The 66,189-nt window shown below is 42.3% G+C and overlaps 1 protein-coding gene and 1 non-coding gene across 2 annotated transcripts; one reads left to right on the top strand and one right to left on the bottom strand.

The window, feature by feature from the left end:
* The first annotated feature begins 28,459 nt into the window (after window positions 1-28,459).
* On the top strand, window positions 28,460-28,541 carry trnas-cga (transfer RNA serine (anticodon CGA)). Its single transcript has one exon. It is a non-coding gene; the product is annotated as a tRNA-Ser (tRNA).
* A 15,579-nt stretch (window positions 28,542-44,120) lies between these two features.
* Window positions 44,121-56,260, bottom strand: arxb (aristaless related homeobox b). Its single transcript, XM_060934928.1, has 5 exons — window positions 56,101-56,260; window positions 52,299-52,713; window positions 51,275-51,320; window positions 48,014-48,309; window positions 44,121-44,361 (listed from the first exon to the last, which is right to left on the bottom strand). The coding sequence occupies exons 1-5, from the start codon at window positions 56,258-56,260 to the stop codon at window positions 44,121-44,123; spliced, it is 1,158 nt and encodes a 385-aa protein (XP_060790911.1).
* Window positions 56,261-66,189: the final 9,929 nt, after the last annotated feature.

Raw genomic sequence — 66,189 nt, 5'->3', positions numbered from 1 at the left:
GGAAGTGGGTCAAATAAGCTGCCATCTAAATTAATAGAATGAATTTATTTATTGTTTTGGCATGGAGTCGGCACAATGACATGCAGAGAGCACGCAGTCTCTGTTTGGACAAACCCCAAGGGAGGGATGGAATTCCTTCTCAGAAAGACCAGCTCTCCTTCAGAACAGTGAAGAACATATTCAAGTGGAGATAAAAAAAAAAACAACAACCAAAAAACCCAATACTACAGTACTTTGCATTAGTTTTCACCCCCTTTGTGGCTTTTTCCACATTTTGTAGCCTTGTACTCCCACAATTTTGAAGTGGGAGTCAAAATCTACAAAGTTCTCTGAAGACCAGCTCTCCTTCAGAACTGTGGAGAACATATTCAAGTGGAGACTGTGCCATTGTTCCAATAAACCAATACTACAGTACCTTGCATTAGTTTTCACCCCCACTTGTGGCTTTTTCCATATTTTGTAGCCTTGTACTCCCACAATATTGAAGTGGGAGTCAAAATCTACAAAGTTCTCTGAAGACCAGCTCTCCTTCAGAACTGTGAAGAATATATCCAAGTAAGGACTGTACCATTGTTCCAGTAGTTTTCACCCCCACTTGTGGCCTTTTTCACATGTTGTAGCCTTGTACTCCCACAATATTGAAGTGGGAGTCAAAATCTACAAAGTTCTCTGAAGACCAGCTCTCCTTCAGAACTGTGAAGAACATATCCAAGTAAGGACTGTACCATTGTTCCAGTAGTTTTCACCCCCACTTGTGGCCTTTTTCACATGTTGTAGCCTTGTACTCCCACAATATTGAAGTGGGAGTCAAAATCTACAAAGTTAACACATTTATCATTTTTTTAAAGTAAAAGTTGTGACTGTATAATTATACAACACCCTATTGCTCCAAAACCGCTAAACCCTTTAGTTTTGGTGTGACCAGCTGCCATCAGAAATCAGTTAATTACTTAAATGGAGTCAACCCGGTGGGCGGCATGGTGGTATAGTGGTTAGTGCTGTCGCCTCACAGCAAGAAGGTCCGGGTTCGAGCCCTGTGGCCGCCGAGGGCCTTTCTGTGCGGAGTTTGCATGTTCTCCCCGTGTCTGAGTGGGTTTCCTCCGGGTGCTCCGGTTTCCCCCACAGTCCAAAGACATGCAGGTTAGGTTAACTGGTGACTCTAAATTGACCGTAGGTGTGAATGTGAATGGTTGTCTGTGTCTATGTGTCAGCCCTGTGATGACCTGGCGACTTGTCCAGGGTATACCCCGCCTTTCGCCCATAGTCAGCTGGGATAGGCTCCAGCTTGCCTGCGACCCTGTAGAACAGGATAAAGCGGGTAGAGATAATGAGATGAGATGAGATGAGATGAGATGAGATGAGATGAGATGAGATAACCCGTGTGCAGTTAAAGGGACTTGTTCCTGCAAACACCGAGTTTGTTAGTGAATATACCAGGTCAGAGTTCTCTCACTGGAAAAAAATCTCATCTCTTCTCATGCAGCATCATTTAATCTGTTATTAAAAATGAAAAGTACAAAATTCATGGCGTGACAAAATTCTTTCACCAGGTAAAAAGAACATGAGTCAGAGAAGTACTCAAGAGGCCAAGGGTAACTCTGGAGGAGCAGAGAATCTTTGGAAAGACTTGAAAAGTGCTCTTCAACAGCCATATCCATCCAATCTGATATGGCTTGAGCAATTATTCCATGAAGAATGGGCAAAAATATCAGGATCCAGATGTGCAAAAAGAGACATATCTGAGAGGAATTTGCAAACAAGGGTAATTCTACCACCCTGTTGGTCAATACTTGGTATTTATCCAACCAGCCAATGTCTTATTTTTTGTTTAAACCTTGTTACATTAATGGCATTTAACAGATGCTCTTATCCAAAGTGATGTACAACACATCTAGAGCAGCCCAGGGAGCAATTAGGTGCCTTGCTCAAGGGCACTTCAGCCATCCCTGCTGGTCCAGGGAAATGAACCAGTGACCTTTGGGTCCCAAAGCTGCTTCTCTAACCATTAGGCCATGGCTCCCCCCTTGTATCTTCAAACGCTCAACATATATTGTGCAAATCAAATGGTCAAATCTAGTTAGTTCATTTTACTTCCAGGTTGTAAGACTACAACATGTGGAAAAGTTCAAAGGGGTTGAACACTTATACAAGACACTGTATTTGTCCTCCTGCCACTGTCAATCTGCTCTCCATGATCTGAAACAATGGCAATTGATTTATTATTGCTGACACCCAAACGGTGACAGAACAGTTATGTAATGGAGGAATGACAATAACCTTGAATAATCGTTTTCTTGAAAGGCTGGACCAGTAGTGATATCCCAGAAAGTAATGACAGAAGAGTAGCCATAAATGTCATCTGATCGACTTGCACCTGCCAGGAACCCAGAAAAACCACCAATCAACATGTCAGCTTTCTAGGAACTGTGTAAAGGTTTGCAATTTTGAGGAAAAGCAAACTGAAGAATGTCTGATGCCTAAGATTTTAATGCTGATCTATGAAAACTCAATTTAGCCACTGGAAATCAAATAGAGTACATGACACATGGCTTCATAACTATGACTTTGTTGGCGAGCCACTGCTAAGTTAAATTAGCCAGTTATGTGTGCAGTAGTAGAGACTGGTGTGAAAATGTGGTCCATGTCTGAGCTCATAATTCAGCTGCCGTGGCTCGTAAAGAGCCACAAATGACGACCATAAGCATTCCTTAACACCTTGCATTCAAAGGTTACATGCCCTTTGTTTTCAGAACCACAAATCATGACATTTGTGTTTCCAGGAAGCAAACGACACATGGGATGAGGGAATGAAGCAGGCGGGTGATTTACACTATTAACAACTCGATAGCATCTCATTCATCATGAGGATTCTGGAATATGTTGGACATGCTCTTAGAAGTTATTCTGGCGAGTCAGAGACAGGCTGCCATTCATATTCTGATCAATAGCCTCCTCTTAGATGGCAGGTCAGAAGGTCAGTCATTTTGACAAATTTATTCTTTGAGGAATGTTGAGCTGATATGTAATCCGTGTGTTCATTCTGTCCCGGGCATTGTGCTATCCTGTTCAAGTTTGCTCTACAGTGTTCATTGTGTGTATTTGTGGGACCTGTCGCATCTTGATCTATGAGGTGGCAGTACTAGAATGCCTCTCTTGTCCCTGGCCTGGGCAGCTGTACTGAATAAGCGGTGGATTTCTGGGGATTTGCAGGCACATAGCAAGTTTGGGTTCCATGAGCACATTGCCTGAGCATGCACACTCCACCCTTTAACTCCTTCCTGTGGGTCATGGCCTTTCAGTAGCCATGGGCTTCTATTGACCAGGTGGTTACACAGCAGAGATGGATGCATTAGGATGAAAAAGAATGAGAGAGAAGACGATGCTGCAGGATAGATTTATGATCTACATTTCCTGATTTTTTTTTTCATTACAAATCTAACCAGTTATGTAATTACTGGGTGGCAATGGTGTGGTGGTGCAATGGGTAGCACTGCCACCTCACAACTCCAGAATTCCCAGTTCCATCCTGAGCTTGGGTTACTGTCTGTGTAGGGTTTCTGTGCATATTCTTCCGATATCATCATGGATTTATCCCAAAAACATGCCAGTAGGTGGGTTGCTTATGCTCAAATTGCCCCTAGGTCTATCCCTGCACAGCATTCCTGAGATAGGCTCCAGTTTTTCTTTAGTCTTGGCCGGGTACTGCCCAAACTGATAATCGCATCATCAGTTTTTCTTTGGGTAATCAGACGCAAGGTACAAAAGGTCGCTGGTTTGAATCCCTGGGCCAGCAGGACTGGCTGAAGTGCCCTTGAGCAAGGCACCTAACTCCCAACTGTTCTGGCAAGAGTGGTGGTGTGATGATGATAGCCATGGTCATCTTTGACCCTGAAGGACAAACATCATCATCACACCACTCTTGCCAGAGCAGTTCTGGGTTAGGTGCCTTGCTCAAGGGTACTTCAGCCAGTCCTGCTGATCTAGGGAATCAAACCAGTGACCTTTTGGTCCCAAAGCTGCTTCTCTAACCATTAGGTATGGCTTCCCTTATAGGCTCCAGATCCACCAAGATCCTGAACCAGGATAAAGTGCTTACTGCAACTGAATGAATAACAATATAAAGCTATATCTGACAGGTTTACAACCAGATTCTGATTTCATGTAAGATTTTTAAGTATCAATATCCATGCCGATTCTTTTTCTCCAGCGGGAATGGGCATGTGGCATGGAGCATTCTCTGGCCATGGTCAAACCGATTGTCTTTCACCTCCCCCTCCTTGTTCTCTCCCCCTCTCAGAGTTTCAGCTGCTGGAGCTGATGAAACATCCTCTCAGTTGCTGGATGACCAAGGGCGAGAGGTTTATAAGTGGTGGGGTCGCTCAACATGGCCTACAGAATGGAAGAATCTAATTAGGACTGCGAGGAGAGCAATGTTGTCAGTCAGCACCAACATAGCACTCATTCATTAAAGAACAGAACGCATGGTATCACTCATAATAACTTACTTCTATACTAGAAGTTGACACTCTTGGTGTTACTTTCTCTGCCCCAAATTGTTCTTTCACCACCTTTGACGTCTGCCTCTCACCATAATCATCACACCATGCATCCCTCTCTCCTCACCAATCCTTCCTTCCAGGGATGTTGTGCACTAGTTTGAAGATACACGCAAAGTTTCAGTTTCACATCTTGGCATAGTAGAATACCCTCCAGCATTAATTTTTAGCATAAGTTATAACCCATAGCCACCATGGTCAAACCGATTGTCTTTCACCTCCCCCTCCTTGTTCTCTCCCCCTCTCAGAGTTTCAGCTGCTGGAGCTGATGAAACATCCTCTCAGTTGCTGGATGACCAAGGGCGAGAGGTTAATGAGTGATGGGGTCGCTCAACATGGCCTACAGAATGGAAGAATCTAATTAGGACTGCGAGGAGAGCAATGTTGTCAGTCAGCACCAACGTAGCACTCATTCATTAAAGAACAGAACGCATGGTATCACTCATAATAACTTACTTCTATACTAGAAGTTGACACTCTTGGTGTTTCTTTCTCTGCCCCAAATTGTTCTTTCACCACCTTTGACGTCTGCCTCTCACCATAATCATCACACCATGCATCCCTCTCTCCTCACCAATCCTTCCTTCCAGGGACGTTATGTACTAGTTTGAAGATACACACAAAGTTTCAGTTTCACATCTTGGCATAGTAGAATACCCTCCAGCATTAATTTTTGGCATAAGTTATAACCCATAGCCACCAAGCAGTAATGCTGGTTATTTAGCTTCTTAGTTAACAGGCTAATTGTCATTTAACAATTCTAATGCAGGATCCCACAAACAAACTTTTCATTTTAACATGGCACCAACCCTAACAGATAAATTAACATATCTACTGAATTGCAGGCTAACTAACTAACTAGCATGCCTACTAGGAAATACTGCATTCATTTTTAGCACCAGGCTAGACTATAGCCATTAGCTATTATTTTAGCTTGCTAAATAAGTCAACAATGTTTGTTTGGTTTTATTTATTTGTTTGTTTGTTTGTTTGTTTGTTTGTTTAAGGCATAAATAAATAATTGTGGCAACAAACCAATTCACTGTGGTTATTTTACTGTTGTACCAACAGTGATTGGTAAGTTAACTGATATCACATTGTGTTCAATCACAGGTCATTTCATTATAAACAAAATTGATTTAAGCTAGGAGAGAGTTTATTAGGTTACTCGATAAGGAGTTGTGTACAGGGCCATAAAGCCGAGCTAGCAAACTTTCATCCATCCATTATCTGTAGACACTTATCCTGTTCTACAGGGTCACAGGCAAGCTGGAGCCTATCCCAGCTGACTATGGGCAAGAGGCAGGGTACACCCTGGACAAGTCACCAGGTCATCACAGGGCTGACACATAGACACAGACAACCATTCACACTCACGGTCAATTTAGAGCCACCAATTAGCCTAACCTGCATGTCTTTGGACTGTGGGGGAAACTGGAACACCCAGAGGAAACCCATGCAGACATGGGGAGAACATGCAAACTCCACACAGACAGGCCCTCACCGGCCACTGGGATCGAACCCAGGACCTTCTTGCTGTGAGGCGACAGTGCTAACCACTACACCACCGTGCCACCCGCTAACAAACTTAAATACAATCAATTGTATGGTGGCAACTGAATTGCTAAATATAGAATGAATTGAGGCGGCATGGTGGTGTAGTGGTTAGCGCTGTCGCCTCACAGCAAGAAGGTCTGGGTTCGAGCCCCGTGGCCGGCAAGGGCCTCTCCGTGTGGAGTTTGCATGTTCTCCCCGTGTCCGCGTGGGTTTCCTCCGGGTGCTCCGGTTTCCCCCACAGTCCAAAGACATGCAGGTTAGGTTAACTGGTGACTCTAAATTGACTGTAGGTGTGAATGTGAGTGTGAATGGTTGTCTGTGTCTATGTGTCAGCCCTGTGATGACCTGGCGACTTATCCAGGGTGTACCCCGCCTCTCGCCCGTAGTCAGCTGGGATAGGCTCCAGCTTGCCTGCGACCCTGTAGAACAGGATAAAGCGGCTAGAGATAATGAGATGAGATGAGAATGAATTGAACTAAAAATAAATTGATATCATGCCTTGACAGGATGTGTCTGCTTCCCTCTTCATTCATTATGCCTTGTTCGGGCCTGTTGGCAGATGATATACCCTGCCTGTAAACGCCTCTACTGGACAAGGATGTCTATCAAACCAAAACAAATTAGAGATATGAAAGATGTCCAGTCAAGTTTATTTGTATAACGCTTTTAACAACAGACACTGTCACAAAGCAGCTTTACAGAAAATTAAAGACTTTAAACCTGAGCTAATTTTATCCCTAATTTATCCCCAATGAGCAAGCCTGTGGCGATGGTGGCAAGGAAAAACTCCCTCAGATGATATGAAGAAGAAACCTTGCGAGGAACCAGACTCAAAAGGAACCCGTCCTCATTTTGGCGATAACAGATAGCATGATTATAAATAATTCGCTCCTATAACAGTGTCCTCTATAGTCACAAAGTATAACTGTGAAACCAGGAAAATCATTATCGTTTTAACATGAAGTCTGTTTTGGTGAAGTTATCAACTCTTCATTGATGGAAGCTTGAGTGTAAAACTGTTCATGACAACTGCAGTCCTAAAGTTAGCAAGTCAACTGTAGTCCTCAGCCATAGATGCGTTACTGTAAGTGTCCAGAGCATCTTCCAAGTGCATCCATATGGGGCCGAACTCCACAGGAGCAAAGTGATGAGACTCCAGCCAGATGTAGGGCATCAGGATGGATCAGGCAAGTCCAAGGAGCAGGAGAGATCAGCATCACTGGTGTCTCAGGCTTGACTTGTAACTCAGAGGGGGACAGACAGAGGGAAGAGACGGGAGGGGGAACAAGTTGTTAGGTATGCCCAATGTCACCTAAAGAGTAACAACAGGATACATTTAGCACTGAGTGCAAGCAGGGACTCCGGCAAGACTAACTGTGACAGCATAACTAAAAGGAAGAGGCAGAAGGTACGGTAACAGACATGAGGGAGCCCTGGGACATAAAGCAGCAGCCACTACACTATCAACAAACTCAAGTGAGTGAGCGAGTGGGGGACTGACAGCATCCATACATCCCAGTTTACCAAAACACTCTATGCCTGACGACCCTCCAGATCTACTCCTTTACCTAATAAAACTATTAACAAAAGGCTTGACTAAACAGTTATGTTTTCAGCGTCGACTTAAATACTGAGACTGTGTCTGATTCCCGAACACTACTTGGAAGGCTGTTCCATAACTGTGGGGCTTTGTAAGAAAAGGCTCTGCCCCCTGATGTAGCCTTCACTATACGAGATACCAGTAAATAGCCTGCACCTTTTGATCTAAGTAGACATGGTGATCGCTGTGATTGGCAGGGGAAACAGAGTATGCCCCTCCCATCTGGTGAGGCCCAAGCTTTTCTAGAGCTTGAAAGTGATTTTGAAGCCTACTAAGGCTTTGTAAGATCTATCTTCAATAGTGCACATTCTATATTAGGCATGTAATTTGATAACTCCACTATCGGGAAAAAGAGAAGCAGCATTGGGACCAAAAGGTTGTTGGTTCAATTCCCTGGACCAATAGGAATGGCTGACATGCCCTTAAGCAAGGCACCTAACCCCAGGCTGCTCTGGGTATGTTGTACATCGCTCTGGATAAGAGCGTCTGCTCAGTGCCTGTAATGTTATCTGCCTGGTGTCCCAAAAACTCATAGTTATATCCAGATTTAAACCATTTTTTTTTATTAAATATGAACTTTATGACTATGAAACAATCAAAAACACAAGAAAAAAGCCCAGAGGTGGAAATGCCAGCACTGTTTGCATAATCTGTAAATTCTAGCTCTGACAGTTCCTCAACCTCAGCTACATCACTCAAGATGTGCATGCGTTTGGGTTTATATATATTACTTTTTTCCTAACAAATTTAGTTTGTTCTATTTCCCAAAATATAAACAGACATCTCGTCTAATTGAAACCAATGTATCCCTGACCAGGCAGTTAACAAGGATGAATGAATGTATTGTATTTTCTTGTTCTTGTTAATGAACATGGTGTTTCTTCATCGCAAAAGCTTCGTATCTGACCGCTCGCTCATGCCGGCATGAAAGTAAATACCTCCACACTACTTTTTTTTGGTGCCTTCTGTTTATATCTGTATATTTATCTGTTTATTTGTTCATTCCAAATAATGTATTTGAATTTGGGGACATATTAATTCTACTTGTGATTGTTTTTAAAATGAAGATTTTTTTTTTTTTACAGCGATCCTACACGTGTTTAATTTCATATTCAAGTGAGCATGCATGGCAGACAAAATTTATACTCACAGTCCAACATTGTTTCAACACAGCATTGACTTCTATCATGTCCAAAATGTTTTTTAAAAAAAAGTCCTATGACAAAGCACAGCCTTCCTATATCTTTGCACCATTTAAGTTGCTTATTTCAAACCTCAAGGGAGGGCATGCTGGATGCAAGTGTGTCTTTGTGTGGATATTTGGGCGTGTGTGTGTGTGGCTTGGATTGGCGGCTGGAAGTGATTTGTTTGTGTATGGTCTGTGTATTACTGGTGACCTCCAGAGCAGAGGGATTTCGACAGGTGGGTTATGTTGGTCAGAAATAATGGTGCTAATCTAATGCCTGCAAATGGAGATCTAAGCATCTGTAGCATCCTATCAACAGCAATTGTATGAGGCACACAACAACCACATACACACACATAGCGATGAATAAACACACACACATCTTTAACGGTCAGAGTTCAGGACTCTTGTTGCTAAAATAAAATACATAGCATTTAAAATTTTTGCAATTAAGATAGCCTTCTAAACCAAATGTGACAAGTCAGAGGGAGATTTAACTCAATTCCAGACTAATTATCACTCATATATTGCAATGTTATACCAGAGAATTTCTCCATTTCATTCTTACATGAAACTACTACTGAACATCATGGACAATGCTAGTCACCCTCTGCACACCGTCATCAGCAACCAGAGGAGCCTGTTCAGTGACAGAATGCTCCTTCCCAAGTGCAGGACTAACAGACTTAAAAACTCCTTTGTCCCTCACGCCATCAGACTGTACAACTCCTCTCTGGGGGGGTAACAGGAGGACAGAGGACAGGAAGGAGCAGTAGCCTAGCCTGACAAAAAGCAATACTGGACAATGTGCAACATAAATATGCAATATAATGCGCAATACCTCTCCTGCTAGATTTTTTTTTCATTTTTTAAATATTTGTATATGCTAATACTTAATTTATCTAGAAGTTTTCTCTATTTTCTATTCTCTGTTTATCCTGTAATGATGCTGCTGGAATTTTAATTTCCCTGAGGGAACCCTCCCAAAGGGATCAATAAAGTTTTATCTAATCTAATCTACACACTTTCTTTCACTCAGTAAGCTTATGAGCTTAGTAGAGTCTAGTTAGGTATGGTTTAGACAAATGAGATACAACTGAACAGGGTGAATGTTGGGTTACATGTACATTATCTCATCTCATTATCTCTAGCCGCTTTATCCTGTTCTACAGGGTCGCAGGCGAGCTGGAGCCTATCCCAGCTGACTACGGGCGAAAGGCGGGGTACACCCTGGACAAGTCGCCAGGTCATCACAGGGCTGACACATAGACACATACAACCATTCACACCTACGGTCAATTTAGAGTCACCAGTTAACCTAACCTGCATGTCTTTGGACTGTAGGGTAAACCGGAGCACCCGGGGGAAACCCATGCGGACACAGGGAGAACATGCAAACTCCGCACAGAAAGGCCCTCGCCGGCCACGGGGCTCGAACCCGGACCTTCTTGCTGTGAGGCGACAGCGCTAACCAATACACCACCGTGCCGCCCATGTATATTATAAATGTATTAATTCTACATTGTTAAAATCTTCAGTATTAACTGAGAAGAGTACTGGATTAATAATTGATTGTGGTTTGCATGCATGAAAGAGGGAAATGTAAATATCCACAAGGAGTATTTTCCTGATGACAATCAACAAATTAATGTCACAGAGTCAAAACTTCGTTCTGTTAAGCAGATGAAGTTGTAAACGTCTGAGTTAGATAAAGAACACAGATCCAGCTGTTATAGGGTTGTCAGGGTGATCTGCTCTGCTCCAGTTGGGAATACATCTCATTGGCATTGTTTGACTTGGTTGCTGAGACTTCATCAGAAAAACGAATATTCTTCAAATAATGTCTTGACGAAGCTGAATAACTTTGAGCACCTTGGTTATCTAAAATCTAAATATGCACAAAATTGGATCATCGTAAACCTTAAATCAGACCTAGTTTGCTGGATAAATTACATCACCAATATAAAATTAATGAATAGCCCATTACTGTTTAGATGATTGGGTATAAAAATAAATAAATAACGTCTTCCTAAGCCAGAGGTGTCCAAAGTCCAGCCCCAGGGCCAAATGCATTGGAATCCATACCACAAAGATTTTATTTTCTTCTAAATGCAAAAGGGGTATAACCCAAGTATTAGTATGGTATCCTTAATAAAGTCAGCCAGCAATCGTACCTCTCGTCAAGCCATCAAAAAATAATATGGGTGCTCTGAGAACTGTAGGTCTATATTAACTCAGAATTTAGCAGCAGTTGCCATGGCATTTAACACATTACTGCAATTATGGCTGTGCTACAGCTGGGGCAGATGAGTGGTGGGGAAATGGGACATGGGAAGAAAGTGACGATCTCAGCTGAATGGAAGAGCAGATGGATGAATAGATAGAGGTTCATGAAGATGACAGGAGGAGGCTTCTTTAAATAGGAAATTGGGACTTTTTTCTACAATTGAACTTTTTTCTACATTCTTAGAATAAAGGAAAAAAGGTTCAATCTTAAGGGTTCTTTGGTTGTCCCTTGATTCCAGAACAAAAATGGGTTCCACGTACAACGTAGAACACTTTTAACAATTTAAAGTCTATCCAGTAACTCAGTAACTATTACTAATATAGAAAGATTAAAAAAAGAAAAAAAAAGGTCTGCGTACTCTCCTGAATACTACAATCTCTGTTTTTTTCATTACCAAGCAAAAAAGAAAAATTTGGATAAGCATAGTGGAGATTCTGATTAATAGACTAGCTCGTGATTGTGTTCTAACTAACATGGACCATGCACAATTCTTTTCCAAAATGGTTAACAGCAACAACAAACTCCAAAGCTTTAGTATCAAAAGTGATATGAACTGTAGCCAATCAGGTCAGGTTAGCAGTGGTGAACCGTTATTGTTAGAGCTGGGACTTGAGCTCAGCCAAAACTTAGCCAGACACCAAAAAAGCAACAGGGCAAAGGATTTTGCAAGGGATTAGTAGCAGGCTGCCAGGTTGCTCAGTTGTGTGTAGTTGTCGATGTTGGTTTAAAAAGTAACGAAGTAAATTACACAGAGAAATGAATACTTAAGGCTGAGTGAAAAATACTGTAGCGAGCGTGCATGGAAGAAGAGTCTGGAGACAGAAATCTTAGTTTCTCGATCGTTAGCCTGTGCTACTTGCTCTCGATAGATAGGCACTGGCTTAACCACTTTATTAGCATTCACTAACACTACTAATGAGCGCTACACCGACTGGAAGGTGACTCCACTGCTGTGCTGATGGCACTGGCTCGCGGTTAAGTTCGCATTGGCCTTTGAGAAGGCCTAGGACGATTTTAATTTTTGGTCCCTCCCACTATAAATCAAAATCTGATTGGTTAATCAGTCATCTGTCACTTCCGACATAAACATACCATACACTGCTATAGCCTTCTGTCCCGGCAATGAAGTCCTAACCAATGAGTGAGCAGCTCGAAACTCTTCTCAGCATAGAGACAAAAAAAAAAATATATATATATATATATATATATATCATTGCATAACTCTATATTAATGTTTTCAGGACAGTAACCCTTTCACTTCTGAAGCACATTTGATAGAAAATGAGGCCAAATTAGAAGAGAATAATTATAATGAAATGAAAGAATGAAAAATTAAATGTAATATTTGAAATACTGATATGTTTGGGCGTTCTCTGAACGCCTAAAAGGCCCTGATGGTTCCTCTCTGCAGGTTAGAGATTTAAAAGTGTGAAAATCTCAGAAAATACACACAGCAAAGAAAAAAATATGTTTCTGCTTGTTTGCCCTGAATAAGCTTTGGTGTGAAGCATGGCTTGCTTGTTAGGTTAAATGGGCTGGAATGCATTGCAGGCCTGTCTCTGTTCACTGCATTAGACACTGACTGGTGCAATTATGCAATTCTGGAGCTATTTTCTCCCAATGAGCTGACAGGTGCTAGAATTGTTTCTTTTTTTTCTCCATCTTCACGTTTCAGTATCCATCTGTACACAGAAAGAAGCTGAACACAATTTGTCACTGGATGTGTGTATATATACACATGAGACAGAGTTTAGTGTCAATTTTTTTTTAAATGTATTTTTGGGAAGCTTGAAAGGCACAAAGCTGTTCAGAGACCAATTTTGACGCTTGAATCAGGAAAGACATTTGCGATTCATAGCTTTAATTTATTTTTTGAACTAGGTTTATTTACAAATACAAAAGGGACTCCAAGATTCAGGGATTCAGGCAGGTTATATCCTTTGTATGTTCCCGGTTTGTATCTAATGAAGTCCGTTTGGACATAAGTACTCGTGGTTTCTGGCAAAGGAGGCAACATGCATTTTTTCGATGTAAGGATTTTCAATCCTTTCGCAGAGAGACACCTAAAACAGAAACTACAATCTGCCTTTACTTCCAACGAAAATGAGAAGAAACACCATTATAACCAACACATCATTGAAATTGAACATGGCTCATTCAGCCCTTTGGTTTTTACACTGTATGGAGGAAGAGAGAAAGAAACATAGCATTTACTAACAGATTTGTAGTACTCGAGTCCGACTCGTGCCCTAATTTTAAGGACTTGTGACTTGACTTGGACTTGAGCACTGATGACTCGGACTTGGACTCAGACTCATGCATTAACTGCATTCGGACTCGTAAATTGGAGACGAGGACTCTGATTTTTTCCTTTATTTTTGTAACATGCCATAATAATTTGGCATAAGATATTTATATTTACATTCATTTTTATACTAATTTCATGCAAGGGAATGCACATTCACCTGTTCATATGTACATCATGTTCAGGAACAAATGAACGTTAACGGCGCTAAAATGCCTGGAGAGAACACCCCAGGATTGTCCGCTTTGCTTATACAGACTTCTTGTGCAGTGAGAAAAAAAATGCACTGCTACAGTATGTGTTCCATATGTAGAAGAACTATTGAGGAGACGACGGGGACAACTTCGAACTTCAATTGTCATTTGGCAAGACTCCATCCAGAGAAGGAAGTGACATGCTATGTTCATTGGTCTGTTGATAGCGGGGTTTGCTTGCTGAGCGATGAACTAGCTAGTGTTAACCCTCTCTCATGTTATTTGCCCTGTTGATAGTGGGCGGGGCTTGTGTTGGACTCGACTCGGATCAATAGTGGACTCAACTCGGATCAATAGTGGACTCGACTCGAAATTTTCTTTAATGACTTGGACTTGACTCGGACCTGAACACTGGGGACTCGAGACTGGACTCGAACTCAAGGATTAGTGACTTGACTACAACACTGTTTTCTAACAGAGCTTTCTTCAAAACTAAGTGAGAAGAAAGACCTCAAAATGAATGTTTTAGTACATTGGTTGAAAACCAAGGTGTTGTTCTACCTCACTCGATCAGCAGTTCTCTGTATCCGACGCTCAAGAGCTATTAAACCTGGAATCAGTGTGGATTTGGCAAAGGCAAATGTGGAGATTTGCAATGCAGTTGGCCAAATAGGATGGCATGAACTGGTTATGAAGGATGTTTTTTTTTATATTAGACAGCTTTTCAACAAATTCATGATGTGTATTGAGAATATATTGTAAATTGATCATCCTTATGTGCTCGTTGCCTCAGACACTGGGATGTGTTCATCTACAAAATCATTCTGGGCAAAATTCCCTCTTACTTATCTTCTCTTTTAAAATGGAAACAAGGAGGTCACAATCTTTGCTCTATGGAAATTTTGCAAGTTGTTGTTCCCAAAGTAAGAACTGAATTGGGAAGGAAAGCTTTTAGGTTTTTGGCACCTGATGCTTGGAACAATTTACAATTTGAACTTGAACTTCAAAACCTCGTACCTGTGACCGAATTTAAAGCACTGGTGAAAACTTTGGAGTCCAGGATGTCTGTGTGCAAGTGCTTTATATGAGTAAGTTTTAATGCAGCTAATTTATGTGTTGTCTGATTATTTTATTGTAATTGTGTTGCTGCTGTCTTGGCCAGTTCTCCCTTGTAAAAGAGCTCTTTGATCTCAACAGGACTAACCTGGTTAAATAAAGGCTAAATAAAAAATTTTAAAAAATATATTTATATTTACTGTTTTGGTATTTTTTTGTAAGACTCACTTGAGCATATAATAAAGTTTGATTTTGTCCTTGGTGATATCCAACTCGCCTCAATTTATTATTAGTGATTTGCATTTCCAAAAGGCAAGCTGCTTTCTGGAGTTGCATCTGAACTTTTCTTTTACATCGAATCCACTCACATTTATCTATTTTAAATGTCATCATAAAAGCAAACTCCAAAAAAAAGAAAAGAAAATCCACCACTGACGCGACACTGTCCCCTGTACTGTCTAAATTCTGAGCTAAAGCAGAACAGAGTAGCGTGTTAAGTAACCTCGCCCGAGCAGGGACCCCTAACCCTGCAAATTCCCCATTCACGGGGTAATCACTCTAGAGTGTGTTTGAGTGCTCCAGCTGATTGACTTGCTGCTGCTGATTCTGAAAGACTGGCAATCGCTTTCAAAATGATTCCATCTCGGTGAAATGGTGTCATTTGTTACAATGGAGACTGATTCAAAAAAAAAAAAAAACGATTGGGATTGAGAGGAAAAAGTAAGAGAGTGTGAGTTGAGGGCTCACTTGCTCTTGGTCTCTGCAGGTACTGGTTTCACAAAGGTGATAAGGCACTGACATTTAACCTGTAGAACGGCCAATAAAAAAAATCATTAGTTAGGTGATGGCGGGAACCAGACACTTGGACGTGGAGAATCTTTATAATGCTTATAAATAGCAGAAAATAATTGCAAACAACTGAGTAAAATCATGTTCAAGCACAATGTGATCTCACTTGTATCATATACTATCCACTCATCCTAATCATTCTGAGATGATTTTTTGAAAGATATAACTGATCTCTTACACAAAATTGGAGGAGAGATGATGGTGAATGATTGTGAGCGTTGGACGCTATTATCTTCTGGAACGCTTGAAACACAGCATGGAACATATCAGAAATCAGATGAGTTTCAAAAATGACTGAGTGAGGGAAAAACAACAAAGCAAAGAGATTGTGAGAAAAAGAATTAATTGCTGTCGTAAATAATAGAGCAATTTAGATTTGACTGAAGCCCACATATGGTGTAAATTGGCATTATAGAAAATCCGAGAAAGTGAGAAAGTGTGTTAGATCAAGCATTTAGTAGTTCCATTTGGTATGAATAAAATAACAAACCTTTGATTAAGTGAGCCTAGTGCAATTAATTCTAACAATATGATTTGACTGATAATTAATTATAATATAAGGCTAGAATTACTTTTAGCTATCACTGGGCAAGTGTAATTACTCAGATCAAATGAGGAAATGGACCAGAAAATTGTCACGACTAGCTTGTATCATAACTACAGATTTGCTGGCTTTTGGAAAAATCAGACACATAGAAACTAAAACGTCAGTGCAAGTAATTCCAAAGCCCTGAACTTAGAAATGGGGTCCCAAAAGCAGCTCATTTATATATAATTTATAATTAGCTCATCCGGCCGACAACTGATGAGTTTATGCCCTCGTGCTGTCCAGCGTCCGTCCAGTGTCGTCCACATTTCAGGAAAATTGCTTCTTCTCTCTCAATTCTTCACTGATTTTTATTCTTTTTGGCTGGAAGGTAGGTCTGCCTGGGGTGCATATAGCTTCCCAAATTTGCATAATTGCAATTAATAATGAAGATCTGAAGTAATTAATCAGTTCTTAATGAGCAGTTTCCACACAAATCGCTTCTTCTCCCTCAATTCTTCACTGATTTTGATTCTTTCTGGCATGAAGGTAGGGGTACCTAGGGTCTATATAACTTCTGCCCAGATATGCTTCATTACAATTACTAATGAAGTTATGGACTAATTAAGCCTTAATTCAACAGTAGTTCAACAAAAATTGCTTCTTCTCAGTCAATTCCTCGTTGTTTTAGATTCTTTCTGGCAAATAGGTCGGTATTCCTAGGGTGGATATAGCTTCTATATATAGCTTGTACTGTATATAGTGTATATAGCTTGCAGCATTTATTGCGCCCATAAGGTGGCCCACTTTAGATTGTTCCTTCTGGACTAGATGGGGCCGGAGTGAGCTACGCTGTCATTGACGGTCTCATTATACTGTACATACAGGATACTTTTTCAGTGGAATAAAAACATGTATTCTATTCCCTTCTAGCAGGTTTCATTCATTTGCTTTGATAGCATGCAATATTGTTGACATATCGCTTATCCTACTGTAAGGTTTCAGAGACAGAGACCCAAATGCAGATCAGTTTGGCAGGTTTATTCTTTTACACAGTCACAAAGGTCAGGGCAGGTGAAAAGATTATTTTGCACTGCAGTCCTCAACACGTCCAAAAACAAAAAGGCACCGAAGATCACAGTGGGCTTCGTGTTCAAAGTTACTCAGTCAGTTCACAAAAATCCAACAAAAAAATCCAGCAAAGCACAGAGGTTAGTAGTAGTACTTTCATATTCAAAAGGTCATTGAGGCAGTCCACAAAAATCCATAATAACAAAAACTCAAAGGTCTCAAGCAGAAATCCAGATTCCACTGGTTACTCACGGACAAACAGGATAATCTTCACAGGGAAAAAACAGGTTCACAAACATCAGAGACATGGTCAGGTAGCCTGCGCCCTCCCATCCTAAGTGTGACGCAACACGAGGGCCTGTTGCGAGCTTAGTCTGGCCAGGCAAGCTATCTACAGCTCTTCCAAGCTCCCGAAAAATCGGGAACCAATCAACTTTGAGCATCTCCAACGGCCCTGGGTAGAGGCGTGTTCAAGGCACTGACGTAGTAGAACTGCGACCAGAAGCCATAGATTGTTTACAGAATCTATGCTGGAAGAGCTTCATTCACGCTTCCGCATCTATTACGCATAGATGCTGTATTGAAAGCATTCAACGGGAAGTTCTCATTGAAAACGGAGCAAAGAGCAGCCCTGGAGGTATTTATTGAAAGGAAGGACGTTTTCGCCTTGCTCCCGACCGGCTTCGGTAAGAGTTTAATCTACCAGTTAGCCCCGTCGCGTCGCATACGTCAGAGGAAAGAGTGATGTGATTGGTTTAAGCTTTGTCACAGCCTTTTCTAGCTTCAACCAGTAGCAAACTGAGGCATTTCAGGGAGACGGGTCAACCACGGGCTCTGGGAAACGGTTGGGCTTAATATCTTGGCCAGACCAATAGCTCGTAGAGCTTTGTCGCGTTAGCCAGACTAACGGTCAGGTGATCAGAGACAGAGCAGAGAAATGACAGAGCTTAAGTAGCAGTCCAGCACACAGAATTAAACAGGGAACAGCTGACACTGATTACAATGGTGATTGAGTCAGGTGACAAAGGTGAGGCATGGGGGGGGGGCGTAGCAGGAGACCAAAACAAAGGGCACATGGGACATCAAAACAAACACACTGTCAACACACCCACAGTACTACAACTGTCCAGTGGGTGGCCAGAGTTCAAGACATTCAGACTCTAACAGTACCCCCCCAACGGACGCCTCCCAGCGTCCCCCGGGCAGACACGGGATGCTGACGGTGAAAGTCCCTGACAAGTGTGGGGTCCAATATGTGCCGGGCCGGGACCCAGCACCTCTCCTCAGGGCCATAGCCCTCCCAATCGACGAGATACTGGAGCCCACGGCCCCGGCGCCGAACATCCACCAGCCGTCGGACAGTGTATGCCTCAGAGCCATCAATGAGGCGAGGGGGCAGGGGGGGCTTGGGGGCAGGATGCATGGGACCGCACAGAAAGGGCTTGACCCTAGAGACGTGGAATGTGGGGTGGATACGGCGCAGGGGGAAGGGGAGCTTGAGTCAGACAGCTGTGGGGCTGATGACTTTGGCAATGGGGAAGGGGCCGATAAAACGTGTGGTGAGCTTGCAAGACTCCGTCTTCAGGGGCAGGTCTTGTGTGGAAAGCCATATGCGTTATCCCTGGCAATATCAAGGGGCCCGGGACCGACGCTTGTCAGCCTGGACCTTCATCCTGGCAGCAGAGCGAAGCAGGGTGGAGCGGGTGCGCCTCCACATACGGTGGCACTGGTGGATGAAGGCTTCCACTGATGGAACCCCGACCTCCTTCTCCTGTTCCGGGAACAGTGGCGGCTGGTACCTCAAGGAGCACTCGAAGGGAGATCGACCCGTGGCATAGGAGATGTGTGAATTGATTGCATACTCTGCCCATGGAAGCTGCTGGCTCCAGGAGGATGGGTTCTGGGATGCCATACAGCGTAGCACAGTCTCCAGCAACTGGTTCGCCCTCTCGGTCTGGCCATTGCTCTGTGGGTGAAAACCAGAAGATAAACACACAGAGGCACCAAGCAATTTACAGAAGGCCTTCCAGAATGCAGAAGTGAATTGGGGACCCCTGTCTGATACCACTTCTACAGTCAACCCATGTATGCGGAATACGTGTTGGATCATCAGGTTAGCAGTGTCTTTGGCAGATGGAAGACCAGGCAAGGGAATGAAATGAACAGACTTTGAGAAATGATCCACAACAGTAAGAATGGTAGTGTTACCATCTGATGGGGGCAGACCAGTCACGAAATCTAAGGAGATGTGGGACCATGGTCTTTGGAGCATGGACAGGGGTTGCAGCAGGCCAGCAGGGGGTTGAGTGGAGGTCTTGTTTTGGGCACAGACCTGGCAGGTCCGGACAAAGTTGGTAATGTCCTACTTCATGGACGGCCACCAAAATCTCCTCCCGATGAATGCTTGGGTTCGTCGGGGTCCAGGATGGCAGGGCAACTTGGTGGAGTGACCCCACTGCAGCACCTGTGAGCAGACAGAGTTAGGAACATACAGACGGTTAGTAGGACATTGACTGGGGCCTGCTTCATCCACTTGAGCAGCCTTCACAGCGGATTCCACATCAAACAGAGCTGCCCCCAAAATGCAGTGGGAAGGGAGGATGGTGTTAGAGTCCAGATTCGTCTTGGACATGGGAAACTGTCGAGACAGAGCATCAGGCTTAACATTTTTATGACCAGGGCGGTAGGACAGGGTGAAGTTAAACCTGGAGAAGAATAGGGACCAGCGTGCTTGTTGGGGGTTGAGTCTCTTGGCTGAACTGATGTATTGCAGGTTCTTATGGTCAGTCCAGGCCAAAAATGGCAGCGAGGCGCCCTCCAACCAGTGACACCACTCCTCCAGGGCTAACTTCACTGCAAGCAGCTCCCTGTTCCCCACGTCATAGTTCTGTTCTGCTGGTGACAGATGGTGAGAGAAGAAGGCACATGGGTGTATGCGATTATCCTTAGCAGAGCGTTGGGAGAGCACAGTGCTAACACCCACCTCAGAAGCGTCTACCTCCACAATGAACTGCCGGTTGGGATCGGGTTGGATCAGGATCGGAGCAGAGGTGAATTGCCGCTTCAGGTCTTGAAAGGCCTCCTCTGCAGCTGTGGTCCAAATGAACTTGACCGCTGAAGAGGTCAGGGCGGTGAGGGGGGCGGCTACAGTGCTGAAATTTTGGATAAAGCACCGGTAAAAGTTGGCAAAGCCAAGGAAGCTCTGCAGGTCCCATTGACTAGCAGGTGTGGGCCATTCCAACACTGCCTTGACCTTACGTTGGTCCATTTGGATGCCCCCCAGGGTGATTACATACCCGAGGAAAGCGACCATTTCCTGGTGGAACTCGCATTTCTCTGCGTTCACAAACAGCTGGTTCTCCAGAAGATGCTTTAGAACCTTACGTACATGGACAACATGCTTAGTGGGTGACTTGGAAAAAATCAAGATGTCATTTAAAAACACAAAGACAAATTGATTGAGCATGTCCCTCAGGACATCATTGACTAAGGCCTGAAGCAGGGGCATTGGTAAGGCCAAATGGCATGACCAAGTACTCATAATGACCTGAGGTGGTGTTAAAGGCCGTCTTCCATTCATCCCCCTCGCGGATACGGACCAGGTGGTAGGCATTCCTTAAGTCCAGCTTGGTGAATACCTTGGCTTCTTGGAGGAGTTCAAACGCTGAGGACATGAGAGGGAGAGGGTAACGGTTTTTAATAGTGATATCATTTAAACCATGGTAATCAATGCAGGGGCGTAACAAACCATCCTTTTTTCCAACAAAGAAAAAACCGGCTCCTGCAGGAGATGAGGAAGGGCGGATGATGCCTGCAGCGAGGGACTCTTGAATGTACTTGTTCATAGCTTCCATCTCAGGCTGTGACAGGGAGTACAAACGACCTCTAGGGGGAGTTGTGCCGGGAAGGAGGTTAATAGCACAATCATAGGGGTGGTGAGGGGGTAAGGAAGAGGCTTTGGACTTACTGAATACAGGCTTGAGGTCCATATAGTCCGGAGGAACACCTGACAGATCTGGAAACTCCTCGTTGACATCAGAGACAGGTTTCGACAGAGTCTGGGCCTGAAGGAGACAGTTTGAGTGGCAAAATGGGCTCCAACCCATAATACACCTCCCTACCCAGTCAATATGTGGGTTGTGCTTAATAAGCCAAGGGTAGCCAAGAACTACTGGAGCATGAGGGGCATTCATGACAAGAAAGCGTAACTGTTCATGATGGTTGCCAGAAAGGGTGAGACTCACCGGAGGAGTGGTGTGAGTGACATTGGCCAATTTCGCTCCAGTCAACGCGTTAGCCACCAAGGGTCTCTCCAGACTCTTGGTAGGTAGACTCCACTGACTCACCAGGCTGGCGTCGATGAAGTTCTCCTCGGCACCAGAGTCGACAAGAACTCCCACCTCCCAGGGGCGCAGATAGGATTTTTGAACTGGGGGGGACTGAGCTGTCAGCAAATGATTCCATTTTGTGTATATATATATATATATATATATATATATATATATATATATATATATATATATAGTGTGTATATATATATATATATATATATATATATATATATATATATATATATAGTGTGTGTGTATATATATATATATATATATATATGTGTATATATATATATATATATATATTACATACACACTACCATTCAAAAGTTTGGGGTCACTTTGAAATGTCCTTATTTTTGAAAGAAAAGCACTGTTCTTTTCAATAAAGATCACTTTAAACTAATCAGAAATACACTCTATACATTGCTAATGTGGTAAATGACTATTCTAGCTGCAAATGTCTGGTTTTTGGTGCAATATCTCCATAGGTGTATAGAGGCCCATTTCCAGCAAGTATCACTCCAGTGTTCTAATGGTACAATGTGTTTGCTCATTGCCTCAGAAGGCTAATGGATGATTAGAAAACCCTTGTACAATCATGTTAGCACAGCTGAAAACAGTTTAGCTCTTTAGAGAAGCTATAAAACTGACCTTCCTTTGAGCAGATTGAGTTTCTGGAGCATCACATTTGTGGGGTCGATAAAATGCTCAAAATGGCCAGAAAAATGTCTTGACTATATTTTCTATTCATTTTACATCTTATGGTGGGAAATAAAAGTGTGACTTTTCATGGAAAACACAAAATTGTCTGGGTGACCCCAAACTTTTGAACGGTAGTGTGTATACATGTTATTTCACCTCCCTCACTGCCATCACCAGGAACTACCTGCAGGCCAGGACAATGATAACATTTTAACATAGCCTATGGAAATCCAAAGTTTACACATTATCATCAAGCACAGAAATTGCAAAACTGCAAAACTAGTTTTAAAACCGCTAACTTCCAACTGTTAACCATAGCGAGAGGCTGGGCTACGTGTGTGTGTGTAAAGTGTAAACCAGTGCATCCTGACTTTCTAACTATGCCTGTGTGTTGCGTGAGCGGCAGTCAGTCAACAACTCTTCGCAAAGTTTCCTTATGAAACACTATGCTTGCTGAAATTATGGCAGGGAACGCCAGATTAAACATTAAAACTGCCTTCTGAGCACTGTATCTACAGGCTACCACCGAAAGAAGGAGGCTACCAGAAAGGCTTCTCTACTCCGTACGATTTTACTTTCACTACGACGTTACTTTGAACAGACTATCAAAAAATTGCAAGGTGATATGATAAAGTAAGGCACAGTTTACTTACAGTCTTTTTTTTTAAAACGATGCAATCGTTTTCTGCCTTCTGGCACCCTTCATCATGCCGTGTTGGGGTCCTGAACTAGCAGGAGCTGTCCCCGATATGCCTGTCAAACTTGTGGGTAACCATAGCAACCAAGCTCGAGCTCGCAACCTGTGCAGTCTGCGCAGTTGCAACTGTATATACTGCTGTGCACCTCAATAAACCGAATGGTAATTAGTCTTTTGATTTTTCCGTGAGGTTTGCCTTATGCAAAGAAAGACAGCATAGACGTTTTTTCCTCCCTATAAGTGGGGGGGACCGAACGAGGTGAATTTAAATCTGGGTGGGACGAATCCCCCCCCGTCCCCCCCTCTATCTGCGCCCGTGCCACCTCCAGTTGTTGATCTCCCCACCAGAGGACAGCTGAGAGAAGAGTGCGCTGAGCAGAGGAGGGGTGTATGGGGGTCACGCTCACCAGTACCCCCCCTCACAGGTGAGTGTTGGCTTTTGCTGGACAGGAGGTGACGAAGTGACCTGGTTGGCCACAGTACAGGCAGGGGCGTGTGTTGATTCTTCTTTGCCTTTCCTCTTGGGTCAGGCAGGTGTGGTCCACTTGCAACAGGCTCTGGTACCGATGTGGTGGTGGGAGGAGAAGGAGGGGGCATGACTGGACTGACAAGAGGCCTTCCTGCTGTGGACCCAAAGGTCCTGGCCCGGCGGTGTTGCTGTAGCCTGGTGTCAATGCAGATTGCAAGGTTAACGAGGTCCTCACAGGAGCCGGGCAGATCGTGAGAAGCCAACTCATCTTTGATCTCTTCCGACAGGCCATTAAGGAAGGTGTCATAGAGAGCCTCAGTGCCCCATCCTGTTGTGGTTGCAAGAGTTTGAAAATCAATGGCAAAGTCTGACACTGACCTACGACCCTGGCGCATATGGAGTAGCTCACGGGCAGCCTCATGCCCTTGCTTGGATCGATCAAAGACTCTCTTCATCTCAGTCGAAAACTCCCGGAAATTCCCACAGATCGCTGACTGAGCATCCCACACTGCAGTTCCCCACTCTCTGGCACGCCCCGACAGCTGGGTAATCACATAGGCAACCTTTGCTTGATCGGTGGGGAAGGTACCTGGTTGCAGCTCAAAGATGAGGGTACACTGAGACAAGAAAGAGCGGTAGGTACCGGGCTCGCCAGCGTACTTCTCCGGTGGGGGCAGTCGTGGCTCGCGGGCTGGCCGTGCGGTTGAGGCAGACTGGGCAGGCTCTGCAGGCCGGGCAGGTGCGGAAGCAGACTGGGAGAGTTGGAGTGACTGGATCTGGGCTGTCAGGTCTCTGATGCTGGCAGCTACTGCCTCCAGTTGGGCTTGTTGGCAGCCCAGAAGCACTCCATGCTGTTCGAGACAAGCCCTCAGGCGCTCTGGATCTGCTGGGTCCATCCTGCTCTGATCGCACTGTAAGGTTTCAGAGGCAGAGACCCAAATGCAGATCAGTTTGGCAGGTTTATTCTTTTACACAGTCACAAAGGTCAGGGCAGGTGAAAAGATTATGTTGCACTGCAGTCCTCAACATGTCCAAAAACAAAAAGGCACCGAAGATCACAGTGGGCTTCGTGTTCAAAGTTACTCAGTCAGTTCACAAAAATCCAACAAAAAAATCCAGCAAAGCACAGAGGTTAGTAGTAGTACTTTCATATTCAAAAGGTCATTGAGGCAGTCCACAAAAATCCATAAGAACAAAAACTCAAAGGTCTCAAGCAGAAATCCAGATTCCACTGGTTACTCACGGACAAACAGGATAATCTTCACAGGGAAAAAACAGGTTCACAAACATCAGAGACACGGTCAGGCGATCAGAGACAGAGCAGAGAAATGACAGAGCTTAAGTAGCAGTCCAGCACACAATTAAACAGGGAACAGCTGACACTGATTACAATGGTGATTGAGTCAGGTGACAAAGGTGAGGCATGAGGGGGGGCGTGGCAGGAGACCAAAACAAAGGGCACATGGGACATCAAAACAAACACACTGTCAACACACCCGCAGTCCTACAACTGTCCAGTGGGTGGCCAGAGTTCAAGACATTCAGATTCTAACACCTATGTGTATTAAATCACTCTACCCAGTGGAGAATGAGTGTTGAATATGGTTTATGATATCACATGGTTGTCAAGACAACATGATGTCATACGTCAGAGACATAAAACTTCCGCACTTGCAAGCGACTGGGACAATTTGTAAACAAACATGGCCACCAGGTTTGCTTCAGTAAATATGGAAGATTTTGAGAGAATTTTGAAAGAGAAAGATGCATTGAACACCCGAAAGGAATGTAGGGGAGAGCGGGGTAAGATGAGCCAGGGGGTAAGATGAGCCACCCCCTGTTTCTAAGAAACAGTAAACAATTGTGACCATGTGACCACATTCAAAGGGGGCCGGGACCATTTACTTACACTTGTGGAGAGGAGCACCACATGTCAAACTAAGTGAGGGACATATTTATAAAAATGTGTTTTTGTGCTTTCTAAGTCAATTCCATGTTTGTCCACAGTGAAGATGATTTAGAGAAGAGAAAAGTAGAATAATATTTAGACACATTAGGGTTAAGTTAGTGGCTTTCTAAGCTATGATATGAATGCTAATAAAAATAATTTTGATTAGCCTAATCCCCTTTATTAGCATTTTTCTACAAAATGGTGGCCATGGGGTAAGATGAGCCATTAGATGTGGGGCAAGTTGAGCCACTGGCTCAACTTACCCCATTGGTGGCTGAGCTTACCCAATATGGATGACACTTAAGTTTTCACATTTACTGGTCATATATATATATATATATATATATATATATATATATATATATATATGACATCAGATGAGGAAGACCAGTAGTTAGATGTGGGGGATTATGTTGTGGCAAAATACACGGGGAAGAAGAAAGTGCATTTCTTCATTGGCCAGATAATCAAATTGGATGTCTTCGAAATAGAGGCAAGATTTCTCAAAAGAAGCCGGTCATGCCATGGCTCTGCAAGAAAGCCAACCTTTGTCTTCAAAGAGAAAGATGAGGCTGTCCTGTCAAGACAGGATATTGTGAAAAAATTACCCCGCCCCTTTACTGTTGGGGGGACAGCACCGAGGGAGAGGCAAATGGTGTTCCGTTGCCATTTGAACGCTTGGAACATTGAATAATGATGAAATGATTGAATGATTGATGGAATGATTGCTGCATGTTTTAGCAATGTTTTAACCTACTGAAAGAAATAAGATTTTTTTGGCACTGTTCTACTGTTTTAGTAATTTCTATAATATAGTATATCTCTCATTCCCTCTCTAACCATCCCTCTTTCTATCTATCTACGCATATCTCTCTCTCTATCCATCTATCTATCCCTCCCTATCTATCCCTCGTTCTATCACCTCTCTCTTCATCTCCCCTTCTCTATGCAACGGCCCTATCCCCCACTTGATTGACTTGACTTGATTCATTGATTGCATTTCTAATAATAAAAGTTGTTTACTTTGTTAACCTAACATGTTTTGTGTTGGCTCAATTTACCCCACACAGTGGCTCATCTTACCCCGTGCATGGGGTAAGTTGAGCCACTTGACATTTTTTTTTCAAGAGGTAATATCACTCTAACCATAAGAGCTTATCAATTATGTTTTGCTCAGATAGTAACAGTACACTTTGAAATTTGGTATGGTGTGTAGACTGGAAGCAAAAATGGCTTTAACATGTAGTTATGATGAAAAATGTAAAAAGTGGCTCATCTTACCCCACTCTCCCCTATATGGATTATAATAATAATATTGGCTGGATTTTTTTGTGGTATATCCGATATATTCTGAATGGAATATATCTGATATACCACTCAACGCCAGCCAATATTATTCAAATATTAAATCCATATCAAAATCCATGAATCCCAAAAACTAAAACTTCTGCCAAGCAATATACAAGGCCATTTCAGAAAAACTCTTCAGACTTTCCAAAGACTTGTCCAAGGTTTAGTAGTCTGTAGTAGCTACAGTACTGTCAAAAAAAAAGAGAGAGGAAGTCTGAAGAAAAGTAAAAACAAAATAAGAAGGAAAAGACAAGCAGGAAAGTGTCAAATGGTGTATTTAATGATGAATAAATGAAGCCAAGAAGCAATATAGCAATTAGCTCAACTTGACATTTGGGCAAGGAAGCATTTGGATTGGTGAATTGGCGCTTGGTTTGGAGCACAAATGTTCATAATTTGTTGTTTTTACACTAGTATCCCAAACTATTTGTTAGTATTGTTATGCAACAGAGAACAATGAGAATTCTTTGAGAATTAGTGACAGGACACAAGAAGATAAAGAAGAAGAAGAAGATGATGATGGAGGAGGAGGAGCTAAAAGAGCAATTTGCCTGGACAAGGACTTGAAAATGATCAGAAACCTCAGTGGACATTGTGAATAGGACTACTCCAGGGAGACTCACACCTCATGCTGTGTTTCAAATGATCTTCTCGATAATGTGTGTAGCCTGCTGCTGGGGAAATACTGCTGCAATTTTCCATGTAGATCAGCTTTGAATCACATTCTCCAAAGCTCATTGAAAACTCAATCGCAATCTGTTTGACACAATCCATTCCTTTCTCCTTCCTCTCCATTGCCCTCTCTACATCTGAGTCTGTGAAGGATGTGTGATCAAGGATGAAATATATGATACATAAAAGATGTAACCGAGTAATGGAGTTTGTATTGCATTGGTCAGATGAATATATACAGTTAAATGTGTTCATTCATATATTCATCTTCATTTTCTATAACAGTTATTCATTGTGGGTCATGGGGAAGCTGGAACCAATCCCAGCTGACATTGAGCGAGAGGTGGAGTACATCCTGGATGGGTCGCGAATCCATTTCAGGACTAACACACTCACAGGCTAATTGAACTAATCTGCATGTCTTTCAACTCTGGAAGGAAACCGGAGCACCTGGAGGAAATCCACACGGGCATAAGGAGAACATGCAAACTCCATACAGAAAGGCCCCAGTTGGCTGCAGGGCTCAAACCCAGAACCTTCTTGCTGTGAGTCAACAGTGCTAACCACTGGAAGAGCTTTATCCAAGTCAGGGTGATGGTGGAACCAGAACCTATTCTGGAAACACTGGTCTTCTTCGTCCCATAGGCGGCAAGGGCTATCAGGGCACCACTGATGACATTTTAACAGTCCATCATTGGTGTGTTTAGGGCACTTTAAACTTAGCAGAGCCCATCCCTCTCCAAGTTGATCAATGGACAATTTCTTCTTTCTTTGGCTGTCCGATCTCGTAAGACCATCATGTTGACTGTACAGGCCTATCTGGGACTTGCAGACCTTGTTGCACACTTCACATGTGAACTGGGTGTTGTGGTTTGATGTTTCCATCTCCAGCCTCTTCCTTGCCCTCTTTGTAGCTGCAGTCAGGCCCCTCCTTCTGTCAGCCTCCAAGGTGCCCTTCTAGATGACGAGGCGCCAAGCGGCTTGGTCTCCAGCTTGCCACTCCAGTCCTCCACAGGAATGTTGCAAGAAGTTAGGTCTCTTTTGCACACATCTCTGAATCTCAGTGCTGGGTGGCCAACTCACCTGAAGCCCCTAATGTCACGGTGGCCGAGAGGTTAAGGCGTTGGACTCGAAATCCAATGGGGTTTCCCTGCACAGGTTCGAATCCTGTTTGTGATGAGTTTACAATGGGCAATTAGCCTAATTATACATCTTTGGAGTAAACTGATGCAGACCTGGGGAGAACATACAAACTCCTCACAAGAAGGCCACTGGGCTCAAATCCAGAACCTTCTTGTTGTGAAGCAACATTGTTAACCCTTACACTGGTCTTGAAGCATGAATTAGACACCATGTACACACACTCACTTCAGGGGCAATTTAGAGTAGCCAGTCCAAATATTCTAGGAGGTGGGAGAATCAAACCAGGAACCCTGGAGCTCAGATGGCAACATTACTTCCTATTGTTAGTTTTTTCTTTTTTATCAGACATCTAATTTTTTAGGTTTGTTTATCTGATGTTTCGACGTACGACTGTCGTCTTCCTCAGAGTGTCACCGGATGTTATTGGTGACGCATCTTTTATCAGCTGATGTTTCCGAAGGCGTGGCCTTCCTGTCTGGATTGACAGGTCGGTCACGCCTTCTACTGTCAGTTTGTCCCCTGCAAGATGGCACTCCAGGTATGGGAGAGCATGTATGCTCCCTCATCTCGGTTGATGGTCCTCGGACTTCGCTTACGGATCTCTATGGCCTCCCTGATCCAGCGCTGATGTTTATTATCTTCTGTGTGGATGACTCTGGCATTCCCCCAGTCCATAATATGATTTTCCCTTCTGCAATGATCTGTTAAGGCTGACTTATAATTTTCCTGTTGTGCCTTTTCTTTTATTGTTCGGGTTTGTCTTGTAGCTGTCTCCTTTTTGCACTCTTTCTTATGTTCATTTTTTCTTGTGTTGAAACTCCTTCCTGTCTCCCCAATGTAAGTTTTATTGCATAATTGGCATGGAATCTCATATATGGTGTTGCATCTGTTGTGCGGATGTATTCTGTCTTTGGGATGAACCAGGATCTGACGGAGTGTTGTGTGTGGTTTGACAGGTGTGTTAATGTTGTATTTCCTCATTGCTCTTTGAATGCGTTCCGTTATTCCTCTGATGTGTGGTAATCATCAGCTGATAAAAGATGCGTCACCAATAACATCCGGTGACACTCTGAGGAAGACAACAGTCGTACGTCGAAACATGTCAGGTAAACAAACCTAAAAAATTAGATGTCTGATAAAAAAGAAAAAACTAACAATATTCAATATAAGACATAATGAACGTAATCGAAACATTACTTCCTGTACCACTGAGCCACACTGTCTACAACGCTGCCATTCATTCTTTTATTTTCAGTAACCACTTTATCCTTGTCAGGGTCATAGTGAATGTGTGCATGTGGATATGAATTCACAGATTTCATAGCTTTTAAGAGACTTCCATGATGTCATATTTTTTAAGTCAGGAAGAAAATGATTAACACATTGATGTAGCTAATGTAAACTTTGCTGGCCTAAGGATAACGAGACCGTCAATAACAGAGTAGCTCACTCCGGCTCTGTCTAGTCCAGATTTTCTAGTCCAATAAATTTTGCAAGCTATATATCAAAGCGATATCCACTCTAGGAATACCGACCAATTTACCAGAAAGAATCAAAAATGGTGAGGAATTGACCAAGAAGAAGCGATTTTTGTTGAACTGCTCATTAAGCTCATTTTAATTTCCCTGAGGGAACCCGCCCAAAGGGATCAATAAAGTTCTATCTAATCTAAGGGTTAATTAGTCCATAACTTCATTAGTAATTGTAATGAAGCAAATCTGGGTAGAAGTTGTATGCACCCTAGGTACCCCTACCTTCATGCCAAAATCAAAATTGGTGAAAAATTGAGAGAAGAAGCGATGTGTGAAAACTGCTCGTTAGGGATTGATTAATTACTTCAGATCTTCATTATTAAAGGGGAACTGAAGTCATTTTTAAACTTGCTTTATTTCTTAATTAACATGTTATTCAATTACATTTTCAGTTTTAGTAACCTTATATCGTGACTCATATTGACAACTAATTGAAATTAAATATTATACTTATCGGCCTATTTGGTTTTTAGCCATGTTGAATTTAGTTCGTTTGGTCCACGGGAGGCGTCGTTTATCCACGCGATCATCACGAGACTTGTGCGAGACTTCGAAACGTGAAGTGTCAGCCAGGTGTCAGTGCCACCATTTTGAAAACTGTTTTCCAAACAAAATATTGCACAAAAACAAGTTTAAATGACAATTATGGCCTACTTTTTTCAAACTTTCCTGATTGCTATCAAAACAAACAAAACTTCCAGCTTGATTACATCAGCATTCAAAAGAGGGTGCATGCGTCTTTTGACAACGTTGGCAGATGTTGGTCACTTTGATTTCCACTGTATGTTTTACTTCCGTCCGATGATGTCTCGCACAGGTCTCAACGAATCTCGTTTATGGCCATTGTTTTGACATATGGACTGATATATTACATAGCATATTTCAAACACTCATAAATTGCTATATAGTAGTGACAAAATAGCTATCAAAAATGCATTACAATATTTAATAAAATGAGAAATAGAATTTTGATTAAAAATTTGCCTTCAGTTCTCCTTTAATTGCAATTATACAAATTTAGGTAGAAGCTATTATATGCACCCCAGGCAGACCTACCTTCCTGCCAAAAAGAATAAAAATCGGTGAAGAATTGAAAGAGAAGAAGCAATTTTCCTGAAATGTGGATGACACCGGACAGATGCTGGACAACATGAGGGCATAAACTCATCAGTTGTTGGCTGGATGAGCCAAGGGGTTTGACTTGGGAGACATGGAAAGTTGGGTGAATATGGCGCATGGTTGTAGGCAGAGACAGTCTTATAGAGCAGGGATTAATTACCTTGGAGACCGGGAAAGGTCCTATGAACCTGGGAGCCAATTTGCAGGAGACCATCTTGAGGGGCAGGTGGTGAGTGGAGAGCATTACCCGCTGCCCCGCCTGATAGATGGGAGCTGCCGAGTGGTGTTTGACGGCTTGCTCTTTAAACATCTTGACAGAATGTAGGAGCTTCTTTGTGGTCAATGCCCACGTTCTCCTGCAGCAGCGCACAAACACCTGGGCAGAGGGCATGGCGACTTCTTCTTCTTGGACAGGGAAGAGTGGTGGCTGGTAACCCAGAAAGCACTGCAAGGGGGAAAGACCTGTGGCAGAGGTGGGTAAGGAGTTGTGAGCGTACTCTATCCAAGGAAGGATCTTACTCCAGGAGGCAGCATCCTTGAACACCATGCATCTGAGAGCCACTTCCAGCTCCTGGTTGGCCCATTCCATCTGTCCATTGGTCTAAGGGTGAAAACCTGAAGACAGACTGCAAGAAGTACCAATGAGTTTACAGAAAGTCTTCCAGAATTGGGCAGAGAACTGGGGTCTGCGGTTTGATACGATGTCTGAAGGGAGTCTGTGTAGATGGAAAACATGGAGTATCAGCAATTCGGCAGTCTCCTTGGCGGTGGGAAGCTTGGGCAGAGGGATAAAATGAACAGCTTTAGAAAAATGGTCAACAACAGTGAGGATACAAGTATTGCCACCTGAATTAGGGAGTCCTGTGACAAAATCCAGGGCTATGTGTGACCAGGACCGGTGGGGGACAGGAAGGGGTCTCAGCAGGCTGGCAGGGGGTTTGTTGCCAGTCTTGTTCCTGGTGCAGATGTCGCAGGCTGCCACAAATCTCTGGACATCCTTCTTGATGGATGGCCACCAAAAACATTGTCAGATGAGTGCCAGAGTCCGGGCTGCTCCTGGGTGGCACGCCATTCTGGAATCATGACCCCACTGCAACACCTGTGCCCACACAGAAACAGGAACAAAAAGATGGTTGGGGTGCATTACTGGGCCCTGAGTCCTGCTCATGGGCCTTCTGGACCAGGGTTTCCACCTCTAACAGAGTGGACCCCACCAGGCACCATGGAGGAAGGATGGTCTCAGGGGAGGTCGATTCTTCCTGGAGGGGAGAAAACATTCTGGACAAGGCATCGGGCTTACCATTCTTGGAGCCTGGGCGGAAGGAAAGTGTGGACTTGAAGCGAGAAAAGTGACCATCGGGCCTGACAAGAATTGAGGCGCTTGGCAGTCCTGAGGTATTCGAGGTTCTTGTGATCTGTCCATACGATGAAGGGAAGGTCTGACCTCTCCAACCAATGTCTCCATTCTTCCAAGGCCAGTTTAACAGCCAACAGTTCCCTATTGCCAACGTCATAGTTTCTCTCAGAGGGGGAAAGCCGATGAGAGAAGAAGGAGCAAGGATGAAGCTTGTTGTCACAGGCCGATCTTTGGGACAATATGGCCCTGACCCCTGACTCCAAAGCATCGACCTCAACCACAAACTGCCAGGACGGATCTGGAATGGTGAGTATAGGTGGTGACGTGAACCTTCGCTTGAGCTCGGAGAATGCCTTCTCAGCCCCTTCCCCCCAGCTGAAAAGGACCTTGGTGGAAATTAGAGCCATGAGGGGCCCAGCCACCGTACTAAAGTTCCTGATGAATTGCCTGTAGAAATTCGCAAACCAAAGAAACTGCTGGAGTTCTCGCCGAGAGGACGGGGTGGGCCAGTCAGCAACTGCCTTGAGTTTCAGGGGGTCCATCTGAATTTGTGTGGGGAAGATAATGAAACCCAGAAAGGAGACAGAACTTCTATGGAACTCACATTTCTCAGTCTTAACAAAGAGTTTATTTTCCAGGAGTCGTTGAAGGATCTCCCTGACGTGGATGCGGTGTTCATCAAGGGAGTGGGGAAAAAAATCAATATATCATCCAGATAAACAAAAACAAAAAGGTTAAGGTAGTCCCTCAGGACGTCATTAACAAGTGCCTGGAAAACCGCGGGAGTGTTAGTCAGGCCGAACGGAACCACGAGATATTCGTAGTGACCCATGGGGGTGTTGAACAGCGTCTTCCATTCTTCCCCTTCCCTGATCCTCACGAGGTGGTAAGCATTACGCAGGTCTAGCTTGCTGAAAATCTGGGCTCCCTGGAGTAACTCAAACGCCGTAGCCGTGAGAGGTAGGGGGTAACGGTTCTTGATGGTGATGTCATTTAGCCCCCGGTAATCAATGCAAGGGCGCAAGGATTTGTCCTTCTCCACAAAAAAGAATCCTGCCCCTGCAGGAGAAGAGGAGGGACGAATAATTCCAGCTGCTAAGGACTCTGATTATTTATCCATGGCCTGCCTTAGGTGGTGCAGTCCCAAGGAGAAGGTCAATTCCACAGTCATAGGGCCTATGAGGAGGAAGGGAAACAGCTTGAGACTTGCTGAACACAGGTTTAAGTCATCATACTCAGGAGGCACATTAGAGAGGTCAGGATATTCACCAATGGAGGGCTGGAGCAGCTTGGCGTGAGGGAGGGCAGATCTCAGGCATGACAATAAACAGAATTGACTCCATCCTAAAATGGTGTTGTTAGTCCAGTTGACATGGGGGTTATATAGGGTTAGCCAGGGCAGACCAAGAACTATGGGCACATGGGGATTGCTCATGACAAAAAACTGGATGGATTCAGAGTGGTTGCCAGAAATTCTTAAGGTGACCGGGGCTGCTTTATGGGTGATAGTGGTCAGCCCAGTACCATTAAGGGTCAGGACAGTGAGGGATGGGTTCAGAGCCAGTAGTGGAATCCCCAGGCGCTTGGCAGTGGTTGAGCAGATCAGGTTTCTGTCAGCTTGGAGTGCCTGGAGGACGTGGGGCTGATTGCCATGGATAATGACCACTGGGAGTAGTGGTCGACCGGTAGGGGGCTGATTCTGGACATTGCCCACCAGGGTCCCTAAACTCACTGGTGGGCTCTTCCTTTTAGAGGGCAAGATTGGCAGAAGTGCCCCAGCTGTCTGCAATAAAAACATGCCCTCATATCCAGATGGTGCTGTCATTCCTCAGGTGAAATGCAGGCTCGGTCTACCTGCATTGGCTCAGTGGAAGGAATGGGGGGCTGATGGTGAGCAAGACTAGTCCAAGTTCTCTCTTTCACCCGCTGTCTGATCCAGGAATCAATACAAAAGGTGAGGTCCATGAAACCGAGGAGATCAGGTGGCAGTTCTCGTGAGACCAGCTCGTCCTTGATGGAGTCTGACAGCCCATTCAGAAATGTGTCAAACAAGGCACTCATTCCAGCCACAAGATGCCGCCAAAGTGCAAAACTCAATTGCATTGTCAAAAGTGGACTGGGCGCCCTGCCGCAGCCCCATGATTTCTCTTGCTGCCTTTCTGCCAGACAGAGAGCGGTCAAAGGTTTGCCTCATCTCCTCTGTGAAATTCTTGAAGCTAGCGCAGCATGGTGCATTGGCGTCCCACATAACTGTTCCCCACTCCCTAGCTTTGCCAGTGAGGAGAGTGATGGTGTAGGCCACTCGGGAATGCTCGGTGGGGAAGGCCAGTGGTTGAAGCTCAAGAGTTAGTGAGCATTGAGATAAGAATGATCGGCAGGTACCTGGTTCTCCATCGTATGGCTGTGGGGTGGGAAGTCTTGGCTCTCTGAAGAGGGCTGGAGCAGGAGGAGTGGTAGGCGGAGGGGGTTGTGTAGGAGCAGACGTTACTTGAAGCTGTTGTAGCTAAGTGGCAAGAAGATTGAGAGTGTTAGAGATGGCGACAAGGTTTTGGTTCACCTATTGGATGTCCTGTTGGTGGGTCCCAAGGAGAGCTCCCTGTTCTTGCACCACTGCTCTTAGTTGGGTGAAATCTGCTGGGTCCATGTTGGCCAGACTGTGCTGTCAGAAAAGGCAAGCTGAGGTGAAGTGAGGACCCAAGCACAGACTCAAGACAGGCAGTGTACAAGGAAAAACTTCTTTAATGAAGTACAGGGCAGAGGTACAGTAGGGCTCAGGCAAAAGTCAGTGGTCAAAGAACAGGCCAGGAGGTCAAAAACACAGAGGAGCAGGTAGGCGCGGTCAGGGACAAAAACAGGACAGAAAACTCTTCACTAAACTGATAAACACAGGGACAAGGGAAATCCAGGCAGAGGAAGCAAAACACAGTCCAAAAGAACAGGCAGGTAAACGGGGCAAAAAAACTGGACAGAAAATTAGACAAAAAACAAGGAACAATTCAAGCAGGGGGAATCAAGAGACACAATACCAATGGGTTGTAGCGAGGCGAGGAAAGTCTACTAGAGGCAGTCTGGCAACTGGAGTAGCTCCAAACAGTTCTTAAAAAGGCCCTGGCTGATGAGAGAGGAGTGGTAGCAGGTGTGGGAGTGCCGCTTCAGGAAAATGGCCTTCAGCAAGGCAGGACTGAATTCCTGTCCTGGATCCGGCCTGGAGCCGGCATGGAAGTCCCACAAACTCAGGCATGGATGGACTGGACCGGACTGTGACAAAAAGTGTAATGTGTCATTCATCGATAAATTAAAATTTGCAGTGGTATGAGAGGAATAAACTTGTCCAGGGTGTACCCCTCCTCTCGCCCATAGTCAGCTGGGATAGGCTCCAGCTTGCTTGAGACCCTGTAGGACAGGATAAGTGGCTACAGATAATGGATGGATGGATGGATGAATGAGAGGAATAAAACACTTCAGTGTGGCATGGTAACAGAAACACTGTTTTGCATGACGACCATTAACTCATTGTTGATTGTTTTCCTATAACAGTTTGCCTTATTGTGTTTTATGACCTACTGAAGATGTATAAAGTGGTGCTTGAGAGTTTGTGAACCCTTTAGAATTTTCTATATTTCTGCATAAATATGACCTAAAACATCATCAGATTTTCACACAAGTCCTAAAAGGAGATAAAGAGAACCCAGTTAAACAAATGAGACAAAAATATTATACTTGGTCATTTATTTATTGAGGAAAATTAGCCAATATTGCATATCTGTGAGTGGCAAAAGTATGTGAACCTTTGGTTTCAGTATCTGGTGTGACCCCCTTGTGCAGCAATAACTGCAACTAAACGTTTGCGGTAACTGTTGATCAGTCCTGCACACCGGCTTGGAGGAATTTTAGCCCATTCCTCCATACAGAACAGCTTCAACTCTGGGATGTTGGTGGGTTTCCTCACATGAACTGCTCGCTTCAGGTCCTTCCACAACATTTCCATTGGATTAAGGTCAGGACTTTGCCTTGGCCATTCCAAAACATTCACTTTATTCTTCTTTAACTATTCTTTGGTAGAACGACTTGTGTGCTTAGTGTCGTTGTTTTGCTGCATGACCCACCTTCTCTTGAGATTCAGTTCATGGACAGATGTCCTGATATTTTCCTTTAGAATTCGCTGGTATAATTCAGAATTCATTGTTCCATCAATGACAGCAAGCCGTCCTGGCCCAGATGCAGCAAAACAGGCCCAAACCATGATACTGCCACCACCATGTTTCACAGATGGGATAAGGTTCTTATGCTGGAATGTAGTGTTTTCATTTCTCCAAATGTAACGCTTCTCATTTAAACCAAAAAGTTCTATTTTGGTCTCATCTGTCCACAAAACATTTTTCCAATAGCCTTCTGGCTTGTCCATGTGATCTTTAACAAACTGCAGACGAGCAGCAATGTTCTTTTTGTAGAGCCGTGGCTTTCTGTCTTGCAACCCTGCCATGCACACCATTGTTGTTCAGTGTTCTCCTGATGGTGGACTCATGAACATTAACATTAGCCAATGTGAGAGAGGCCTTCAGTTGCTTAGAAGTTACCCTGGGGTCCTTTGTGACCTCGCCGACTATTACACGCCTTGCTCTTGGAGTGATCTTTGTTGGTCGACCACTCCTGGGGAGGGTAACAATGGTCTTGAATTTCCTCCATTTGTACACAATCTGTCTGACTGTGGATTGGTGGAGTCCAAACTCTTTAGAGATGGTTTTGTAACCTTTTCCAGCCTGATGAGCAACAACAACGCTTTTTCTAAGGTCCTCAGAAATCTCCTTTGTTCGTGCCATGATATACTTCCACAAACACGTGTTGTGAAGATCAGACTTTGATAGATCCCTGTTCTTTAAATAAAACAGGGTGCCCACTCACACCTGATTGTCATCCCATTGATTGAAAACACCTGACTCTAATTTCACCTTCAAATTAACTGCTAATCCTAGAGGTTCACATACTTTTGCCACTCACAGATATGTAATATTGGATCATTTCTGTCAATAAATAAATGACCACGTATAATATTTTTGTCTCATTTGTTTAACTGGGTTCTCTTTATCTACTTTTAGGACTTGTGTGAAAATCTGATGTTGTTTTAGGTCATATTTATGCAGAAATATAGAAAATTCTAAAGGGTTCACAAACTTTCAAGCACCACTGTAAAAGCAAAGGGATATGAATCCCAGTCATACTTTGAGAAACAGTCTGCATTTTCAAACTGTTTTGCAAAAAAGTGGCATTTCTTTGACTAAATGTCATTCTGTTTTGAGGCAACCCTCTATCAGTGACAGACCATACACAGAGTGACCATCAACGAAATGAAATCCTGTCAGAATCATCATATGCCTCTAAGTTTCATCTATATTTGAGAGCTTTAATGTTAAACAAATTGGTGAATTAATAGTCAAGTTGGACAGCATGTACAGAAAGCTCTCTACAATTCAGATTAATATTTAACTGTTTACTCAGAGGGGTGGCACGGTGGTGTAGTGGTTAGCGCTGTCGCCTCACAGCAAGAAAGTCCGGGTTCAAGCCCCGTGGCCGGCGAGGGCCTTTCTGTGCAGAGTTTGCATGTTCTCCGCGTGGGTTTCCTCCGGGTGCTCCAGTTTCCCCCACAGTCCAAAGACATGCAGGTTAGGTTAACTGGTGACTCTAAATTGACCGTAGGTGTGAATGTGAGTGTGAATGGTTGTCTATGTGTCAGCCCTGTGATGACCTGGCGACTTGTCCAGGGTGTACCCTGCCTTTCGCCCGTAGTCAGCTGGGATAGGCTCCAGCTTGCCTGCGACCCTGTAGAACAGGATAAAGCAGCTAGAGATAATGAGATGAGATGTTTACTCAGAAAACCAGAGTAGAAATACCTGTAGAGTTTCCATTCAGTCTAAATTGTCACTATTGGGAAATTGCATAAATTGAGCAGGTATTTATTCTCAATTCCTGGAAAATTTGTCTGAACTGGGGTGGTGATGGTTGTGTGGAAATTTCAGTGCCCATGAAAGGCAATTTGATTTCAATGATTCTGATTCAAAGGAATTGTGATTCACAAATATACTTAAGTCGAATTATGAAAGGAATCTGCACCACAGAAAGCATGTGTTTTAAAAGGCGATTAGGGGATGAGGAGGCTGGGGCTGAATGGGAGCGAGCGCTCTTAAATGCACTCAATTATCTCTGATTGCTCCTCTGCACAAGGCAGGTAAACAGGGAGATACCTGGCTGGTGCTGTAATTTGGACAAGAATTAACATGCTGCTCTTTTTAGTATAGTGAGAAATTGATATGAGAGAGAGAGAGAGAGAGAGAGAGAGGTTTAAGGGTAGAAGAGTTTAACGGGGTCAGTTCAACAGATTAGAGACAGAAACAGTTCTTTATAAGAGCATTGTGGCAAGGATACGTACAACATAGCAGGCTTTTAAATTTTTTAAAAATGTTTTCTTTAATAAAATCTGTTTTGTTAGATAATACATATATTAAAACTCAACATGGGTGGTGTAGTGGTTAGTACTGCCGCCTCACAGCAAGAAGGTCCTGGGTTTGAGCCCAGCGGCTGGCGAGGGCCTTTCTGTGTGGAGTTTGCATGTTTTCCCTGCGTCTGTGTGGGTTTCCTCCGGGTGCTCCGGTTTCCTTTACAGTCCAAAGACATGCAGGTTAGGTTAATTGGTGGCTCTGAATTGACCGTGAGTGTGAACAGTTGTTTGTCTCTCTGTCAGCCCTGCAATAACCTGGTGACTTGTCCAGGGTGTATCCCACCTCTTGCCCATAGTCAGCTGGGATAGGCTCCAGCTTGCCTACGACCCTGTAGGACAGGATAAGCGGCTACAGATAATGGATGGATGGATCTTTATTTATCATAATTGCAAATTTATCAATCAATCTTTCCATTTGCAAAGCTACATCACCAAAACCTGATATTTCTGACTTTTTTTTTTAAATCACATGGTTAAACACTATGTTCTGCAGTTGTGTTAGGGTTATTACCTCATCCACGACAGAGTAAGCGGGGTGACGTATTGTAATCAGTTTGTTTGTTTGTGTGTCTGTCTGTTAACAATCTAGCATCTAGACAGTTGCACCATCTCATCTCATTATCTCTAGCTGCTTTATCCTGTTCTACAGGATCGCAGGCAAGCTGGAGCCTATCCCAGCTGACTACGGGCGAAAGGCAGGGTACACCCTGGACAAGTCGCCAGGTCATCACAGGGCTGACACATAGACACAGACAACCATTCACACTCACATTCACACCTACGGTCAATTTAGAGTCACCAGTTAACCTAACCTGCATGTCTTTGGACTGTGGGGGAAACCGGAGCACCCAGAGGAAACCCACGCGGACACAGGGAGAACATGCAAACTCCGCACAGAAAGGCCCTCGCCGGCCACGGGGCTCAAACCCAGACCTTCTTGCTGTAAGGCGACAGCGCTAACCACTACACCACCGTGCCACCCTACAGTTGCGCCAATTGACTTCAAATTTTCAGGGTAGGTGGGCAATGGTCCGTAGATTCATCATGGGCCTCCATCAGTAAAATTTTTACTATGGATAACATCCGTCCTCTATCTATCCATATAGATTATAGATCCATATAGGTCCGTAGATTACCTGATTAAATTTTGGGCGTAATCAGGTCAAGGTGACGGTCACTGGAAAGGTCAACGTTTCGGTCAAAATAACATATTTTCCATTATAACTCAAAAACAGTTGCCGATAGACAAATGTTTACTATTATGAGCATATAGGAACTCCCATATGGCCTTTATTTTGGCACCATTTGAAAGGTCAAACTCAAGGTCATGGATTTTCAGAGGGCTGTAACTTGAAAACGGTTGATAGTAGACAGATATTTACCATTGTCAACGTATAGGAAGTGTCATATGGGCTTTCATTTGGCACCATGATCTTTGACCCTGAATGAGTTTGAAATGTCAAACTCAAGGTCATGGATTTTCATAGGACTATAACCTGACAGCTGATGATTGAGAAATATTACCATTATCAACATATAAGTGCTGCCGGGCAAGGTTTGTTTTGCCTGGCAACACTTGTTGATTTTCCAATCCAATCCAATCCACTTTATTTATATAGCACAATTTTAACAAACACAGGGTTTCCAAAGTGCTGTACACCACAACAGTAAACAGTAGACAAAAATAAATAAATGAATAAAATCAGTAATAAGTAAAATAAGTATAAAATAAGTAAAAACAGTAAAATAAGTATAAAATGAGTAGAAACTCCTAACCCACCCAACACTTCTACATCACATCAACACACCATCTAGTATCCAAAGGCCAAATAAAAAAGGTAGGTTTTTATCATAGTTTTAAAAAGAGACAAAGATGGGGCTTGTCTAATGTGGAGTGGCAAAGCATTCCACAATTTTGGGGCTGCTACAGCAAAGGCACGTTCTCCTCTGTTTTTTAACCTGGTTCGGGGTACAGCCAAAAGCAACTGGTCAGCTGACCTAAGAGAACGGCTGGGAATGTAGGGTTGTAGCAGCTCAGAGAGGTATGGTGGGGCAAGGCCATTTAAAGCTTTAAAAGCAAACAAAAGTATTTTAAAATGAATCCTAAAATGAACAGGTAACCAGTGCAGTGAGGCCAGAATAGGTGTAATGTGGTCATACTTTCATTCCCATGCCTACAACATTAATCTATTTATTTCCAGTCACTGTAGTCATAGCTGCAGAAACACCTTTATTACATAACCTGGGACAAGTCAGTAATCCTTGTAATCCAAAAAAATTAAGTACCAAAAAACTTATTTCTCTTTTATTCAGTAAGCTTTACAACTTCTTCAGTCAGGTTGTTGTGCTATCCGAATTCTATACAGTGTGAATTTCCATGACAGGTCAAACAAAACAAATATTTACAGTCCTGTGCAAAAGTCTTAGGCACATGTAAAGAAATACTGTAGACCAAAAATGGCTTAAAATACTATAAACAGTAAGCAGTAAGCCATAATACATGAAACAAAGTCAATATTTGGTGTGAGACGACACTTTGCTTTAAAAAAAAGCATATATATATATATATATATATATATATATATATATATATATATATATATATATATATATTAGTAGTCTCAGGTCCAATGAGTTCAGTTTTATGCGGAAATGAGCTGTAGGTTTTACTAAGTATCTTGCAGAACCAGCCACAGTTCTTCTGGACACTTTGACTGTCACACTTGCTTCTTAATTTTGCACCAAAATCCAGTAGCCTTCATTATGTTTTCTTTTTTAATCTGAAAAGTGATCTCTTATGGAATATGCTGCTCAGACACAAACTTTTTTTCTTTAACATTTAATTTTGTGCTGGGAAAAAAATGAACGTTTGGAACTCTAAAATGTTTTTGTAACGTTTTGACTCGATCATTTATAAGTAATAAAATCTATAGAAATCTATAACAAAGTTTGTATGAAAAAAAGAGTGCCTAAGACTTATGCACAGTACTGTGTGTATATATATATATTTAACAGTTATTCCATGAAATCGAGTCGTACATGAGTTGATAGCCGATGAGGCGCGTAGCACCGAATTGTCTATAATCCATGTACGACAAGAATGAGTGAAATAACTGTTTTATTCTGTCCACATTCACTGGATTTTGAGAAATAGAGCATTTTTATTTCCATGTTTTGCAAATTCAATAAATAAAAACTTTATCCAAAACATCCAACAAAATCATTTCTGCTTAGAATGTAAACAAACCAGTGACATAACAGTAGTGATAATAATTGTGAAAAATGCGATAATAATTATTATTGAAAATTAAAAAAAGACGTTCTTACCATTAAATACTTTTATTCCATATTTTGTTGGGCTTTTTTTTTTGTTTTCGAGTAGAGTTTTTATTTTGTCCTCAGTTGGTTCAGCAACACGCTCCGCCATTTTGTTTTTCTCTACTCACAGTATATAAGCTGATAGTTTAGTAGTAGAGTAGCCAATCAGAGTGTGTGATTGCTCATATCCAGTGAATGTGGATAGATAGATAGATAGATAGATAGATAGATAGATAGATAGATGAATTCTTCTTCCAGGCCTAAATGTATGTAGTGGCTACTATGAGCCTTCACATTGCTCAGATCATCACAGCTTCCCTACAACTCGGCTGTTTAAGCCGTTACGCTCTATTGTGATCATTGTGTCCCATTGTGTAGAGATCCTTAAACAGAGAGACACCTGCGCTGAGACATAATACCTTCACTCCCCACCAAAACTCATCAACTCCTTTCTCACCCGCAATATCCTGACACTGAAAATGTCCTTTTCCAGAGAGCTTCACGTTGATCGGACAAATAGATTCGTTTGATTCATTTGATTATGCTAATCCCTGCACCTTTTCATGAGCCCTCCCCTGAATAGTGTGTGCGACAAAAGATTGTCTAAGACCTCTTTTCATCGGGAATTAGTATTTATCAGTTCCTGTTATTCATTGCATTGTAGAATGGTACGGTGCAAAAGAAGGTAGTTAGCGATAGAAATCCGCTTCAGTGGCAAAACGCTTCTCTTGTCCGATGAACTGAAATCTATGCGATGACAAATCACTTTATACACCGAACTAATTGGATGATAACTTAAGTATGGAAGAATTACGTTGGTTGGAAGAAGTTCAGGCTTACATGCAAGGGTCATTCATTCCAATATCCACCTTTTGAAATGGACAAAGCAACACCGGAGAATAAAATAAGCTTCTTAATGTGGCTGAAACAAATTTCAACAACGGGGATGGCAGTGGAATTGTTGAGGCTCAGAATCCTGACATGTATATGGGGAAGCCATGGCCTAATGGTTAGAGAAGCAGCTTTGGGACCAAAAGGTTGCTGGTTTGATTCCCTAGACCAGCCGGAATGGCTGAAGTGCCCTTGAGCAAGGCACCTTGCTCCCCAGGCTGTTTTGGGTATGTTGTATGTAGCTCTGGATAAGAGCATCTGCTAAATGCCAGTCATGAAATATAGCATCAATATAAATAACATTATGCTTTCTTAAAAAGCTTTCAACCTGCAGAGTAAGAACAATTTCTTACACCTTGAAGGTTTAATCCTTTTCCTGATTCCCTAATTAGGTATAATTTCAAATAAAAAAAATTATTATAAAGCAATTAAAGGTACAGAAGTCTGGGTTTTGGCCTATCTGGCCTTCCTTCCACTCTGCCTGTTTTAATCAGCTTAAATTGTAAGACAGTACAACTTCACTTCACAGCTTTATTTCCATTATTTTCACATATTTTTGGCTCATTCAGCAGTTAAATAGTGAAATGCAGCTTTGTTCTTCCCTGAACTAAGTTTCCGGCTCACAAGATTTTAAAAAAGCACATATAAAAGATTTTTAATAACACAAGAAGACTTCTTTAAAGCTTTTTTTCTTTTTCCACATATATTCTGTCTATCAATATTTGAATCAATTGTGAAATATACACAACTCTGGTTGACGACCAGTCCCTTTGGCATCGTTTCCATCAGTTAAGCTTCAGCAGTCACAGAGGTCGATTCCTCATGAGGTTTCAAAGAGCTTCTTTTCTTTATGCTGTAGTGCACTTTAGTTTTGGTCTCATGCCTTGGGTGGAGAGAGCGAGGCATTAGGTCTCTTCTTCAGCTGTACTAGCTGTGAGGACTCTGAGCTGGCCGATGTGAGCCGAGTGCTCCTTGGCTTTGAGCCGCAGAGCCGCGATGCTGGATGCACGGCGGTCCACGGGTGAGGATGAGGAGCACAGAGTGGATGAAGATGAGGAAGGAGGATCAGGAATGTGAAGGGGAGGTAGAGTTGGAGTCTCTATGGTGGGAACAGGCAGTCTTTGAAGGGCGAGTGGAGTGAAGAATCTGTGAAAATGTATAAATGTTTTTGGTTAATAAGCATCACAGATAGATGAGGCCAAGAATATAGTAAAGGAGAGCGAGGAGACTTGGGATGAGTTTTCAGCTTTTGTAGATCGGTGAAGTTCTTTGCCGGTCACATGACATTCATATCGCATTAGAGAGTATTGACTATACCCTCTTACCACGACATTAGCGTCTCAGCTTGGAGCATATACTGGCTTTCAAGGATCACTTTTTCTGCCGTTATTTTTTGCAGGGAGACATGAGACATTGAGGGGACATTATGTTGGGAGACTAGGGCCATAGTGAGGAGACATGGAGCAAAAATAAAATACCTAGCTTAATCCTACATGCTTAATTACCTCGCCTACGATGGAGTAAGTGGGGCGAGGTATTGTAATCAGTGCGGTTTGTTTGTTTGTTTATTTGTGTGTCTGTCTGTTAATCTAGTGTCTAGACGGTTACACCGATTGACTTCAAATTTTCAGGATAGGTGGGCAATGGGCCATAGATTACCTGATTACATTTTGGGCATAATTGGGTCAAGGTGAAGGTCAAGGTCACCGGAAAGGTCAACCTTTCGGTCAAAATAACATTTTCCATTATAACTCAAAAACGGTTGCTGATAGACAGATGTGTACTACTATGAGCATATAGGAACTCCCATATGGCCTTTCTTTTGGCACCATGATCTTTGACCTTGAGTGGCCTTGAAAGGTCAAACTCAAGGTCACAGATTTTCAGAGGGCTGTAACTTGAAAATAGTTGATGGTAGACAGATATTTACCATTACCAACTTATAGGAAGTGCCATATGGGCTTTCATTTGGCATCATGACCTTTGACCTTGAATGAGTTTGAAATGTCAAACTCAAGGTCATGGATTTTCATAGGACTAGCCTGACAGCTGATGATTGAGAAATATTACCATTATCAACATATACCGTATTTATCCTAATAAACGCGCCTGGGCGCGATGCAAAACATGAAGGGGGAGCGTCAATTTCGACCCTTAAATGACAAAAATCGAACATGTCAAAATCATCGGAATTTAAAACATTTATTTTGAAACACATGAAAATACAGTTATATGTCCAAAAAGTCAATTAAACAATGTCCAGCTTGTTTATAAGGATAACATTGGTAAGTAAACTATTTGTAGTGACGTCACAATTCACGTCATCGTCGATGTTTATGAGCTCACAAAACAAAATGTCGTCCTCAAAATGATCCTTCACCGCTAGTTTTAAGTTAAAGGTTGTAGAACTGGCAGAGCAGAAATGCAAACACTTAGCTGCAAAAACATTTAATGTTCACCGTAAACGTGTACAAGAGTGGTGCAAACAAAAGGTACGTCTCCACCCGTATTGATATCCGCAGCAGAGTGAATGTCCGTATTTTATACTGTCCATGTTTACTAACGCGATTTCCGGTAAAAAAAATCAGCGGTGAAATTGAACGTCTCTGTTGTGGTTTGTTGGATTTAAAGTTTGTTAAATGAAGAAAATGGTTGGTAAATACTATTCTAGCTCTGAAAATCGTGGAGGCGCGTCAAATAGGGAGGGCGCTTCTATAAGGATAAATACGGTAGGTATAAAATTTGAGAAATATTACCATTATCAACATATAGGTATAAAATAAGTGCTGTTGGGCTTGGTTTGTTTTGCCTGGTAACATTTATTATTTATTATCTTGTAAACTTGTACCATATGAGCTGTATGAACACACAGTGCTGGTACAATGATAGAAAAATGTCAGTTTACCCAAAACCTGACTCAACAAAACCGCTCCATTCTCAAGAAGGAATGAAATAAGTTTAATCCTCATGCAGGGACACGGCCACATTTTTAACAAACAATTTTAAAGTGACGCAGGTTGATGTGCTGGTTCAGGAATCATTTAATCCATTCCCCTTTCTGAATTGTTTGAGCTGATACCCATCCCCATAGCTGGTACGCATCATCTTGTTTCAGTACATTTTATTTCCTAATGCGGGGCGTCCTAACCACGTGTTAGTCTGTTTACAAACTGTTCGCTCAGCAGCCTGTTTGGAAAAGTCACGTGAGGTCATGCGCGGGTCAGAGGTCGCGACCGCGGAGCCATGGCAAACATTGCGGATCGCCCAGATTGAACGAAGACTCCTAAATCAAGACAAAAAAAAAATTATCTTAAGGAAGTATCTGACATTGTCAGAAGCAAAATGCACCAGAAAACAGGAAAGCACAGCAGACAAGCCGAGTAAATATTGCTGGCCAGCTTTCCTGACGGAGGGCCGAAAAGGCAAAAACAAATGTGGCATCTGATGCCAACTTTGCCAAGATGCTGCTGGACAGGTGACTGACAGGCAATGACAGCTTACAAAATAACGCTAATTGGTATCTTTACTTATTACATCAACTTTTATACAGGTTAGAATTTAAATATTCCAAATCTAAACGCACCTGTGAGCTTGAAGGCTCTTGAGCGCTCGCTTCTGTGTCGGACACCGCCGGTTCCGCCATGTTTGTTGCGACCTCACTCATTATAATATTATAATGAGGATAGACTTCGGCCATTTCCGTACCCAAGCGTAAACATTAGCGCGCTGTGTTTTTCCAGCTCATTCGCCGTCACAGCCCCAAGACGGCGTGCAATTCAGCATGTGATTCAAGTATTCAAGTACCTCGGAGTTATTCTAGCGCCAGAGGGTACTATTCATCTTTTTAATATATCAACCGGTGTCACTTTAAACTATTTAATATTTGTAAACCACAAGAAAAAACTGTCACATGATGAACTGTCCCAACTCTCCCTATCTGGATATTTTGGAAAAAGAAAAATCCTTAAATGTTTTATCCCCAAAATTTAAGTTTAATAAATAATACTATATCTGGCAACTCAAGGCTACATACTTTAATTACTAACAAATCCCAAATTCACCAGCGTCCATTACACAACAGAATGGAGGTGGAGGCGAAGTAGAAAATACAAGTTTTGGTTGATAAAATATTGAACTGCACAAACCTTACTGCAGTGTCCAGCTTCGTGTCTCCAAAGGAAGTAGGTTACTGTAAGGAGCGACATCGATCTTCTGATGGAATCTAAAACCTGATTGGTTGAAGTGGGAATACAAACTGTCCCAAGTCTCCCTGCTCTCCCTTACTGTATTTTGACTGGAAGCATATAAACCCTAAAACTTGTTCTGCGTTCCAGTCAAGTCAAGTTTATTTGTATAGCACTTTTAACAACAGACATTGTCCCAAAGCAGCTTTACAGATCTGAATGACGTTCAACTTCAGAGCTCCTTTTTGACTATGAACTACACATTGGAAAATACAAAACAAAACATGGATGCCTTCATGTTCATCTTTTGTTAGCAACAATCTAACTATGATGAGTGACGTATATTTTCAGCAGACTTATAGACTGGACAAACTAATATCTTTGTATGTTGATTAATCAGAGAATTACTCATTTAAATGCAAAGTTATGGTGTTTACTGTTGATACAATGAGCTACCATTTTGATTTGATGTCGTGCTGAAACAGGTTGAAGGGATCTCGGAATTCAGAGCATAGAGTGAGTTTCTTTTTGTTTTTTTTTTCCTAATCAGAAGTCAGAAATTCAGAGTTACAAGTTTAGTCAAATGCTACTAAATAATACTTAAGAAGTCTGACCTTCCAAAGGAGGGGTTGATGAGGGCAGGGTGTCTGAGCATCGCTGCTCCAAGCAGAGAGTAGATTCGGTTTGGGTGTGCAGGGTTTGGGATGGGCTGGGTGAATCCGTGGAGGGAGACAGGCCATCCCGACTCAATGCCTGGGTGCAGGTTGGGGCCAAATGCACCCCCACCTAGATAATGGCATAGAGGCTGTGCTGCAGTGATGGGTCCAGGAAATGGAAGGCCAAGATGGTGATGCTGAACCCCGGCCTTTTCCCTTTTTCTCCATTTTGCACGGCGGTTCTGGAACCAGACCTAAAGGAGACAAAGGTTAATTTGGTTATCATATACTAATAAAATTAGCCAACTGTATTTCAAAAATATATTCGAGCAAATCTTTGGAAGGGGCGGCACAGTGGTGTAGTGGTTAGTGCTGTCGCCTCACAGCAAGAAAGTCCGGGTTCAAGCCCTGTGGCCGGCGAGGGCCTTTCTGTGCAGAGTTTGCATGTTCTCCACGTGGGTTTCCTCTGGGTGCTCCGGTTTCCCCCACAGTCCAAAGACATGCAGGTTAGGTTAACTGGTGACTCTAAATTGACTGTAGGTGTGAATGGTTGTCTATGTGTTGGCCCTGTGATGACCTGGTGACTTGTCCAGGGTGTACCCTGCCTTTTGCCCGCAGTCAGCTGGGATAGGCTCCAGCTTGCCTGTGACCCTGTAGAAGGATAAAGCGGCTTTGGAATGGAACACACTGCAAAAGTGTGAAGCAAATACTATCTTCTTCTTTCAGCTGCTCCCATTAGGGGTCGCCACAGCAGATCTTTTCTGCAAACTTGATTTGGCATAGGTTTTACACCAGATGCCCTTCCTGACGCAGTCATCCCCAATCTATCTGGGCTTGGGACTGGCACCAAGTATGCACCGGCCTGTACAACCCCAAAGGCTGGGCATTTTACCTAACCTGCATGTCTTTGAACTGTGGGGGAAACTAGAGCAAACCCACACAGAAACAGGGAGAACATGCAAACTCCATACAGAAAGGCCCCCATCGGCTATGAGGTTCGAACCTAGAACCTTCTTGCTGTAAGGCGACAGCGCTAACCACTGAACCACCATGCCACCCTGTGAAATAAATATCCCCCCCCCCATTTTTTTTTATTTAGATAACAGAAACAACTTACAACTAGAGGATCTACCGTATCTGTCAAATGTAACTTTAGTGAGTCATAAAGTCAATCTATTCCATTAGCGCAAGTTTCCTAAGTCCAATGAGAGCGCAAACTGGCACAGACAGCTTCATTTATCCACCCTTCAAAAATCCATCTCATTAACAACATCTTAAAGGGGTACCAAATATAATATATACAGTTGCTGATGTGACAAAGTAACGTATTCTTAAGTATTCTATCAAATTTATATACTAGAAAACAACGAAATATCTTGGTAATTGTAAATATAATACTTTATACACTAAACAGCACAAGAGTCACCATTTTTAAAAGACCGTGACGTCAGCGCTACCCACTGCACTAGCGGAACTCTCCGAAATAGAGGAGAGAAGCGTGTAATCATGGCGTCGGGCGCATCAAGTTAAAGCGACAGCTCTGTCGAATCATACGAAGAGATCCCGCAAGACACACTGCAAGCAGGCTATGGCTTAGAAGGGTACCAGTTTGAACCTAGGAGAGGTACTCTCAACTCCGGTGATGAAATAAGAGAAGAAAGCTCGGATGACGGCGAGGATGAGACTGATGCTGACCATGGGCATGGCGAGCGTGGGGCAGAGTGTCTGCGTGCAGGTGACACGGCGTGGTGCTTGTGCGGAAAATGTAACATGGAGTTGCTCATGAGTCCAGCAGAATTTATTTGCCGTAATGAGATAGGCGCCACCCGTGGACTTGCGAAATCGTCGCAAGAGGCAGAAACAGGTATTTCACACGTGCTATTCCCAACCTCAATGAGCCAACACAACTGGGCACATACATACGTCATGAGTGTTACGCAGAGAAAATGAATGTGCATTCTGATTGGATAAAATTAATATCATGGCGGGCTGTTCAAACTGCGGAAATAGTTTGCTCGAGCTACTTTCAAAACACTATAACTTTCCAACCTTAGAACAAAAAACTTTTGTAAGTCTTGAATAAGGTTCGTTAATGTGTGTTTTATTGTTATATTTACTCTATATATTGCCCTCTGTTCCCCTTTAAATGTTGTATATTATATTATCTGTGTTTCAAGAGCAGTAAATGCTGGAACAAATCCCAAAGCACTTATATTTCCTCTCAGAACTCAAATACACAACGTTTAGTAGGCGATGTGCTGTTGTGTGTGGGAGTACTGTCCTGTACTAGACTTTTTTAAAGGAAATGTTCTTGGCTAGGAAAGAAAGTAGCATAAATTGCATAGATATTACATAAAGCAGAAAGACAAAAGGAAAGATAATGAGGAAATCTACTAGATAGGATTCATTTTCTGATTTATAATCCTCCATTTATAAAGACTCACTGCTCAAACCTGGCCAATAACATTAAACGCTCCTTCTGTAATTTCTTAATGTATACACACAGCATAATAGCTTTCAGATATTCCAGCTAGACATGAAGTAAACACTTATGAATACAATGATGATAAAAATGCACTTTTACACATAAAACATTCCTGAATCACATGCATTAAAACTTGTACCATAATTGTTCATAAATTATTCTGAATATAAAATAAGAGCGGCGGCACGGTGGCGTAGTGGTTAGCGCTGTCGCCTCACAGCAAGAAGGTCCGGGTTCGAGCCCCGTGGCCGGCGAGGGCCTTTCTGTGCGGAGTTTGCATGTTCTCCCCGTGTCCGCGTGGGTTTCCTCCGGGTGCTCCGGTTTCCCCCACAGTCCAAAGACATGCAGGTTAGGTTAACTGGTGACTCTAAATTGACCGTAGGTGTGAATGTGAGTGTGAATGGTTGTCTGTGTCTATGTGTCAGCCCTGTGATGACCTGGCAACTTGTCCAGGGTGTACCCCGCCTTTCGCCCATAGTCAGCTGGGATAGGCTCCAGCTTGCCTGCGACCCTGTAGAACAGGATAAAGCGGCTAGAGAGAATGAGATGAGATAAAATAAGAGCGCAAAGTCAGCTGTTGTGTTGCATGGTTCTCAAAGCACTTTTTTTTTGGTTTGGTTTTGTTTCATACACTAGTTTCATAGTGAAAAATATCATAAATAATTATGATGTGGTAAAACTAAGAAAAAAGACAAGATAAGACAAAACAAAAAACAAAACCTAAGTCCACTTACTTGCACGCGTGCTTCTGTCAGGTCGAGCCTCATGGCTAATTCCTCCCTGAAAAATAAATCAAAATAAAAAAATATCAGTGGTTAAAAAGATTTGATTATTAGCGACGTTACAACTTTGACTGTCTCATTTTTTATTGCTGGATTAATTAATTAATTAATTGTCAGGGACCATGTACAACACACATTGAACTCAAATACATGAGAAAAGATGTATTGCACCAGAGTATAGCTTTTAGCTAATTTCCAACCGTAGTCCCTGCAACAGATAGGCACAAGAACAATAAATATCTTAGTATCTATATCTATCTGTCTATTTGTTTTTATTTTATTTTCCACACTGATTAATTCATTGACCATTTTTGATTAAACAATGTATTTATTAAGGAAGCTGGATCAGTTCAGTAAAACACATTTGTGGATCAAATCTATATAAAGTTTATTAGTTAACCCTATGAAAATTCAATAACACAATCCCTAATACTATATTAAGTTACTAAATTGGCATTTTACAATTTGCAGCTCTCTGTTACAATTATTAACTACTCACACGTGTGTAAAACAAACAAATAAATAAACTGCAACACAAATATTTCATTTCGTGCAAAATCCAAATGTCACTGAATATAAATCATAATCTATCTAGCCTATTCATTTAAGACTCGTTTAAGATATAATCATAAATTGTACTCTATCAGGGTTTAAAATGATACTTTATTCCACTTCGTAATTAAACACAGCATGTTCAGTTATTTTTACATTCTTCATTTTCATCTGTATTCAATCCAGATGAACTTCGAATTCAACACTGAGGATTGACCTATGTGTGTTTTTTTCTTTTTACGATACTTAGATGATATTTTAATGCTTCGTATGTCAATAAAAGATGGTGAGACACAAACAGTGCAGGTGAGAGTGAATGTGGTACTGTACTATAATTATTCATTTCACGCTGGTTAGAGGTTAGATCACTCTTAGGTCCATGCAGATGTAAGTAAGTAAGTGATTGCGGTGTGTGTGTGTGTACCTTGTGAACACGTCAGGGTAGTGCGTCTTTTGGAAAGCCCTTTCCAGCTCGTCTAGCTGGTAACTTGTGAATGTAGTCCTGTATCTCCTCTGTTTGCGTCTCAGTGTCCCGTCTTCAGCATCGCTGCTCGGTGACACATACACACCGTCCTCACTGTCCTTCGTGCTTGTGTTTTTGTCTCTCAGTCCGTCCTCATGTCCCGGGCAGAGACGCGTGTCTGCAGGCGCTCTGCTCTCATCCGCCTCTACTTTATCCTGAGCAGCGCTGCTCTTTAGAGAATTGATGAGTTCATGTTCAGGGTAGCAGGAGTTTAGACCAGCTCTGAGCTCCAGCTCGTCTCCTCGCTCTGGACTGAACGGGCGCCGCAGTTTGGGAGGCAGGTGCAGTTCCGTGTGAGGAGGCAGATTTGGCCCAGCTGCACATAGAGCACATGGAGGAGATGTTAAAAAAATTTTTGGAAACGATAATGACCAATAACTGTGACAACACATTTTATTTATTTATTTATTTATTTATTTATTATAACCCCCCCGTTTGGGTTGTGGTGGATCCAGAGCAATTCCAACAACATGAGGCAGAAGAATTCATCCCAGATACAGTGGTGCTTGAAAGTCTGTGAACCTTTTAGAATTTTCTACATTTCTGCATAAATATGACCTAAAACATCATCAGATTTTCACACAAGTCCTAAAAGTAGATAAAGAGAACCCAGTTAAACAAATTAGACAAAAATATTATACTTGGTCATTTATTTATTGAGGAAAATGATCCAATATTACATACCTGTGAGTGGCAAAAGTATGTGAACCTTTGCTTTCAGTATCTGGTGTGACCCCCTCGTGCAGCAATAACTGCAACTAAACGTTTGCGGTAACTGTTGATCAGTCCTGCACACCGGCTTGGAGGAATTTTAGCCCGTTCCTCCGTACAGAACAGCTTCAACTCTGGGATGTCGGTGGGTTTCCTCACATGAACTGCTCGCTTCAGGTCCTTCCACAACATTTCGATTGGATTAAGGTCAGGACTTTGACTTGGCCATTCCAAAACATTAACTTTATTCGTCTTTAACCATTCTTTGTTAGAACGACTTGTGTGCTTGGGGTCGTTGTCTTGCTGCATGACCCACCTTCTCTTGAGATTCAGTTCATGGACAGATGTCCTGACATTTTCCTTTAGAATTCGCTGGTATAATTCAGAATTCATTAATCCTAGAGATTCACATACTTTTGCCAAACACAGATATGTAATACTGGATCATTTTCCTCAATAAATAAATGACCAAGTATAATATTTTTGTCTCATTTGTTTAACTGGGTTCTTTTTATCTACTTTTAGGACTTGTGTGAAAATCTGATGATGTTTTAGGTCATATTTATGCAGAAATATAGAAAATTCTAAAGGGTTCACAAACTTTCAAGCACCACTGTAGGATGTCTGTACATGACAGGGAACCATGCATACACGTTCACACCTAGGGGCAATTTAGTATAGCCAGTGTGCAAATCTGCATGTTTTTGGACACTTGGAGGAAACCAGAGAACCCAGAGGAAACCCGCACAAACACTGGTGAGAACATGCAATCAGAACCAAATTGAACTGAAGACCCTGGTATATGTGGCGGCACGGTGGTGTAGTGGTTAGCGCTGTCACCTCACAGTAAGAAGGTCCGGGTTCAAGTCCCGTGGCCGGCGAGGGCCTTTCTGTGCGGAGTTTGCATGTTGTCCGCGTGGGTTTCCTCCGGGTGCTCCGGTTTCCCCCATAGTCCAAAGGCATGCAGGTTAGGTTAACTGGTGACTCTAAATTGACCGTGAGTGTGAATGGTTGTCTGTGTCTATGTGTCAGCCCTGTGATGACCTGGCAACTTGTCCAGGGTGTACCCCGCCTTTTGCCCGTAGTCAGCTGGGATAGGCTCCAGCTTGCCTGCGACCCTGTAGAACAGGATAAAGCGGCTAGAGATAATGAGATGAGATGAGACCCTGGTATAGTATTTCATATAAAATCAGCAATATTTAACAAAAGAAGTCCATGTTTCACTAGTTTGAAAGATGGTTTGATATAATGGATTTATCAGGTTTGTTTTTTGTTTGTTTGTTTACACCAAGCCAAGGATATATTTCCGCCTCACACCCTGGTGTTCCGAGGACTGACTCCGGATCCCACCACCAAGATGCAGCTATCATTGAAGAATGAATGAATGAATGAATGAATGAATGAATGAAAGAAAAAATATACAAACCTAATTAGTTTATTATTTTCACACAATTATGAGAACTGAATACAGATATAGGCATATCTATTGTTTGTTTGGTTGTTTTTTTTTAAATGTAATACATATTTAGACTGTATAAAAGTTTTTGGGATGTGCAAAGAAATGCTGTTGACCAAAGATGCCTTCAAACGTAACGAAATTAAATGTTTATTCGTTAAGAAAATATAAAGAGCAGTAAGCATTAATCAATGAAACAAAGTCAATATTTGGTGTGATTTTAAAAAAATAGTCTCAGGTACGATGTGTGCGGATTTATAAGGAAATGTGCTGAAAGTTTTACTGAACATCTTACAGACTTAAATTACATTGTTACATTCTCGATTTAACATTTTAATTTTTTGTTTTTCAATTTTAATATGTCTTATATGATATAAGACATATTAAAATTGAAAAACAAAAAATTAAAATGTTGTTAAATCAACCTTTGATCTTTTTGATCTAATGATATATAATTGATATTGACCTATAATAGTAGTTTAATGTTTGGGTTTTTATATTTTTATTTTAGATCTTTTATTAGTGTGAATGTATTTATTACGAGGCTTTGACTCATTGTACATATCGAAGATAAATAAAGCTATGATTGATTGATTGATTAATTGACAGAACCAGACACACACTTCTTACTTTTGCAGCAAAACCCAGCAACCTTCATTATGGTTGTTTAATTTAATTTATTATTATTAATTGGGCGGCACGGTGGTGTAGTGGTTAGCGCTGTTGCCTCACAGCAAGAAGGTCCGGGTTCGAGCCACAGGGCCTTTCTGTGTGGAGTTTGCATGTTCTCCCCGTGTCCACGTGGGTTTCCTCCGGGTGCTCCGGTTTCCCCCACAGTCCAAAGACATGCAGGTTAGGTTAACTGGTGACTCTAAATTGAGCGTAGGTGTGAATGTGAGTGTGAATGGTTGTCTGTGTCTATGTGTCAGCCCTGTGATGACCTGGTGACTTGTCCAGGGTGTACCCCGCCTTTCGCCCGTAGTCAGCTGGGATAGGCTCCAGCTTGCCTGCAACCCTGTAGAACAGGATAAAGCGGCTAGAGATAATGAGATGAGATTTGATTTTGTGCTGGAAAACTAAAAATGTTTTTGCAGGCTACTGACTAGAAGTCAGACAAGAAAAATCAATAACAAAGCTTTTACTGCAAAAAAGAAGTGGGATGCTATAGACTTTTGCACAGTATATGATGGAGATACTTCACAAGATGCTGGAGATTCAGTCCTTTCACAAAGTTATTGCACGCTTGAGTACATTACGGTAGTTTTACGACGGTCCCTAAGTAGGTAGCTGCACAGTAATGATAGACTGCTTAATTTATGTTAAACAAACAAATAAAGGAACATAATCTTGACATAACCTTTAGTCTATTGTGCAATTTCATGTGATCTGGCTGAAACTGTAGCTCATGGTTATTAATAGGTTCCAGGTTCCAGTTTGCCAGCTTGTGGAGCAGAACCCAGTGCCACACCAGCAGGCTGTTAAAGTGTTCAATCAGCTCTCATGAAATGAAATGAAATGAAATGAAATGATGCGCACCTGGGTGTTCCTCTGTCCGAAGTGCTGCTGTCAGACTTTGCATCCCGAGGAGCCTGACTTTGAGAGGACTTCTTCTCAGGAGACTTTCAATGCAGTAATTAGAGAATAAAGTGGGCGGCTTGCACTGGTCCCGGATTCCCTCTCCAGCCTGCGCGCTCATTTCTGCGCCTCTCATGGACGGGATGGGGAGGTTCCGGGTCTCTGTGGTTCTGTTTCTCCACACTGATGCTCTCACTCCCATTTGTAGGCTAGTGATGTTTCAGCTTCCCGCTGCTCTTCCTCTGATTGGCCACCGAGAGAAAGGCTCGATTCCTTGAGCTCGATTTCAATCATCACATTCATGATGATAATGGACAGCAGTGTGTGTGTGAGAGAGAGAGAGAGAGAGAGAGAGAGAGAGAGAGTGTGTGAGTGAGAGAGAGAGAGAGAGAGAGAGAGAGAGAGAGTGCGTGTGAGAGAGACAGTGTGTGTGTGTGTGTGTGTGTGAGAGAGAGAGAGAGAGAGAGAGAGTGTGAGTGAGAGAGAGACAAGTGTGAGAGAGTGTGTGTGAGAGAGAGACAGTGTGAGAGTGTGTGTGTGAGAGAGTGTGAATGTGAGAGAGAGAGATTGTGTGTGTGTGTGTGTGTGTGTGTGTGTGTGTGTGTGTGTGTGTGTGTGTGAGAGTGTGTGAAAGAGAGAGACAGTGTGTGTGTGTGTGTGTGTGTGTGAGAGAGAGAGATTTTTGTGTGTGTGTGTGTGTGTGTGTGTGTGTGTGAAAGAGAGAGACAGAGAGAGATTGTGTGTGAGAGAGTGTGTGTGTCTGTGTCTGTGTGTGAGAGACAGAGAGAGAGAGTGTGTGAGAGAGACAGAGAGAGATTGTGTGTGTGTGAGAGAGAGAGAAAGTGTGTGTGTGTGTGTGTGTGTGTGTGTGTGTGTGTGTGTGTGTGTGTGTGTGTGTGTGTGTGTGAAAGAGAGAGAGAAAGACAGAGAGAGATTGTGTGTGTGAGAGAGAAAGACAGAGAGAGATTGTGTGTGTGTGTGTGTGTGTGTGTGTGTGTGTGTGTGTGTGTGTGTGTGTGTGTGTGTGTGTGTGTGTGAAAGAGAGAGAGAGAGATTGTGTGTGTGTGTGTGTGTGTGTGTGTGTGTGTGTGTGTGTGAGAGAGAGAGAGAGAGAGAGAGAGAGAGAGAGAGTGTGTCTGTGTGTGAGAGACAGAGAGAGAGAGTGTGTGAGAGAGACAGAGAGAGATTGTGTGTGTGTGAGAGAGAGAGAAAGTGTGTGTGTGTGTGTGTGTGTGTGTGTGTGTGTGTGTGTGTGTGTGTGTGTGTGTGAAAGAGAGAGAGAAAGACAGAGAGAGATTGTGTGTGTGAGAGAGAAAGACAGAGAGAGATTGTGTGTGTGTGTGTGTGTGTGTGTGTGTGTGTGTGTGTGTGTGTGTGTGTGTGTGTGTGTGAAAGAGAGAGAGAGAGATTGTGTGTGTGTGTGTGTGTGTGTGTGTGTGTGTGTGAGAGAGAGAGAGAGAGAGAGAGAGTGTGTGTGTGTGTGTGAGAGAGAGAGGTCTGAAAAATGAGGAAGAAACCTCGAGAGGAACCAGACTCAGAAGGGAACCCATCCTCATTTGGGTGATAACAGACACTGTGATTATAACATTTTTAACAGTTTTAACATGAAGTCTGTTTCGTTGATGTTATAACTCTTCATTAAAGGAAACTTGAATGCAAAACTGTTCATGACAACTGCAGTCCTAAAGTTAGCGAGTCAACTGTAGTCCTCAGCCATAAATGCATTACTGTAAGTGTCCAGAGTGTCTTCCAAGTGTGACTTTCAACTGTCACGCTTGGAAGACGAGGAGCAGAAGAGTTCAGCATCTCGATCTCAGGATTGACATGTAACTCAGAAGGACAGACAGAGTGGGGGGAGGAGAGAAAAAGAGAAAGAGAGAGACCACAGGTTGTTAGGTATGCCCAATGTCACCTGAATAAGTAGGAACAGTGTACATTTTGCGCTGAGTGCAAGCAGAGACTGGCAAAACTAACTAACAGAACTTGCTCAGGTACTGTGGCACGAGACCATTCAGTGCTTTAAAGGTCAATAGTAGTACAAAAAAAAACATTCTGACTTTGGGTTCAATATTATTCTATAATTCTTTCCAATGAAAGTATAGTGTAGATATTTTGTCAATAAGGCATCCTGGTGCCCTGTGTCTGGCTGGAGTCTCGTCACATCACCCCTGTGGAGTTCGACCCCGCATGGACAGTTGAAAGTCACACTTGGAAGACGCTCTGGACGTTTACAGTAATGCATTTATGGCTGAGGACTACAGTTGACTTGCTAACTTTAGGACTCCAGTTGTCATGAGTCATTGAGTTTTGCACTCAAGCTTCTATGAAGTTTATAACTTCAACAAAACAGACTTCATGTTAAAACTATAATGATTTTCCTGGTTACACAGTTATACTTTGTGACTACTGTATATAGGACACAGTTATAGAAGCGAGTTATTTATAATCATGCTATCTGTTATCACTGAAATGAGGATGGGTTCCCTTTTGAGTCTGGTTCCTCTCGAGGTTTCTTCCTCGTGCCGTCTGAGGGAGTTTTTCCTTGCCACCGTCGCCACAGGCTTCATCATTGGGGATAGATTAGGGATAAAATTAGCTCATGTTTAAAGTCTTTAATTTTCTGTAAAGCTGCTTTGTGACAATGTCTGTTGTAATAAGTGCTATACAAATAAACTTGACTTGATATTTTTGTCGCATTGTTTTGATCCATTCTCAGAAAAAAAAATAGGGCACCCTTACCTTTGATACCTTTTATTAAGGTAAAAAAGGACTTAAAACATTTCTTTTAAGCAGAACACATAACTTTTAATTATGACTTATGTCTGCTTATTTTTATGATGTTTTATGTTGTTTTTATCTGCCTTTTTTTAATGATGTTTTTACATCATTGTTTTTATTATGGAATGGTTTACCATCAAATGTCAAAGGTGCTAGGAGTAAATCTCAGTTCAAATATCTAGTTAAAAAGTTTTTATTTCAAAGTCTTAACAGACAAGAATCCAATCATTTTGTATTTTATTAAATGTAATTTTCCACTTTTAATATATCTCTCTATTTACGGGTACCTATTGATAACTATTTTTTCTTGGTGCTAGTGAACTATTTTATGTGTTTTTTATTTTTATAATGGACCACAATGGAAATAAGTACATTTATTTTTTTCGTGGTCTGGTTTCCATCAAATCCCACGCTCTGATTGGCTGGTGAGCAGGTCTGTATCCTACAATACGAACACCAGTTACAGACCCCGGTTATGGACCTCTGGCGACTCACTCATTCACAACAACAACAAACGTGGTAGCAATTTTTATCAACATTTATTTTTGCATTTCTCAGGAGAATAGCATTAATTTTACATCATGAATAGCGATAACAACAGTGTTCACAGCAAAAGCGAGTTTTACTACCCTGAGGAAGAAGAAATAAAAGAAAACATTTCAGGAGAAAGCTAAAAACCTGTAACTGTTGCTAACGCCGAGCAAAAACATGGCTGAATCCTGAATGACTCCTATTTGTATAAATAGGGGACTACATAGGTGGCAAAATGTAGGTTTTTTTTCCTGCCATGGAAGTGCACTTGTATACCGAGGAGGAAGCCATTTGCATGACAGCCGTGAATGAGGATTCAAAATGGCGGCTCGCCTCGGCTCGGTTTTCCTTTTCGGGCGCTCTCATTTTCTGTTAAAATTTGGTAAAGAAAAAAATAAATATATTATTTACCAGCTTAAGGTCGGTCCGTATGGTGAAATACCATGACCTCGGCCTTGAATACTGACCTCGGCCCAGAGGGCCTCGCTCAGTATTTTCAAGACCTCGGTCACGGTATTTCACGATACGGACCTCCCAGCTGGGAAATAACATATATGTACTTTCTTATATCATCCATATATGATGTTATTTGCACTAACATTTCTAAAATCACTAAAATCAAAATTATGGGGCAGCACGGTGGTGTAGTGGTTAGCGCTGTTGCCTCACAGCAAGAAGATCCGGGTTCGAGCCCCGTGGCCGGCGAGGGCCTTTCTGTGCGGAGTTTGCATGTTGTCCGCGTGGGTTTGCTCTGGTTTCCCCCACAGTCCAAAGACATGCAGGTTAGGTTAACTGGTGACTCTAAATTGACCGTAGGTGTGAGTGTGAATGGTTGTCTGTGTCTATGTGTCAGCCCTGTGATGACCTGGCGACTTGTCCAGGGTGTACTCCGCCTTTCGCCCGTAGTCAGCTGGGATAGGCTCCAGCTTGCCTGCGACCCTGTAGAACAGGATAAAGTGGCTAGAGATAATGAGATGAGATGAATACCTTTTGTGCTTCTAATACCTTTAATAGGCTATGTAGCCTTTAGTCTGTCACCTGGAAACATATCGGCTATACAGGACTAGCACCTTTAAAAAAAAAAAAAGTGATTTTTTAAAAAAATAATTCAGTGGTTACATTTTAGAGTAGTTTAAAGCATCTTTCTAGGTTAAATAAATAAATAAATAAATGCTAAAGGTACTAAAAGTGTGCCCCTGATATAGCACTGCCCTACTGACAAGAAAAAGTGAACTTTCTTCTTCTTTTTTCTGAAGTGACATGAATTTGATGAATAGGCTTATCTTGGCTGCAGTAAAGTCATCATTTTGTTGTATTACAGTGTCAGATTGTTATGTCTAGCATTTTCCATTTGTGAACACACACACACACACACACACTGCAAATGCAAATCTGGAAGACGGAAAAAGGAAACAGAGGAAGCAGAGAGGGGAAGGATGCTTATAAATGAAGCAGAGTCATGTATGATGAACAGGATACCCCCCCAATAAATAAATAAATAAATGAGAAATTGATCATATGTCAAATCTGCTTCAATGAAGCATGCAGGTAGGAAAGAAAATATACAAATTACACATATATATATATATATATATATATTTTTTTTTTTTTTTTTTTTTTTTCCAGTATTAAGATTCAGTGTCAAGATTTTTTTTTTTAAATTTCTTACTGCTTGCACTGTCAGAAATAGGGGTACAGTAGGATTCCATTTCTGTCTCCTAAGGTACACTAATGTACCCCCCAGGGCTCATTATTGGACTTCAGGGTAGCTATGTGTAACTTTTTAGGGTCAAAAAGGTGCATATATGTTCCCAAGCAGTATATAAAAGGTACAAATAAGTACTTTAGAGGGTACTGCTCCAGTGACAAGCCATTGTACCCTTGAAGGTACAATAATGTACAACCCCGATTCCAAAAAAGTTGGGACAAAGTACAAATTGTAAATAAAAATGGAATGCAATGATGTGGAAGTTTCAAAATTCCATATTTTATTCAGAATAGAACATAGATTACATATCAAATGTTTAAACTGAGAAAATTTTATCATTTAAAGAGAAAAATTAGGTGATTTTAAATTTCATGACAACAACACATCTCAAAAAAGTTGGGACAAGGCCATGTTTCCCACTGTGAGACATCCCCTTTTCTCTTTACAACAGTCTGTAAACGTCTGGGGACTGAGGAGACAAGTTGCTCAAGTTTAGGGATAGGAATGTTAACCCATTCTTGTCTAATGTAGGATTCTAGTTGCTCAACTGTCTTAGGTCTTTTTTGTCGTATCTTCTGTTTTATGATGCGCCAAATGTTTTCTATGGGTGAAAGATCTGGACTGCAGGCTGGCCAGTTCAGTACCCGGACCCTTCTTCTACGCAGCCATGATGCTGTAATTGATGCAGTATGTGGTTTGGCATTGTCATGTTGGAAAATGCAAGGTCTTCCCTGAAAGAGACGTCGTCTGGATGGGAGCATATGTTGCTCTAGAACCTGGATATACCTTTCAGCATTGATGGTGTCTTTCCAGATGTGTAAGCTGCCCATACCACATGCACTAATGCAACCCCATACCATCAGAGATGCAGGCTTCTGCATGGAGCGCTGATAACAACTTGGGTCGTCCTTCTCCTCTTTAGTCCGAATGACACGGCGTCCCTGATTTCCATAAAGAACTTCAAATTTTGATTCGTCTGACCACAGAACAGTTTTCCACTTTGCCACAGTCCATTTTAAATGAGCCTCGGCCCAGAGAAGACGTCTGCGCTTCTGGATCATGTTTAGATACGGCTTCTTCTTTGAACTATAGAGTTTTAGCTGGCAACGGCGGATGGTACGGTGAATTGTGTTCACAGATAATGTTCTCTGGAAATATTCCTGAGCCCATTTTGTGATTTCCAATACAGAAGCATGCCTGTATGTGATGCAGTGCCGTCTAAGGGCCCGAAGATCACGGGCACCCAGTATGGTTTTCTGGCCTTGACCCTTACGCACAGAGATTCTTCCAGATTCTCTGAATCTTTTGATGATATTATGCACTGTAGATGATGATATGTTCAAACTCTTTGCAATTTTACACTGTCGAACTCCTTTCTGATATTGCTCCACTATTTGTCGGCGCAGAATTAGGGGGATTGGTGATCCTCTTCCCATCTTTACTTCTGAGAGCCGCTGCCACTCCAAGACGCTCTTTTTATACCCAGTCATGTTAATGACCTATTGCCAATTGACCTAATGAGTTGCAATTTGGTCCTCCAGCTGTTCCTTTTTTGTACCTTTAACTTTTCCAGCCTCTTATTGCCCCTGTCCCAACTTTTTTGAGATGTGTTGCTGTCATGAAATTTCAAATGAGCCAATATTTGGCATGAAATTTCAAAATGTCTCACTTTTGACATTTGATATGTTGTCTATGTTCTATTGTGAATACAATATCAGTTTTTGAGATTTGTAAATTATTGCATTCCGTTTTTATTTACAATTTGTACTTTGTCCCAACTTTTTTGGAATTGGGGTTGTACTTTGTTTTGTGAGAGTGTACAATTTGTATTTTCTTTCACATCTTATACAATTTTTACTCTGTACTTGAGTTGCTCCAACACCTGGAAGTCTCCTCATGGGGCTCAATAAAGGAATATCTTATTTCACGGTGGTGTAGTGGTTAGCCCTGTCCCCTCACAGCAAGAAGGTCCTGGGTTCTAGCCCAGCGGCTGGTGAGGGCCTTTCTGTGTGGAGTTTGCATGTTCTCCCTGTGTCTGCGTGGGTTTCCTCCGGGTGCTCCAGTTTCCCCGACAGTCCAAAGACATGCGGTTAGGATTAATATGGGACGGCCTTGGGCTGAGGTGCCCTCACTCCCAACTGCTCCCTGGGTGCTGTTAGCATGGCTGCCCACTGCTCTGGGCATGTGTGTGTTCACTGCTTCAGATGGGTTAAATGCAGAGAATAATTTCACAAGTGTGTGATGAATAAAGTTGTGCTTTCTTTCTTTTTTTCTATATTAAAAAAAAGATGTCTTTTTTCTATTTGTGAGCAAAATAACCTTATGTAGGCTAGGAAAAAAATACAGAGAAATATGTCCTATATCACAGATGCATTACATAAAACAACACATCATATGTTTGGTCGTGACAAACTTATTTGTTAAAAGAAACCTATCACTAATTCTGATGAAATGAGTTCATTTTGAAAATTTTGAAAGTATGTTGCTTTGGTTACTGTAGTGATTTTTAGACATTAATAAGTGGAGTGTTCACTGGGATTAAAAAAAAAGACTGATATGGTGCAAACATGATTAATGTAATGAACACACAGTGTGGCTGGACTGAATAGTGTAGTGATATTAGTGAGTGTGGTGTGTCACCGCCCCCTACTGTTTAAAGTGTGGTATCTCCACTTACTCCAGAAATGTGTAACACTAACAACCTTCCAGAAAATAACTAAAGGGTCTGGATCTTAAGCTGTGTGTCAAATGCATGTGTTTATACACAATGGAGTGACACACTCAGGCTTATCATGAAATCAGGAGCTCATGCATGGACTATTTATTCTAAAGAAATGCATTTTTTGTTGTTGGTCTGGATTTCTAGCATTACTCTAGAATGTTTTTCGCAAATTGATATTATTTTGATATCAGTGTATGAAAATACACTGCATTCTTTCTTGACATCCACACATTTTTCTGTAACATTTAATTTTGTCTTGAGCAATGAAATCTGTTGTGGAAACTCTCTCAAGCAAAAATATTCCAAAGTCAAGGACTTTGCAGATAGATAGACTTTTTGATATCAATAACAAAAGCTGAGTCAGTCTGCAGTGATCTGTTTCAGAATCATAAAGCTTTCATTTTTATAGAGCTCTAACATAGTGTTTTAAGAGTCAAGTCAAGTTTATTTGTATAGCGCTTTTAACAATAGACATTGTCCCAAAGCAGCTTTACAGAATTTGAATGACTTAAGATATGAGCTAATTTTATCCCTAATCTATCCCCAATTATCAAGCCTGTGGCGACGGTGGCAAGGAAAAACTCCCTCAGATGACATGAAGAAGAAACCTCGAGAGGAACCAGACTCAAAAGGGAACCCATCCTCATTTGGGCAACAACAGACAACATGACTATAACATTAACAGTTTTAACATGAAGTCTGTTTTGTTGATGTTATAAACTCTTCATTGATGGAAACTTGAGTGCAAGACTGTTCATGACAACTGCAGTCCTAAAGTTAGCGAGTCAACTGTAGTCCTCAGCCATAAATGCATTACTGTAAGAGTCCAGAGCGTCTTCCAAGTGTGACTTTCAACTGTCCATATGGGGCCGTCCTCTACAGGAGCGACGTGATGAGACTCCAGCCAGACGTTGGGCATCAGGATGGATCAGGCAGGTCCGAGGAGCAGAACTGGTCAGCATTTCGATCCCAGGATTGACATGTAACTCAGACAATTTAACAATTTTCATGAATTCTGATTGGCTCACACATCACACCACACACACCATACTTGACCTCTTTTGCACCAATATTTTCTATTGGGCCACATATACAGTGGTGCTTGAAAGTTTGTGAACCCTTTAGAATTTTCTATATTTCTGCATAAATATGACCTAAAACATCATCAGATTTTCACACAAGTACTAAAAGTAGATTAAGAGAACCCAGTTAAACAAATGAGACAAAAATATTATACTTGGTCATTTATTTATTGAGGAAAATGATCCAATATTACATATCTGTGAGTGGCAAAAGTATGTGAACCTTTGCTTTCAGTATCTGGTGTGACCCCCTTGTGCAGCAATAACTGCAACTAAACATTTGCGGTAACTGTTGATCAGTCCTGCACACCGGCTTGGAGGAATTTTAGCCCATTCCTCTGTACAGAACAGCTTCAACTCTGGGATGTTGGTGGGTTTCCTCACCTGAACTGCTCACTTCAGGTCCTTCCACAACATTTCCATTGGATTAAGGTCAGGACTTTGACTTGGCCATTCCAAAACATTCACTTTATTCTTCTTTAACCATTCTTTGGTAGAATGACTTGTGTGCTTAGGGTCGTTGTCTTGCTGCATGACCCACCTTCTCTTGAGATTCAGTTCATGGACAGATGTCCTGACATTTTCCTTTAGAATTCACTGGTATAATTCAGAATTCATTGTTCCATCAATGATGGCAAGCCGTCCTGGCCCAGATGCAGCAAAACAGGCCCAAACCATGATACTACCACCACCATGTTTCACAGATGGGATAAGGTTCTTATTCTGGAATGCAGTGTTTTCCTTTCTTCAAACATAGCACTTCTCATTTAAACCAAAAAGTTCTATTTTGGTCTCATCCGTCCACAAAACAGTTTTCCAATAGCCTTCTGGCTTGTCCACGTGATCTCGAGCAAACTGCAGATGAGCAGCAATGTTCTTTTTGGAGAGCAGTGGCTTTCTCCTTGCAACCCTGCCATGCACACCATTGTTGTTGTGTTCTCCTGATGGTGGACTCATAAACATTAACATTAGCCAATGTGAGAGAGGCCTTCAGTTGCTTAGAAGTTACCCTGGGGTCTTTTGTGACCTCACCGACAATTATACACGCCTTGCTCTTGGAGTGATTTTGTTGGTTGACCACTCCTGAGGAGGGTAACAATGGTCTTAAATTTCCTCCATTTGTATACAATCTGTCTGACTGTGGATTGGTGGAGTCCAAACTCTTTAGAGATGGTTTTGTAACCTTTTCCAGCCTGATGAGCATCAACAACGCTTTTTCTGAGGTCCTC

The sequence above is a fragment of the Neoarius graeffei genome, chromosome 12 (genome assembly GCF_027579695.1).
Source record: "Neoarius graeffei isolate fNeoGra1 chromosome 12, fNeoGra1.pri, whole genome shotgun sequence".
NCBI lineage: Eukaryota > Metazoa > Chordata > Actinopteri > Siluriformes > Ariidae > Neoarius > Neoarius graeffei.
Note: the sequence above shows the minus strand (reverse complement) of the source record. Positions and strands in the feature narration are given on the sequence as shown.

Bases quoted from the DNA above. Each gene is read 5' to 3' on its own strand.
- arxb (XM_060934928.1), bottom strand. From the start codon at position 56,260: ATGAGCGCGCAGGCTGGAGAGGGAATCCGGGACCAGTGCAAGCCGCCC. The intron at 52,714-56,100 runs GTGCGCATCATT...CTCTATGTGCAG, and splicing joins TCGGACAGAGGAACACCCAG to CTGGGCCAAATCTGCCTCCT. The intron at 51,321-52,298 runs GTACACACACAC...TTTATTTTTCAG, and splicing joins TACCCTGACGTGTTCACAAG to GGAGGAATTAGCCATGAGGC.